Consider the following 72089-nt stretch of genomic DNA (forward strand, 5'->3'; position numbering starts at 1 on the left):
TTGTCCAGACTTCAGAGGACCAGGGCCTGAAAGTATAGATCTAGGTGTGGAGGGTCCAGAGCCTGACGGGAGTTGTCCAGACTTCAGAGGACCAGGGCCTGAAAGGAGAGGTACAGGTATGGAGGGTCCAGGGCCTGACAGGAGAGGTCCAGACTTCAGAGGACCTGGGCCTGAAAGGAGAGGTCCGGGACCCGACAGGAGAGGTCCCAGCTTCAGGGGACCAGGGCCTGAAAGGAGAGGTCCGGGACCCGACAGGAGAGGTCCAGACTTCAGGGGACCAGGGCCTGAAAGTATAGATCTAGGTGTGGAGGCTCCAGAGCCTGACAGGAGTTGTCCAGACTTCAGAGGACCAGGGCCTGAAAGGAGAGGTCCAGGTATGGAGGGTCCAGGGCCTGAAAGGAGAGGTCCAGTGCCTGACAGGAGAGGTCCAGACTTCAGAGGACCAGGGCCTGAAAGGAGAGGTCCAGGGCCTGACAGGAGAGGTCCAGGTCCTGAAAGGAGAGGTCCAGGTATGGATGGTCTAGGACCTGACAGGAGAGGACTGGAAGGTCCAGACTGCAGAGGACCAGGGCCTGAAAGTACAGATCCAGGTATGGAGGGTCCAGGGCCCGACAGGAGAGGACCAGGAGGTCCAAACATGAGGGGACCGGGGCCTGAAAGGACAGGTCCAGGTATGGAGGGTCCAGGGCCTAACAGAAGAGGACGGAGACGTCCAGACATCAGGGGACGAGGGCTACGGACTGAGAGGAGAGGTCCGAATAGAGAATGGGGAGGTCCAGACTTCAGGGGACCAGGGCCTGAAAGTACAGATCCAGGTATAGAAGGTCCAGGGCCAGAACAGAGAGCTCCAGATGGTATAGGGCCTGACAGAAGAAGTCCACACTTAAGGGTATCTGGGAATGAAAGGAGAGGTCCAGATTTCAGGGGACCTGCACCTGAAAGAAGAGCCCCAGATATGGAGGGCTCAGGGCCTGATAAGAGTGGTCCAGGCGGTACAGACTTCAGGGGACCAGGGCCTGAAAGTAGAGACCCAGATATAGGAGGCCCAGGACCTGATTGGAGAGGTCCAGATGGACCAGACTTAAGAGGCCCAGACATCAGGAAAGGTCCAAATGTAGAAGGCCCCAGACATGATAGAAGAGGCCCCAGAGATGAATGGGGAGGGGCAGAATTTGGAGGACCAGGATCTATCCAACATGTCCCAGATATGGAGGGCCCAGGGCCTCAGAGAAGACGTCCAGATTTGCATGGTCCAAGGGGTCCAAGGCCTATAAGAGGACGAGGGTCTGATATGAGCAGTCTAAATAGGGTAGATGAATGGAGAGGGCCAGGCTTCAGGGGCTCAGGACCAGATAGGAGAGGTACAGACATGGAGGAACAGTGGCAGCCAAATATGGAGGGTCTAGGACCCGAAAGAAGGGCCCCGGGAGATGAATGGAGTGGGCCTGGCTATGGGGACCCAGGGCCTGTCCAGGAAAGTCCAGATATGGAGTCCAGAGGACCTGATAGGAAAGGTCATGGAAATGAATGGAGAGGGCCTGGCTGTGGGGGCCAAGGGTTTATTCAGGAAGGCCCAGATATGGCATTCCCAGGGCCTGGTAGGAGAGATTCAGTAAATGAATGGGGAGGGCCTAATAGAGGGGGGCCTGAGCGAAATAGAAGGGGACCTGGACCAGATTTCAGACGGGAAAGGGATCCAGGCCATGACAGGAGAGGGTCAGGCATGAGAGAACCAGGGCCTGATATGAGGGCAGGTCCAAATATGGGGGGTGATTGTAGGCAGCCAGACTTAAGGGGGTTAGGACTCAATAGGAAAGGTCAGAACATGGAAGAACCAGGGTTGGATGACAGAGGTCCAGGCATGGTGGATGATTGGAAGGGGCCTGGCATGGATCGCCGAGGCTCAGACGGTAGAGGTTTTGGGCCAGACTTCAAGGGGGATATGAGAGGTCCAAACATGGATGGACCTGGGCTTGACAGGGGAGGTCCCGACCTCAAGAGTCCATGGCCCAGCAGAAGAGGCCAAGATATGGAAGTACAAGGCATTGATAGACGAGGTCCAGGAGGTCCAGACTTCAGGAGGCCAGGGCCTGAAAGCAGAAATACAAACATTGAAGGCCCAGAAAGGCAAGGTATAGACATGGAAAACTCAGGACCAGTTAGACAAAGACCTGAACAAGATTTCAGGAGGGAAAGGAGGGGGCCAGGGCCTGATGGAAAAGTTTCACAACTGCACAACGATGGGAGGGGACCAGATTTAAGGGGTTCAGCACCTGAAAGGCAAGGTCCACATAGAGGACCTGGGCCTGGGAGGTGGGGTCCAAACATGGAGGGCACTAGGTCTGATAGGAGAGGTCCAGATATAGTGGGCCCAGGGTTGGACACAAGGAGGCCTGAACCAGAATTAAAGGAAGATATGCAAGGATTAGATAAAAGGGGCCCGGGGTCTGACAGCAGAGGGCCAGACATGAGAGGTAGAGAACCAGGGCTGGGAGGTCGAGCAGCATCTAATGAAAGGAGAGGCCCAGATTTGAGGCATTCAGATATATCATCATCACCTGATTTCAATAGTCCGAGGAAGCTTTTGCACAAGCAAGCCGATTCAGAGACCCAGGTTGAGCAACAGACTACCACATTCCAAGGCCTTGGTGGCCAACATTCTGGTCCATTCAACAGGCCCACAGGTGCACCTCCAGTCAGTGGAGGGCAACCATGCCTCCGTGTTGACAGTCCACAAAATCAGCCAGCAGCAAGGCCACCGAGACACAGGGCTCCTTTACTGCCCACTCCCACAGAAGGTCTATTTCGCTTCCCAACTCGTATCATGAACAGCCCGGACACCTTCAGCAAAAAGCAGCAAAACAGTAGTGTGGGGAGGCAGGAGCGAAGCAGTGTATTAAGCATAAGCTCTCCTGTAGGTGTAGGCAAAGGAGGTGGAGAAGATAAGGGGCAGGAGGGCAGTGAAATTGATACAAACAAGGTCCATGATGTGTGTGAACAAACTAAAACCAAGGAGGAGGAGCCAAGTGACACACAGGCTAAAAGTGACAACACAGACACCCCTCAGGACAGTAAGGTGTCTACTTGACCGAGAAGCAAGTAGACATGATATGGCATTGTCAGTTTTTTAGACAAATGCCACAGTATGACTCATATTGAATGTATTTTGTGTAAATATAGTGGTAGTCCAAGTCTGGTTGAAATTTCATTATGATCTACAGGCAAAAACATGCAAACGATTTTCTACCATAATAGGGAAATGCTCATGAAGTTATCTCAGTTCATTATTTTCTGGCTAGTGTTGTTTCATACAAGATAGATGTTTATTTTCGCCATTTGATGACTCATCTTTAGCATTACTGTTCACAACTTGCGCTTGCTGTAAAGACAAATCTGATCATTCAAGTTAAACATGTTTGTACAGTCGTTTTATTTTTTATTTCTAAACAGCCATACAGTAGTGTTGTACAGTAAGTACAGTAGCCTTGATTTGACTTATATGTTCAGTTGTCTGCTGATATAATGGCTTGTTCCAGTGTACTTTTAAAATGCAAGATGTCAATAAAAAGAGAACAAAGACTTTTAAAATGGTGGTCATCTCATTTTGTAATAAGATATTGTGATTGATTGCCATGGTGAGAGAAGTACCCAAAAATGTTCATTAATGATGTGATCAAGAGACAATGGAGCTGCTCAATGTATACTAAATGGAAGATCACGTTTGGAGATAACTACCAATACCATGGTGATTTTACAGGATATGGGTATATCATTTATATTCTGCTTCATTTGTTCATCATGAACTACCACTGTATTCCCTCTGATTACTTCTGTGGCATACTCCCTCAGATGAGTTTTCTGTTAGAATTTTAGGATGTTTTGAATGCATTTCTTCTTCAAGTAACAAACTAAATTAGTTTGCCTACATTTATTTGCTTGTAATGAAATAAAAGTAACAACATAGTGAAATTGAAATACTGAAAACTTTGAAAATATACTTCCTCTTAACCATGTCCTGTTGTAATTTAGGCATAACGGGTTTTGATCTTTAGGCTACTTGACAGTGTATGCAGTAATTCTCCAAGAATTGGGAAGGCTATTCAAATGATACCTACTTTCAAAAGTCTGACAACTGATTACACAGAATTAATTTATTCTAGTCAGTATAGTTTGTCTGTTTTTTGTTTTGTTTGATTAAACAGCACATAGATTGCTTATGATCATTTATCAAGGGTAGCTGGTCAATATTCTAGTTTAAAAAATTTATAATACAGAACATTAACAGTCAGCTTCCAGGTATGAATTTGTGTGTGAATGTGAACAGGGCGCTCCCATTGCTCTCAGTGAGACTCCCCTGTATGAATAAAGGTAAAACAAAAACTAACAATATACCTTTGTTATGTAGTTTATGGGAATTTCAGACTTGTTATGCTGTCTGTTAATTATGCAGTTCTTTGTAGCAGAGCATTATGGTAGGTCTACCTGATGATGCTTCTGGGTGTTTTCTGCTTCCCTTTGGGTATTTGCCTGTAAAACCCTGAGACTCATGTTGATGCTACTCTGATTGAGCGGTCATTAAATATTGGATGTAGCCTATCCAAACCTTTGTCACCTATGATGAATTTAAGGTTGCTGTATTTGGCCCACTTTGCATCTGGCTGACTGTTTTTTTCTTCTTCACAATTTTGAGTCTTTTCTTAATTTTATTTTACATCGCAATTCAGAAGTATCTGACTTGTAAAATTAAATATGCCTTTAATTTATTAGAGTATTAATTATTATATTGAACATGACAATATTCCATTTCTATATAAAATAGCTAGCTACATTTCCAGAGTGTGAGGCCTAAATGAAGATTTGATTGCTATGAACTTATTGTAGTTTTTTTTTTGTTAAAAGTTCATACAGTAATTGCTTAGGACAGGGTTTTCATAAAGTCTGAGACAGTGGGTCTCCCCTCAGCAAAGCCTGGATAAAGCATTCCCCCCACCCCATCATGATGTCATTTGAGCCAAGATAGCCTGATAGTGCTCTTGACATACTTCAGATTACACCCAAATACACAAAAAGGTTTGTTTGTTGAAGGCATTTCTTTGTTTCTGACACTGGGAAGAGTGGGGGAAACAGTAATATTACCCCAAACTGCTGTATCTCTTAGTCTGTGAACTAGTGAACTATCTCCTTAACAAATCACACTATTAGATCTCCTTTTGATAACTAATGAAACTGTTTGGAGCCCCCCCTGGGGAGGGGGTGAAATCCTTTATACAAATTAATTTGGAAAAGATTGGTGATTTTGTCAGAAACAATCGGAACCAGCAGGGAGTTGTTGGAGCTACTGTAGATATGAAGTTTTGTGATGTGACCTCTATGACGTCAGTTGACCCCCTCCCCCTGCGCGCGACCTCCCTCCGTGCTGGAGTGAGTTTCTGAGTTCACTTTTGGGGACAGCAGCACACCTAGAGATGACAAGCCATTGTTTTAGAAATAAGGTGAGTAAGATCAATCGTTTTCCTACATCGGCCTGTTGACAGCCTATCTATCATCAATCGCGCAAGTTAGTAACGTTAATTCGCTGTGGGAAATGTGGTTTTAAGTGGTTTACCACGTTTAAGAGGTTCTGCATAGAAAATCAGCATTGGTCAAGTCAAGTTATCACGAATTTGCTAGCTTAACGAAACTTGTTTGCTAACTGACTAAAGTTAAGAGTTTGGTAGGCCGATTTCTTGCATCCCTGGATATAACGTTAACTTATTGTCAATTATTATTTAGCATCTAATGTAACGTCACGCGCATAATAATTTACGTTAGTTTGTTCAAGCTAACCGCAACAATAGGGTAATGTGTCAGAGCGGGAAAACGTTAGTGCTTAGTGTGCAGTGCATACTATGCAGAGTAAGTATGCTATGTGCATAGTGCATACTATCCACAATCTGTCTGTGGATCAATCAAAGTGGGTTCCAGCCAGGGGATACCCAGAATCATTTATTTTCACTCTAATTCCATAAGTAACACAATGACAATGTAGACTATGACTATTTTGGTCATGGGTTTCATACACTTTCTGTAATAAACCATCTAGTTAAAAGCCAAATTCTTATCAGATGGAGGAGGACCCTGGGACAAAATCTTACCAGATGGGTAAACGTGGTGGTCTAATTTGTGACAGTTTAGGGGTCTGTAATGTGAAAACGTTTGAGAACAACTGAGCCTAAGCTACAGTCATTTAGCAAAGCAAGTCACTAGAATAATTGCCACATAAAGTTGATCCAGATTTCTTTTCCATTTCTAGAGCCAAACTCGTAGCCAAACCAGAGAATATAGCTGTGATGGCGAGCCAAAGTGAATGTACGGCACATGATCTCAATCTAATGATGACAGAAGTTGAATACACAGATCTTCAGCACATTATTCTGACACACATGGAGGCCCAAGCTGCCGATCCCGATGGTTCAGATGTCAGAAGTGACCCCGCTACAGTGACAAGTGAAGAGGCTACTGACTCCATCCTGATGTCCCCCTCCACAACCCCCCAAGCTATTGACCTATCCATTTCAACTGAGGCACAATCTCTGATGAGCTATCTGCCAGGAGGAGGAAAGACACCGACCACTTGTGGAGAGGTTCCAGCTGCTGTGCTGGCCAGAGCCACACGTGCAGGCAATGTGACCCAGACAGCACCACCTGACAACAAGAGCAAAGCCCACTCATCTGCTCGTGCTCGAGTCTGCTTGGAGAAAAGGTTCAGCTGCCTGCCTGGTGACATCCCCAGACAGCAAGATGCTCCGTCAGCTGCTCTTAGCAAGTAAGCTTCACCGACATGGCGTTGTGCTGTTTGTTAACTAGGGATGCATGATATGGATTTTTTTAACCGATACGATAACCGATAAATATCTGCTTCTCCTGCCGATAACCGATACCGATAACCGATAAGTATTATAATAAAAATAGATATATAATTTTTGTTTTAGTTTTTAACCTGTATTTTATGCACACCTGGGGTTAAAAAAGGGTTAGGGTAGATGTATGGATGTAGTGAGCATAGCTCTGACCTAACCAAATCTAACTGACATCACTGTGAACACAAAACAAAGAAAACTTCTGATATAATATGATTGTTTTAATAAAGTGTATCACTCAATTATAGTCAATACAAAAATAAAGGCTTTTATAGAACGGAAAGCCAAGCTGCTTAGTCTGCAGATAAAACACAATGACAAAAGGCATAGTAATTTAGACTCTTATTGTCATGTTACTGATCTGTTCAAATTTTGCATTGGTTCCAGTCCTCAGTGAATTGTAGCCTGGGCCCAATGAATGGGGCAGGCACTATAAACCATCTGTGTCGTTTCACTTTTGACTGAAAAATGCTGCCACCAGATTAAAGAAAAGACACTATGTGATGTTGACTGACTAATGTTAATAACTAATGTAATGCATATACAACTCTTTGTTATGGAATGTACAACATCTCATCTGCTGTGTTTCAGTTATCTTGCACTATGTCAGCAGTCAGCAGAGGCTCAAGAGGCAAGCATACACCTACAAATGCACAACTGGGTGAGATCCGATCATGCTTATCCTATTCCGCTTCCAAACCCATATGGAGATGGATTGGGTTTGTTCAACCCAGTCGTTGGCATGTCTGGACAGGTATAACTGTTTTTTCTCACTGCTCCAAAAAGCACTGGCTGAATTCACTCTTCAATCAATTAGTCTCATTTTAATCCCAGGTGTTTGGCCATATTCCTCACTTGGTGGAATCCCACAAGCATCAGGGTTTGATCCCCATCCCCAAGAAGTTGTCCTTCATTTATTACCCAGAGACGGTTACCGAAACCAAGCTGATCAGTGCCACCACGCCAACAGAGGAGGCGCATTTGGTGAAATTGGACAGTAAAGATCACTATTCTAATCTTTGTGTCTTATTTATAGTTTTACTTATTTGTATTATGCTGCAGGTGATACATTTGTCTTCAACTTCTTCTCACACACGCTCTCATGTTGTTATGTAGCTAATGCTGTTGCTAAGCCTGCTGCCCGCGGAAAGCGCGGTGGTAGGCCCCGTAGCCGTCAGCCCATCAAGCCTCAGGCTAAGGCTGCCCCGGAGTCAGCGGGTCAAGCCCGGAGCAGCACCAGGAAGAGGGCTCGACCCATTAGCCACCGCAGAGAGAGCCACAACAGCAAGGAGAGAGACCGCAGGTAAACCTCATTAGAAAGAGCAGTATTTGTTTTGAATAATGGTGCACTGTTCCACATGTCATTTGTGTGACATGAATGGATCTTCTGTTTGAATAGGCTATACTCTTGCTCATCTTGAGGCTTATGAACATTACATAATATGAATCACAGTCAGTTTAATTATATTAGTAGCTTCTGGAGTAAAAATTGTCTCCAGGAGTTTTGAAAGTTACACGTTTAGAAGCAAGCCCCCCTCCCCTTCATACTGCTGCTTTTTTTGCAAGGAATTTTATCTAAGAGAACATAAATGGGTAAACCCAAAAAGGACCTGGAGCGCTCGATTCACTGGAAATTAATTTAATTTAATAGGTGCAGACTAACGTTTCAGTCTCTTCATCAGAGTAAAAAAAACGTAACATTGTAACTGTTCACCCTTTTGATCCCGTTGAGTGAAATCCTCTTACAGTTATCAGTTTTCTTTCCTTGCTGCGCGTATGAGTGCCTGAAGTCTGCTTCTGCTCCAGTGATCTTTTGAACCCTTTCTTCAAGAGCACCTACGTTTTTCTCCTTGAGACACCAAGGGGAACACGAGGACGGTTTCCTATGGAAACGGGGAATTATTTTATCGTTAGTGCCTCCCTTTTAGACGGCGACAGCGAATTCGCGCTTAGGAAACGACACATTTTGGAACCACCCTCCAGAGTGAAATTGTTAAAGACGCTTCCCGCTGAGCGGGGCTGAGGGCTCCATGTAATCGCTTTGGAACGGCACATTTCAGAAACTCTGACGTACCTGCACACGCGACATAGCCGTGCGCGAGTTGGCAACCAAATAAAACGTCAGTATGAATGAAGTTTGGCAACATTCAGAATTAAGCTACACTGCGGCCAACTTCAGTTACATGTTCAGAACGTTATGGCTGCGAGGAGCCGATGGCTGTACCCGGTCGGCATTTAACGTTAGTTACAAAAGCACATCGACTGTGTTTTCTCACTGCCAGTAGCCTACAGTAGGGTTTGACAGATCACAATCAGCGCTCCCGGTCATCGCTGCTCGTTAAAGATTTCCAATAGGCGTTATTCTGATAAACTGGTCACATATATGTTACATTCTCACCCGACAAATATTAAAACTTTAAAACAGTTTGGGGTTTTTTTTAGCTTGAAAAAAAGCTTTTTGGCAAGTCTAAATGACTGCGGAAGGCGGACTCTACTTCCGTGTTTAAAAACCGGAAAGATGATTACGAAATTACGTCATGCAGAAGCGTCCTTGTATGGGCAAAGAATAAGGTGATCACACTGCCACCTAGCGACCTGGCATGTACATTACGGTGTTTTAAAAATTCAACAGCGCTCATGTAAACGGGGAGAAGGTGTGAAGGAAACGCTATTGTGTCGTTTCTTTCAGAAACTGTCCTCGTGTAAAGGGCCCCCAAGATCAATCCTTTGAGCACACCGATCTAGCACACTATCCGTTTTCTTTGTTGGCTGGGCTGTAGGCACAGCTCCATACACTGCTGTGCCCAGATGATGCATTACACTTTGAAAGGACATTTAGTCTTGTTTGAATTTACCCCTGAAGTAAAAAAAAAAATCCACTTGTAAAATTTTGAGAAAGCTAATTCCCACTTCATATTCAAAACGTTTGCTTTGCGTGTACCACGATGCAGGATGAAGATTCGTGTGTGCTGTGACGAGCTCAACATGCTGGTGCCATTCTGCAACTCAGAGACGGACAAAGCCAGCACCCTGCAGATGACTGTGGCCTTCCTCAAGCACATCAAAGACGTGCATGGAGACACCTTCAAAGAGGTACATATTCCTGCAGCTTCATCATTTCAGACTAGAAACCTGGAGCTGGGAGGTAACATCATCCTGTGCCACTTGTGTTTTCCCCCCATGAAATTCCAGATTGATTCTGCGACTACAGTATGTGATGGTGATTCACTTCAGTGTCATTATAGCCCATTTTCTACTTTGTAGATCTAGTTTAAATTTCCCCCAACCGGTGTGCCCGGGTAGTGCAGCGGTAGATATATTCCCTGCCTCCCAACACGAGGGTCGCAGGTTCGAGTACCCATGTTACCTCCGGCTTGGTCGGGGCGTCCATACAGGCACAATTGGTCGTGTCTGTGGGCGGGAAGCCGGATTAAAGGTATGTGTCCTGGTCGCTGCACTGCCTCCTCTGGTCGGTCGGGGCGCCTGTTCGGTGGGAGGGGAAGTGGGGAGAATACCGTGATCCTCCCACGCGCCACGTCCTGGATCACGTGTATCGGAGGAAACGTGTTCTTGTCTACAACTCTCCCCGGATCGGCAGAGGGGGTGGATCAATGAGCGGGACAGCGTAGGGAATTGGCCAAGTACAACTGGGGAGAAAAAAACATTCTCCCATCCAATCCATGCAGTACGCGAATTGATGTTTTAACGCAGCAGACTTCCATTTCTTCCTTTGCATATCAGGGGATTGACAGGAAATAGTGTAACATAATCACTAAGGATGTCAGCATCAGTTTTGTCTCCATCCTATGACGCATGCCTTTCTCATCCTAACCTGAGCCTGAAATCTCTTCCAGTCCAAACAGAGGTCTCTGAAGGCCATGTGCTGATATGAAACACCGTGAACACACCCAAGCACAATCAAATAACAATAGAATAGAGAAACCTTTGCCAAACCAAATTAATGCCTTTCTGTTTACTGTGATGTATTATCTAACGTGGGTCAAATGCTTTTATGTTTACTGTGATGTATTATCTAACGTGGGTCAAATGCTTTTATGTTTACTGTGATGTACTATCTAACGTGGGTCAAACCTGTAAAATGTCTGTGGAAGTTGTACAAAAATGAATGGCAGCAAATGATTGGTCTGCAGACACCACCATCAGAGGGGCACAAACCTGTTCTACCCCTTTACAGGAGTTCCAGCACACATTCTGTTTGGAGACGGGGGGCAGCCTTAAACCCAGCTCCGGCCAGGTCCCGGGCCCGCCCCGCAAGAGGAGGACCAAGACAACTGCTACTCTGGGAGCAGAACAGTAGCCCCCCACACTATGTATTAGAACAGCGACCCCCCCCACCCACACCCACACACACACACTACTTAACATAATTAGAACAGTGACCCCCCACACACACACACACTATTTAAGAACAGTGACACCCCCCCCACACATACTATTTAACTTGTTTATTTGACCAAATATATTTATTAGTCAATGTATTTACCCCCCACTATTTAACTTATTTATTTGACCAAATATATGTATTAGTAAATGTATTTATTTGACCTTTTGCTGGCTGGAGTTGTCCCATCAGGTCTGGCTCTGGAATACTAGTTTTCTCGCAAGCGCATTGGTTCCTGACATTTTTTGTTTGTTTGTTTTGTAAGGAAAAGCTGATGTATGATTCTAATTTATTTGAAATTTTGTTTTTGAAAATGTTCAGCACTTGTTCAACTAATACACTCTAGATGTGTATTGTTCAGTTTGTCTGGTGTCTATATTGAAGATCTGTTTTATTCTTCATTATATTCACTATCTACTTTTTTTTTTTTCTTTTCTTCGTTTCAAAATGTACTGTTGTGTGATGCCTTGCTTGTTAAGTGTTTTGAGACCATGGTGATTTTACACTTTAAATGAAGTTGAATTGAATCTGTTATTTAAGATTTAAATGTTTAGCACATTAGTACATGTATTTATTTGACCTTTTGCTGACTGGAGTTATCCCATCAGGTCTGGCTCTGGAATGTTAAACTAAATGTTGAACTTGTTAGGAATGTTTAGCACTTGTTAGTTAAACTAATACACATGCTTGAGATGTGTATTGTTCAGTTTGACTGGTGTAGTATATATTGAAGATCTGTTTATTCATGATTATATTCACTATCTGTTATTTAAGATTTTTATGAGAATGGGTTTTGCTACTTTGTAAACTCAAGAGACTACTTGACTCGCATGGTGTTTGTTCCATTATAGGAAAATGCAGTTTGTTAACCTGATATGTAGAAAAGAGTAATGTTTTAGTGAAAAGTGGCTTTATTTGTTCTTTCTTACAACATGACGCTGTAGCATCTTACTGTACATACAAGTCACCCACAAATAATAAATAGTATTTAAAGTCATGTATATTTAATCGTTACAGCACCGGTAGTACATAGTGGATGATTGATGTCATTGCACATACAAATTGATTCTTCTAGTTACAATGTCTGATTTCTCCATCCACAACTTTCATTTATTTTGTAATTCTTATAACTTATTTGCAAGGGAGATTTATCAACTTTATCAACTTCAGACGTAAATAAAAAAAATATGGAAAAAAAACTGAAGAACAAACAAATTCACACGCTGTAAAAAATATCAAAAGTTTTTAAAGGTTTTTGCATTAATATACAAAATGTGTCTGCACTTGGGGTATTTTTTGTTACAGTACATACTTTTGGCCTCTGGTACCTATCTCCATATTTTACATTGTGTAAGTGTGTATCGTGAGGTAACACCTGTGAGTTCCAATAAAGGACCACGATGCGGGCACATTCACTTCAAAGACAACGACAGCCGGGCTAAGAGCGCGCTCGCTATCTGCCGGAGGGATGTTAACCAAGATAATGGGGGTTATGGAAACAACATGTACAACGTTTTTTTTTACACAAAGGACTCCGAAAAAGATTTGCCTACATTTTTCCAATTTGAAGTCAAGTCTTATTTGTGATGGTATTTGGAGTACTGCAGTTCTCTTGCACTCTTCACTGATGCTGTCCACTTCGTTTATGGATCTCATCTCGATTTTTTTTAGTCTCTTAGTTGCTCTGATGTTTCTGTCACTCCTGGGATGTTCCTCCTATTCCTCAAAAACATCACATCTTCTGATGTTACTCTTCTCGTCCTGTGATAGATGTATTATTTCTATAAAGAGGACATTTCTGTGATCTGTCTCTCTCTCCTCCTCTCCTCCCCTCCGTTGTCACCCCTCCTCCCAGGAGGTGGAGATGGTGTCAGGTTGCAGGAAGTAATTGTTTAATGGTTTTTGGGGTTGGAGGACTTCCCGGCGGCTGCTGTGCCCTGGCAGGCTGCAGTGTCACAGATTCCAGGGGAGCCCTGGTGTCCAGTCCTACCTACCCTGCCTGCCTCTCCGGGCTCGCCCGGATCTCCTGGAGATCCATCGCGCCCGTCTTTAGCAATTCCAAGAACTCCTGGATGACCTGTGGGCACAGCGGAGTTATAAAATATGATTAGATTATATCATGAAGCTGCGTAATGCATTTAACGACAGTGTCATGCCTTGTTGTGGACATTTGGGTAGTTTGTTATGGTAGTTTGGTGTTTGAATAATACAAATTATCCCACAATGAAAAAAAAAATCACTTTGAAACAGGCAGGAAAACAGAGTATTGTTTAAGTATATTGTATCAGGCCACATGCCTTGGTATCCTTGGTCTCCAACTGGCCCTTCAATGGCTTTGCCAACTTTGCCCTTGTCACCCTGCTCACCAACATCACCTGTTATGGAAACAATGCTTTATGTTACGATGGTTGTTCAATTCAGAAGTCAGGCAGTGATTGGTGGAAGAACACTCTCGGTGCTCCTACCAAGACGAGAACTTCAAAAATCCATCCAGATGTCTCTTACCTCTGGGACCGGGGTCTCCCAGGTCTCCTGGCAGCCCTCTGTACCCTGGTGGTCCACGGGAACCAGGATGCCCAATAGAGCCGCCAGCACCTGGCTTTCCTGCATGCCCAGCAGGGCCGGGGCGGCCCACCACACCTGGAGCCAGGGGTCTTCTTAGGTTAGCAGCCAGCTGTGCGATCTGATCTGAGAGAGACAAGACGGAAGAAGAAGAGTTCCTCGTCAGCTTACCGTTCGGCTCATGAAACCACCCGAGTGAATGATTGACAATTAAGGTTAAGATCTTCACCATCGATCATTGAGCCACACAGCTCTCTGATGTGCTGCTCACTTGCCAGTTTACCCTGAAACACAAGTACGGAAGATATTTGCAAGATGCATGCTCATTCATGAGGTTTATTAAAAGTGACAACAGCTCCCAATAGTTCATTAATATGTTTCAGTAAATCAGAGACATTCTACAGGTTTGCCCTGTATTGTATTGGAATGTACAGAATTTAAAAAAAGCACTCACAGGTACGCCGGTCTTTCCTGCAATTCCAGACAGTCCCTGTTCACCCTGGAAGCCCATTAGTCCTGGTTTTCCAGGCGCCCCTCTGGCACCGAGCTCTCCTTGTGGTCCGACCACACCCTTAGGCCCCAGCTCACCATGTTTACCTGACTATGACCAACAACAACAACAACATGATCTAACAATAATCAGATCAATAAGCTGTGACCTTTTGCTAAAATAAAATAAAAATCCTTACTATGCTTACTAATCTCATTTGGCAATGTACTATTGGGAGAAAAAGGGGGGAAATCCTGAAAAGAAGCGACTGCCGATATGGCATATGTGTCGGAGGAAGCATGTGCTAGTCTACGGCTCTCCCCAGATTGCCAGAGGGGGTGGAGCAACGACCGGGACAGCAGGGGGAATTGGCCGAGCACAATTGGGGAGAAAAACAAAACAAAAACTTGATGAAAAACCTCAGATTTGATCATTACGACTAAACAAGGAGCAAACTCAGTCCCTTGAGACCTCGAGTGGGAGGATGGCTTCTTATTGCTTGATAATGACTCTAGTCTAATGGACACACCGGCAGTAAACAAGTGAGACTGAGTCAGTGAGGCTCATCAGTGCTCTGTCTCCAATTAGATTAATTGTGCTGCCGCTTAACTTGTCTTGTCTTCCCCTTGTGGCGATGTGCGGTGAACAGGCCAATCAAGCCGAAGCAGCAGTAGCCTAGCTCGCACTAATTAATCCTCTTGAACCTGGAATGTGAGCTAGAATCATGTGCGAGTGGGCACGAGCTCAGAGCCAGGCAGACGTTTTGAATGGTTATAGTGAGGGAGCAGACGCCGAGGAGACTTGAACTACGCCGAGGGGACTTGAACTACTGCATATAATTAGACTTTTACCCATAAACAGCACCTGAATGTGCCTCTCCTTTATGCGTTGGAGAAGCACCTAGAGAAGTGGTTTGGAGGGGAGAGGACAGAGGGGATGGATGGGTGAGAGTGGGTATGTCAAGGTTATCAAGTGGGCTCTTCTCTTTATAGAACCACCTCCGTCCACATGGATAGTGGTATAAAAAACATTGTAAAACTGTCGCAGAGGAAACTACCTCACTGCAAAGTTTGAATGAAATAAAAATGATAACTCACCTCTCCTTTTTGGCCAACCGGTCCAAATGGACCCTGAAAATGAGGAAATTGACTTAAGTTTGTATACTAATGACTGATACACAGTTAGTTTATAGGTTACTAGAAGGCTATTGTTTGTCTTTGGATATTGTCTGAGGATTTGAAATTAGGAAAAGACTTACAGGTTCTCCGTTCTCTCCTGGTAAACCATCGCTCCCAGCCACACCCTAAACAGGAAATACAAGAGATCTGAGTACTTGACTAAAAATGAATGACTTATATCATAGAATAGTAACACAATCAAAATAATGCCTATACAGTATACCAACAAATGTCTTTCCATTTTCATTTACAGGATTCCTACACTTTTTCCATTTCAAAATTCCATACTTTTCCAGACTCAAATTTCCAGAATTCTCTGTCAGTCTGTCAGATTTGACATCTGAGTACACAAGGGTGTCACTTTGTGTTGATGGTGGGGACATGTCCCCATTGTAAATGACACCTATGGCCACACCACAATTTGGATGTTTTGGGGGTTGAGCCTCATTGAACGCTTGGACTTTGAAGAACTTCTCAAGTGAAGACTGAAAATCTCTGACAGTTATGACTTGACCTTGTGAGACACAGTGGCTCACAGAGTTGGATTACTGCCCAGCAGTATTGAGGTCATGGGTTCGAGCCTCAGTCACTTTTTAAACGACAAAAGACTGAAAAGCTCTGAGAAAAACTTTCTCAAAAGGTGTGACCCAGTGGCTCAGAGTGTTGGATTACAGCCCAGCGGGTTTGAGCCTCAGTCAATTTTGAGGTTGTGGGTTCGAGCCTCAGTCAATTTTGAGGTTGTGGGTTCGAGCCTCACTCAATTTTGAACGGAGACAGCCAGAGGAAAGAGGGTCTCCCCCCCTGACCTCCACAGAGGTATGAGCGGGGGATTATGAGAGAGAAACCACAGACTGCTCAACTTTTACCAACATTGAAAGAGTCAATGCTTTTTATCGGGAATACGGTTACGCCGACACAAAACACATTTATACTGTCGGCTTTGTCATCTGATTTGAAAGCATAAAGAGGGAGACAGGTGGGATTTGAACCCGTGAACAGCTACACACAAAACAGCTGTTCATCTCACTGAGCTTAGAACCAGGGACTGTCCCGTGTCCTTCATCAGCTTATTTCTATCCGTGTTCAAACTACTGATGATAAAGAAGCATCACTGCTGGCATCTTACAGCCACCAGCTTATCATGTGAACATTTCAGGGCTTTCAGTGGAAGTCAAATTTAAATTTGGCCAGCCTGAACTTGAATCGAAGAATTCACTGCCACAAATTCTTACCATTTCTCCTTTAGGGCCAGAAGCTCCGACTGGACCCTGCGAGGGTGAAAGAGAAGGAGAGAGATGGTGAAAAGTGAATGGAGAGGCAGTATAGTGAGGTGTAGCCAACACCAGTGGCTTCGTGTAAATGTAGGCAGTGGGAGTTGGAAGGGGGTTTGAGGGAAATGAGGTGGGCAGCATGAGGGGGACCAGCAGCTGGATAAAGACCGGCTTTGTTCTGTCCCCAGATTGTGAACAGGAGGCCACTGTGTAGGCCAGCCCTCTCCTGGGCACAGTTTGAGTACACACGCCACAGAGACTGAGGTGGGACGTCCCGGTTAGAGACATACACTCCTCTGATTAGACCTGGATGAGCTGCATGCCCCTGCTGTCTCTGTGTGCGTGTGGGTGTTTCACTTGTGTGTGTGTGTGTGTGTGTGTGTGTGTGTGTCTGTGTCTGTGTGTGTGTGTGTGTGTGTGTGTGTGTGTGTGTGTGTGTGTGTGTGTGTGTGTGTGTGTGTGTGTGTGTGTGTGTGTGTGTGTGTGCACGCGCCCGTGTGCCCAGATATTTGTGAAAGCTCTAGATCTGAATTTTGGAGGCCTTTTGAAGAGTTTATGAGTGTTAGGGACGTACGTTGTCCTGTCTAGTAGCCTACATTTTATACGATATTAGGTCAGCAGGTCAAGTCCTGTAATATGGCCATAGGATAGAAATGGCAATTAATTCCTCAGATTTTGTTTCCTGGTGGTGGTTGGGTATGTTTTGACTGGGTGCCAGATGGGGATGAACGATATATCGACAATCATATTTGTGTCGGCTGATGTTAGTCATTTTTTTAATATATCCGTATCGGTCTGATGAGCAAAATAACAGCAATGTTAATATCAGTTATCATATCGGCCAAGAACTTTATATTGAGAGGAAACAATGCGGTAAATCTATGATTTATGGGCTTTTCCATTTTCCAAATGTTTTGAATGAAGAAAGACATTTTTTCAAATTTGCAGTGTTTACACATGTTTTTCAGTACAGTATGTACAAAATTTGATTATCATAGAAACTTGTTTTTATACGGATCATATCGACATCTGTAAATATCGATTATCGGCCAGCAACATTAAACATTCATATCGGTTACTGTATCGGTCAAAACGTTCATATCGGTGCACCCCTAATGCCAGATGAATGAACGAGAGCCTTGGATAACCCTGGATGTCACTGGAGGCTTCTGAGGATCCTTGGCCCCAGCAGACATTTCATACAAACACAGAGATCAGACTCACCCTGTCACCATATCCTCCACGGATACCAGTAGGACCTGGAAGACCTATGTCCCCGAGGGCCCCTTTTACCCCCTGCAGGAAATGACAACATATTATGACAGCCAAAATGTTCATTGATATATTAGAATAAAACCTTCATTTGATGATGTCACGCAACTGACCTGGAAGCCTTTCCCTCCCTGAGGCCCCGTGTTGCCCGCTGTTCCAATGCCCCCCTGTTGGAAACGGACATGATGATGAGAATCAGAAGAAAGAGCAAACGGTAGTAATACTAAACATCAGACCTTGGCATTTACCAGATTTTATATCTCTGTTTCTTCACTAACATTCAGAGTTATTGTATCTTCCAAAAATGCATAGTCTGTGATAGCGGTCTATGATGTCACTTCCTGCTTCAGCATGCGCACCAAGAGATTTCATCCACCATTTATTTTCCCATAGACTTTTTATAAACCGCTTATGAAAATAGTTTTACTTGGCGAAATCAAGCGATTCAGCTATTCTACTGAGGAATCCTTTGAAAGTGAATCTCTGCCACCCAGCATGGAAGAGGATGTTCCACCTGGCTTTAGCACTGCAGGGTCTGATGTGAGAAACAAAGAGCTTCTCTGTCTATGTGATGAATAGCTGCTCTCACCTCTGGCCCTGCATTACTACAGCTTCACCTTAGCAAGCCACTGGAGCAGCAGCCATACTGCTGCTACTTGTAGCACAGTCTCTTCCCCTTCCAACTGTTAGCATAATCCTTCAGGACCATCGTTTACAATCATTTCTTATTCTGAGATTTCAATATTTAATTGCTTGCTGATGTGTTATTAGAGAGTTTCGGGTTCTATAATGTGGGCGCTTTCCATCCATGTCCTTTTCCAATGATTATGCATTCAAATATTCACAAGGCTAATTACTAGAATATTAGACTTTTTTATCCCGATTTCTCACCGCAATTGTACTTGGCCAATTTCCCCCTGCTGCCCCAGTCGCTGCCCCACCCTCTGCCGATCTGGAGAGAGTCGTAGACTAGCACCATGCTTCCTCCGACACATGCGCAGTTGCCAGCCGCTTCTTTTCACCTGACAGCGGGGAGCTTCACCGGCAGGACGTAGCACGTGGGAGGATCACCCTATTCCCACCAGTTCCAGTTCAGAGGGGGCGCTAGTGCAGCGACCAGGACACATACCCCTAATATGGCTTCCCACCCACAGACACAGCCAATCTTGCCTGTATGGACGGCCGACCAACACGGGGTAACACGGGGGCGCGAACCTGCAACCCTCGTGTTGGTAGGCAGGGAATCTACTACTACACTACCCGCACGCCCAGAATATTAATTACACTTTAAAGTGTTGGCAATGGAGACAGCCCCAGTTTAAGCTAGGCTCCTTTGCTTGTCTTTTGCCGATGAGACTGTCAGGCCTATAAATAGTTTGGTAATATCTGTGAATCAGTTAGTGGATGGATGGCTCATAATTTGGCTCAAAAAGGAGGCAGACTATTCTTACAGGTTCTGTAACTACATACTCTTAATTCCTATGCTTCTCGACAACAATGCACATGTCTGTTTTTACATGTACTGTATACCTGTAACCACGGCAACTTACAGCGACTCCTCTGGGTCCTGCTATGCCCCTCTCTCCCGGGATCCCGATGTCACCCTGTGTGAGTGTAGAGAGAGGTCAGAGGTCAGTAACGCTCACAGACCGGACGCAGCATCGTAAACCAAGTCCCACGTTGAGTGAATTGACTTAATAGAGACTGTAACCCAGTACTTCCCCAAAAGCCCATCAGATACATACAGGAATACCTGGCTCTCCAGAGGGTCCGGTCTCTCCCGACTTCCCTACGTCGCCCTGGTGTGAGAGAAGGTAAAACAGAAGATGCTCATAATCTCTCTCTAATGTTCTCATTTGACCAGCTTTATATTACTTTGTTAAACTCACGAGTGTTCCTTTAGATCCCTTCACACCAGCCTTTCCTTGTAGACCCTGGAAGAGAAGAATAGAATGACTTCAGTAAGGAAATATTCCTATGTTTTAAAATACATGCTACAGCATGCGCCGGGACGCGTCATCAGTGATGTTAGCTGGGGTCGTAAGGTGTTTCGGGTCTCTCAACATCATACACCCTCGCCCAGTAGACCCGGCCGAGGCCGATTAAGACCCCGACCCGCGTCCCAGAAGCAGCCGCTCACGGATCAGCCTTCCCACTCTGACTGCAATGTTGCCCGCGGAAGGGTTGATCACGCCCAATCCGCTGCAATAGAGTTAGTGCTACACCGCAGTATTGCAAGACCCTTCGGTGCATGGAGGGTCTAAGGCCCTGTGTGGGTGACTCCAGGCCGGGCTCCTCCTTGGTCTCACCAGACCCTCCCGGGGAAAAGGCAATCCTACCATGGGCAGAGAGGACGCCTCAAGAAGGCCTGTGCGCTGCACGTCATTCGCCTGCGCCGAGCAGCTCGCTCTAGCCTGAAGGACCCCAGGCCGCCCGCCGATCTTTGCACAGATTTTCAGGAGGCTAATCCGTAGCGTTTGTGGATTTCTCCGTCACGAGAGAACCAGGCTGGGGTGCTAAACCCATCCCGTACCGGATGCCGTCTCTCCGACCGTCAATACTGACTAACTTTTAGGATGTGAAAGAGGGGAAAGATGCTCATGTTGAATATGACAACGGAATGTTTACCTTAACCACTTAAATAGATTGGTACTTAGTATGGACAGTGAATTATATAGAATTTCCTAGTAGTCTCCTAGTTATCCATTGGTGGGACATTAGCAGAGGGGACAGGACACAGTCCAGCCTGGTCTGGAATACTCACAGGAAGGCCGTTTGGTCCTTTCTCTCCGGAGATCCCGAAACGTCCGGCGTCGCCCTACCAACAAAGACAACAGCAGCAATGATGTCAGTCACACTCTCACTTTGGACTCGCCACTGCTGTAAGCAATGAGCATGCTGGACCTGCATGGAGCTTACCTTCTCACCGTCCAGTCCCTGTGTACCATCTTTACCATCTCTGCCAGGAATACCCTGTGGAGGACACCAAGTATGATGCTCATGGATCTGACAGGTGGCATCATTTCGATTATATATATTTCGATTATATATATATATATACAGTATATATATGAAAAATGCAGACATTTTCAGACAGGCACTTACAGGCTCCCCTTTGACTCCTGCTCCACCAGGACCTCCTTTAGGACCAATTTTACCCTGTAGTAAGGGACAGTGAGTCATGTTATTAGCACAACAGATGGACTCTCCTTTAGGGCATGAGTGTATTTGACTCAAGGATGACAATGTGCCGTTAGCGTGACACGGAAAGTCATCTACTTACAATTTCTCCTTTGGGTCCTCTGAATCCCTCTGGTCCTTTCTCTCCAGCATCGCCCTGGACGCATCAGATGAAACACACACACAGCTATTCATTGATGGGACCAGTTGTCTGTTCTCGCTGTGGACTAAGTATCTCCCAAACATGGTCCTTATTGTGTGTGTTACAAACAAGGAGAGACTCACTGTCTTTCCAATGATGCCGGCGATCCCGTGTTTACCTCTGAAACCAGTCAGGCCCTGGACAGAAACAAGAGGAATGAAATCACAGCATATCCGTGAGGAACATGAACACGACTTCAACGTCTGAATTGTTACGGAAGAAGTCGAGCAGAGGAGTAAAAATGCTGTCGCTTACTCGGTCTCCGACAGCTCCCATGGGGCCCTGCAGCCCCCTTAGACCACGTGGGCCCTGAAACAGCATCAGAGCATTTGTGAAACCATTTTTAAAACATCAAAATAAAACTAGGATTATTTAACAATTCCCCAAAGATACCCTGCATATATGGTGTATTGAATATGCCAGTGGGCAACGTTGACGTGTCGCCAACAGATGAAATAACAACGGGAGTCAAATATTGTGAAATACGCCTGAATTCTGTTGATGTGACTCACCTGCAGACCCACAGTGCCTGGGATACCTGGTGGGCCAGGCGGACCAGAGTCTCCCTGGAGAACAGCACAGGACACATGGTACAGAATCAGAATAGAGTGGTGGAAAAATGAGAAGTTTGATGGAATAAAAAGAATCATTTAAGGCTGATCTAACCAGCTTCTGGTTACTTTGTGGCGTGTAATGAACTCACCTTCTCCCCGTCTTTTCCACCTTCTCCCTTGTCTCCTTTATGCCCGGTGTGACCCTACACGAACAAAAAGATGAAAAAAGTGTGTGAGGGGGGGGAGGGGGCAGAAGTGAATGCAGACATTAGAGCAGAAGATGTCCTGAGGACAACAGTGAGTGTGGGTAAAATAATGTGACGGTGCATATTTGAGGAGCGTACATTCCAAAAATAAAATGATAAACACGACAACGATAGCAACTGTTCTCACCTTGAACCCTGGCATCCCAGGAGGACCAGAGGGACCAGGGGGGCAGATTGCAGGACACTGCGGGAGATAAGAGAGAAAGAGCTGAGGACCAGTGGACGTCGGATCTTGAGTTGACTGCAGCTACAGTGTTCCAGCTGGTGCGTCACATGGTGGATGAGACTAGGCCTACTGAAAACTTACCAGAAGGTCACCACTGCCGTCAGGAAGCGTGCCAGGAAGACCCTTACAGAGGGAGGGATGAGAAAACACAGCAAGCCATTATGGGAGATTCAGATAATATGAAGGCATCACGCAGCCTTGGCTCAGTGCAGGGTCGTTTGGGTGGAGAGGCCATGCATTTCTATTTTCTCAGCCAGCACGGTGCCTCTTTGAAGTGATGGTGTAGTTATTCAGCAAGACGTCCACTGGGTGGCAGTGGAAAAGTGTGTGACTGCATTGTATCAGCCAAGCCCCAAGTTCCTGTTCAGACAACTGAGGCCAATGCGGAAGTACCAAAACCTGGAGTTCCTTGAATAGCCACTTGAGGGTGGCCCCAAAAAGGAGCCATTCCCCATTCACTCTCATGTTAAAATGCCAGAGTTTACAGCCTAAATAAACATGTTTACAGCCAGGTAGAAAAAACTGTTTTGGTCACTATAGATCATTTCACCTTGACATCATATGCTAATTTTTCATAGTCCGGATCGCAACATAGGAAGGGGTGGGGTTATGCTGTGTGTGGGGGGCTATGCTGTGTGTGTGGGGCTATGCTGTGTGTGGGGGGCTATGCTGTGTGTGTGAAGTGCTGTGTGTGGGGGGCTATGCTGTGTGTGTGGGGCTATGCTGTGTGTGTGAAGTGCTGTGTGTGGGGGGCTATGCTGTGTGTGGGGCTATGCTGTGTGTGTGAAGTGCTGTGTGTGGGGGGCTAGGCTGTGTGTGTGAAGTGCTGTGTGTGTGAAGTGCTGTGTGTGGGACTATGCTGTGTGTGTGGGGCTATGCTGTGTGTGTGAAGTGCTGTGTGTGGGGGGCTATGCTGTGTGTGGGGCTATGCTGTGTGTGGGCCTATGCTGTGTGTGGGGGGCTATGCTGTGTGTGTGGGGCTATGCTGTGTGTGGGGCTATGCTGTGTGTGGCGGGCTATGCTGTGTGTGTGAAGTGCTGTGTGTGTGGGGCTATGCTGTGTGTGGGGCTATGCTGGGTGTGGGGGGCTATATCTGTGTGTGGGGCTATGCTGTGTGTGGGGGGCTATGCTGTGTGTGTGAAGTGCTGTGATCATCAGACCTCTCTGGATGATAAGCAAGTAGAGCAACCTGGCATCAGCCGTACCAAATGCAACACTTGGTCAGAGGGTGAATGACGGTCAATCAGACAACAACGAGAATACATTGGTGCTTATTACATTTGTTACATTTCTGCAGAAATCCAACTGAAACCCCATCGGATTTGGCTGAAGTTGAGGATGAACTTGAAGAAAATGAGAAAAATAACCTAGTTTGAGATTATATAACCCCCCTAACCACCCACAAAAAAGTAAATAAGTAACTTTTACTTAAGTACATTTTAAATGAGCTACTTTTTACTTTTACTCAAGCAGATTTTTTTAAACCAGTAATTTTACTTCTACTTAAGTAAAATGTCATCAATGTAACAGAAGTTCGACTTGACTTAAAAAAAAGTACTCTTTCCACTCCTGCATGACAACTGTTTGGGGAAACCAAACCGTTACCAGGTGTAAAATGATGATAGGTTGACACTTACTGGGAGTCCGTCAGGGCCAGGAGGTCCAGGAAGTCCTCCAAGACCCTCAGCACCCTGATGAAGGGATAGAAGAGCATCTTTAGCATCTTGTCACTTGAATGCCATTCAGACAAACATACAGCAACATTTAAACTTCATGATGAACTAGAAAAGTGCACTCAGCAGAGTGCAGATCTCCGCCAGGCTCCGCTACGCCAAATCATAACTTAACCTAAACGCAACTGCAAAGGGCACCGCTACAGGAAACACTGATGGGGGAACAGACTTGGACACAACACCTGTTAACACCAACTTCCTAATACCTATGTAATACCTACAGTCAATATATACATCATGTTAATGTTGGGTTCATTTGTTCGTTCAATCAATCAATCAATCAATCAATCAATCAATCAATCAATCAATCAATCAATCAATCAATTTTACATTTATATAGTGCCAAATCACAAAAAGAGTTATCTTATCTAAGTTATGGTGGCGATACACTGTACCTGGGCAACTTTTTGGTTAACATGACAGTCAGTCAGCTAGGCTTAAATCTATGATATCAAAGTCTGAGCCGATCACATCTGTCTGCTCCACTTGACATCTTATCAGTGTCTCTGACAACAGTCCTAGCTGAGATCAGCTGGTCACAGTCTGTCGCTACAATCGGTCCTGGTTCATCTTGGGCGACTGCACTCCTGAAGCAGAAACACGAGGCTAGTCCACATATTATTTAAGTCCTCTTTCTCTCCAGTGGTTATTCTTATCCTCTCTGTTACGTTGCATCGTGCGAATTTAGGCCAAACATGCACCTGCACATTCTGCTAGAGCTGAGAGTCATTATGTCACTATGGGATCGCTGAGACTTCTCCTCAGTAATACTGTTACTGCTGCAGAGGCTCATGTGTGGATTTCGTTGTCATTTTTCTCTTCACATGATGAAGTAACTGAATGATAAGATGATGAAATTTCCCCCGTCACCAATTCTGCGCTGAATCAACTCTACCGCATCAAGAATGATTAGATCCTCTTGGGATGGGTGGATAGAACTCTTCCCGTGAGGATGACCGGGCTCATTTGGAAGGTTAGATAGATACTCACCAAGGGGCCCTGTGGGCCGACTCCGCCTGGCAACCCATTGGTTCCGGGTAGCCCCTGCAATCACAAGAAACTGGGCATGTGCAAGAAATCACAGTGCATATGTAGGCTAGATGTAGCACACAATGTGGAATATAACAGTGTATTCACCTCATGTAGAAGAGACAGTCTGGCTTGAGAGACTAACAGGAAGTGTAAACGCAATCGGAAGTTCTGATTGTGTTTAACACTTGACTCATATATGTGAGTCAAACTAGGTTTGACCAGGTGAGTCAGACTAGTTTGAGCAGGTAAAACAGCCGGCGTTTTGAAAAGGAACTCGTGGCATAATGGGTCAAGTGGGCGGGGCTACATAAGGTGAATACTCAAGCACACTCCCCCAACATACGCACAGAAGATGGCGCTATTCAAAAATGACACTCATAAAGCTCTCTGACTCTTTCTTCTTCACTCTCTCACTCACAGACAGACATGCACACGCCAGTGTTGGAGTCAAGTCACTGTATCTCGAGTCCTTCGTGTGTTCGGGTCCAAGCCAAGTCCGAGTCACCTGTGTCGAGTCCCCGGGCCATTACCCGAGTCCCAATCCAAAGTCCAGAGTTAACCTACTGAACATGAGGGTGAATCCACGTGTAGGTGGAACACACGTGCCTGTCCTTGCACAAAATTGAATAATGTATTAATGTAATAAATGTAATAAATTAAATTGTAAATTAAATGAATTAAATGTATGAATATAGCTATCAATATCTTATGCCAAATTATTAGGGCCTGTGAGTGAAATATGATTAACAAAATAAAGAAACAGTATTTATCAATAAAGGAGTCAGAGTCCTAACTTCCGAGTCTGAATACATGAACGCTCGAGTCCGAGTCGAGTCACGAGTCCTGAAAACGAGTCCAGGCCTCTGTCTTGAGTCAGAGTCCAGGCCTCGGGTGCTACAACACTGGCACACACGCACACACACACACACACGCACACGCACGCATACGCACACGCACACATACGCACACGCACACGCACACGCACACACACGCACGCACGCACGCACGCACGCACACACACACACACACACACACACACACACACACACACACACACACACACACACACACACACACACACACACACACACACACACACACACACGCACACAGCAATAATATACATCAACAGAAAGATAATGCTCTGTACTCACTGCAGCTCCTGATCTCCCTCTGCCCTACGGAAGACAGGGGAAGGCAAATTAAGTCACAAACACCATGGGAGATATTTTGCTCACATTGTCAAAGTCCACTGTTAATACTGTTTTATAGATGCTTTGAAAGTCTGTCGCGGGTCATTGTTTGTGAACTCTAGATCGATAAACATTGTGGGGAAATGTCTGCTTGGAGCTGAGTTAGTCATAAGTTAAACAGGAATATAATAATTCAAGTGAACTCTCTTGGCACTAGATATATGAAGTGTGAGAAGCACTGGGAATATCTAGGAATGAGCAGTGTTGTTAGGGTGGAGATGATGTTCGATAGTGAAGTGGTTATTGGAGGACAGAGATCATAACATGAAGTTATCTGTGTGATGATGTTGCACAGCGTGTGGGGCTACTTACAGCAGGTCCAGCTGGCCCAGCAGGTCCAGCTTCACCCTGTCAACAAGCAGGCAAAACCTCTCAGATAACAGCATTTCATCAAAATAAACCAGGGGACATTGATGGCACAAAACTTCACATGACAATGATCATAAGCTTATCAATATCTGACGGCAAGGAAATTCAGATTTTCCTTTTGTGACTGATATTCAGGATTGTTAGCTTAAAAACATAAATGTTATAGTAGTCACACAACGAGGAACATTCTGAGTGGTCCAAGGTGATCAAACTCAAAGAAATGTCCCTTTTTTCCAAGACTGGACCCCCAACCAGGGGGTGACCTGACTGGCCGAAACTTGTGACTTTGTTATCCGCAGCTTACCTCTGTAACACCTCTGTTGTCTTTGTGATTGATTTGTTTGTTTTGTGTTGTTGTCAAGTGTTTTTTTATAACTCTTTGAAAATAGAAATCACCAAAAAAAAACATTTATAGTATTCTTTAAATGGAGATGTTCTCAGAACCTAATCTAAAATGAATGGGGATTTTTTCGGGTTCTCTGTTCCATATTATACAAACACACAACATATGTGACATTTTGTAGTCCATTATGAATGCTTGCTATATGTTTGCATGAATGCTGAAACGTGTTCTTCTGCTGCTGTGCTGGATTAAAACTTTCGTGTCAGCGCTGCCATTTCCTCTGATTCTTCATATATTATGTTTGCGTGCACATTCACATCAACTCTGTGTTGGTGCAGAGGAAATGTGGAGACAGTGTTTACTCTAAATCTAATCATAAATGGGGAGAAGGGGCAATTATCTTTAATTTCATTTCAACCAATGAAATAAATGAACACCGTCATCATTAAGCTTGAGTGACTGTTTGTGTTCATGTTTATCTCACTAAAGAGGGCCGCCTCTCAACCAGCTCTTTATGATTGTAAAGCTGTGTGTTTGCACGTGGTGGTGTGTACTGCTGGACACAAAATGCTTGTCACTTGAGAGACAGTCAGAGACACACATAGACGCATCTCTGTGTCTTCTCTGTTTCAATTTTTGTCCCACTGATGATGTCATAAGAGCAAAATCATCGAATGACATCACTGATGATGTCATAAGCACTGATGATGTCATAGTGATGATGATGTCAAAGTTGAGCAATTGTGCACTGCGCATGCCACTTTTAGGACTTTTGTGACGCATAAATACATTTTTTAAACACGATTTTCAGAAAACGCTTCAAAAGTCATACAAATGGTCCTCGTTTGTGAAGATTATCTTGCTGAACACAAACTTCGCTGTTTCATACATTTGTGTTAACCACAGAGATTATTTTATGCATTTAACCGAAATCCCCATACAAAAAAATCCCATTGCTTTCCCCCCCTACGAACCAGCATGGCGGCGATTTCTGGCTAAGCCTACAAAAATACGTCATCCCTGCGATACTCGATATTGTATGAACTTTGTATTATTGGTGCAAGAGGGCATTTCACAATTTTTTTGTAATAAGATATTTGTTCTATGTACGCCTTCTTATTTCTTTCCCTATCGCCAATTAGTTTACATATTACAGCAATTATTTCAGGCACAAACTAATTACTCCTACACAATTCCGCTTTTCTTCTTAACCTTCATTAGCATATCTCCTCCTCCTCTAAAAACTCAACTCCCCCTAATTTGCGGCTCCCCCCCCCCCCCCCCCCCCCCCAGCTGTATTTGGAGTGTCTGTGTGGACAGAAGACCCCAAGAAACCGAGCCTAACATAGGGGTGTCACACTGCTCCTTTGCATTCCTCACTGTGCAAACAAGACGAGAGGCGACACTGGTACACAAATCATAAACACACAGCTGTGTGTGGGGGAGGCTTCAAATGGTCCTATTACCTACAAATAATATACAGCAGATGTGTCTACAAATCTGAATAAACACAACCGTACATCGAAACGTAGTGACAGTGGATAGTTATCACTGTATGTCGGCATGTAGAAGAGGCAGAGAGCGGGTTATGGTACGGCGAATTACCTCCTGCTACTTCTCAAATCCCACCAGTTTGATCCTGCTTGTCTGCGTTTCTGCTCAGCAGAAATCTCAGACAGGTTTGTGAGCCGGTCATAACAGTGGTAATCCCAGTAATTAGGGACATTGGTTGACGCGTGCTTCCTCGTTAGGTTGGCTAATTAGTTAAATTGCCCAGAAGTTGATCTGTCTTGACAGTGCCTTTGCAGCTGCACGGCTGAGATCCCGGAATCTTTATTCCTAATGCTGTAATAGCTCATATTTAATGCGTGATTGAGAACTCTTCGTTCCCGCCCGCCTGCTCCATCCTCGGATGTAGCAGAGCTTTGATGGCATGCGTGTTGTAATTCTCTGTCTCTCTTGTATCACTCAGAGGATAACACCTGTTTGGCTCAGCATCGGGCCAACAGATCGCCGGCTCCTACAGTCTCACTGGTTTGGTGGGAAGCAGCGTGCATTCCGGGCGGGATTAAAAGGAATCAGCAGCCGGCAGCAGATCAATCCGATTCGGCGTGCCGTCACCCGATCCCTCATTAAAAACATTCCCACCGAGAGCTTTGACGGATCCAGGCCGACAGAGGAAACACGGACCTTGGCCCTGTGTGACCCCACCAAAGATCTCTGCATCACAGCACCCAAATTAACAGTATGTTTGCGTGCGTGTGTGTGTGTGTGTGTGTGTGTGTGTGTGTGTGTGTGTGTGTGTGTGTGTGTGTGTGTGTGTGTGTATGTGCGTGTGCGTGTGCTCGTGCATCTTTGTGCTCGGCTTCAGGTGGTTGATGAATGAGTCTAAAAGGGGGTCTGTCTTGAAGAGGTCATAGGTTGAGGCCACGTCTCGTCATAGACGCTGGGATAGCTGGCTCAGCCTGGCTGGGGGCGTGGTCAGGGTGGGGTAAATTCCCCCGTTCTATCCATTCAGCAAAGTTAGAATTTAGCTGATAGCCCAGCGCAGGCAGACACGATCGGGGATTTAACCACCGCAGTAAACGCACATCTGAGCAGACGTCTTGTGTTCTGCTCTAGAACCCCCAAACCTGTAGTTTAGAGCCGCAGCACCGTCTTTTGGTGAGTCAGCCCATGAGATATATGGGCGGTTTTACCCCACTCGCGCGCCAGCCGTTTAACATTTTGTGGGCGTTCCCAGACATGCGGACTGTCTCTATGGAACTCAGTGGGGTGAAGAACCCTGGGGAGCACCCTCGCTATCCCAGAGGGACCACAAGGCGGACACACACTTACTGCTTCTCCTGGAGAGCCGTCCTTCCCAGCAGGACCATCAGGACCTGTCAAACCCTGAGAAGAAAATGGAACAGTCAAACATCATTGCCTCACATTCGGCCATGATACTGCTGCAAGCTCGATCTACAGTCTATCATCTAGAGTCTATATGACAGTCGTTTTCAATCCTCATCCAAAGGGACCAAGTACTGCTGGTTTTCCATCTTATCAGGTAGTTGATTGCATGATTCAACGCACATCCCCGATGTAAAACACTCCCTGGTTAGATGGGTAGCCCCAAAACCAGCAGGACTGAGACATTTGATGTCGGCATGGGGAGAGAAAGCACCCTGACATTCCTTGGCAAAGACAAAGGTCGAGTGTTGGTGTTTGGGTGAGAATTGTGTGTGTGTCTCTCTCTCTCTCTCTCTCTCTCTCTCTCTCTCTCTCTCTCTCTCTCTCTCTCTCACTTACATCCACTCCAGGAAGTCCTGGCAGGCCGGGCTTTCCGAGTCCTCCTGGTCCTCCTGCTTTACCTTTGGTACCCTACAAAGATAAGAGATTCATGAAAGATCTTATACTGAATCCGTCATTTAACCGACTGAGCGATTGTGTTGTACTCCTTTTCTTATCTGAACATCATGAAATGTGGATTAAAAAAAGAGAGAAAAGCTATTGGCATACTCACTTGTTTCCCTGGAAGTCCAGCAGGGCCATCTTTGCCCTGTTAAGGAGATGAAAGATGTAACATTATAATAAATAAGTAATGTACATTTCATTCACTTTCAAAAGGTCATTTTTTGGTACATCTAGAACACTTTACACTACACAGTATTGGGATTATCCAAGCAAAGCTCTCTGAAATATCACTGCTACAATGGCCCCATAGACTTGTATCTACCATACATGGTTAATGTTTAATTATAGAAGCAACTTTTCCTCATTCAGCTTAATCACATCCTTAGAGTGGAATGCCAACGTGATCAATTATAAACTGGATTAAAAGGGGCAGTGTGTCTACAACGTGCTTCAGCATACCGGTATACGACATAATTAGTGGTTGGCTTCTGGACTGAGCAGGGAGAAGGCAAACGGTACAAAAAGGACCCAGTGCCGCATGGTCACATGATGAAAGCCCCATTTTGGTTTGGACTGGGGGCTGGAGGGGAGTGGGGAGGAGGTGTGAGGTGAAACCCTAGCTGCTCTCATAGGGTTGGGGAATGCATGAATGGGCCCTCTGTGTGACTTGGCCTTACCTATTTCGCTGGAGTAACAGAAATAACTACAACAAAAATGCTCTCACATTCCCCAGCCCTGGATACAAAAAAATACACTTTTATTTATATATATATATATATACTTTTTCTGTTTATTTTCATGTAGTAGAAAAGCTGTGAGACAATTAATAAAGCAAATGAGGATTTAAATAAGCTTATCAAAGTAAGGTGCCTTGTGACATTTTTTTTTTTTTTTGCTTTCATAATCCAATTTCCCCTTTCAAATTGTACAAATAAAGTTCTACATCTGTTTTGCATTCCTATTCTCACCGTCACTGGGCTTTTGTAAAATACATCACATCCTACTTGCAGCCAAAACCCTGCCTACCTGACAAGCGGAGGGAGGCAGAGGCACCTATGAAATACCTGTGGGGAGGGGCTATACATGTTGTGGGAGGAGTCAAATGTGATAACCTGTGGGGAGGGGCTGGATGTTGTGGGAGGAGTCAATGTGATAAAAACTAAACAACTGGAAACATTTTGGCCACATGCATTGGCTAAGAAAACACTTCATCTTACAGATAATTGAGTGGGACTTTGATTTTGTCATGCGATATTAAGTAAGTGTGGAGTGACTGAGTCGACCTTGAACAATCTATTAATATTAATATGTTACAAGGTGTCAATTTCAATATATACTTTTAATTTGATGATCTTGATATGCACCTCAAAAAGGTCTTTCTTGTTTTATTTTATTTTTATGGAAAATACAAGGAAAATAAATCAATTGCTTTATTAAGACGCTGATCTACTGATTGGGTTCATTGGCCTTTAAATGTAAAACCCTGCAACAGCTCCACTCAAAGACAGGTTAGTCTCAAGTAGAAGCCTTTGGAGTCTGAACAACTCACATCAGTGCCATGCTTTCCCAACGGCCCTGGAGCTCCAGGTGGCCCACTGGCTCCTCTGGGACCAGGCCTCTGCAATAGAGTTCAACAAAATCATTCAAGTCACACTATAAAATAGTATAAAATATATATTCGGCAGCCATTAATAAAATTATCCCAAAGCAGACATGTGTAGCTTATGGTTTGATATGGATTGGATGAAACAGGAAGTCAAGAAAATTGCTTTGGTGTATTTTGGCATCTAAATAAACACACACAAAAAAAGCGCAGTACAATGTTTACTACATTTCCATTTCTTATAGGATAATGGGACATCAAATCCATGATAAAGGATGTCATAGCTACAAAGACGCGCGCGTAAAGACGCAGAAATGTGCCATTACGCACAAGAGGAAGGCTAAAACAGCTTTTCAACTAAACCATTCTCAGCAGTTCACGGTTCACCTAAAAAAAATAACTTATTTCTCCGAGGACTTGATAAATAAGCCCCTGATTTTGACTCAACACCGGGGTCTGAAATATGAACAAAGGTGGCATTGTGCGTCATGCCACTGATCTCCAAGCCATGCATTCCACAGGTCCAGGGAAAACATAACCACAACTTCAGAAAATACTGCGAGACTCATAGCCACCTGCAGCCAATTAGGCCTGGATATGATATGACATGACCTGATATAGCGATGACGGGCCATGGCTGATCAAATCAAAGTGAATCATAGAACCAGGTAGCAATAACCTGACATCCATCCATTCATAGATCATTGCGCAAATGAAATGAATAACATGCGTGTGTAGAAGAGCATACAACGAATAATCATTATTTATGGCCTAGCAGAAAACGGGGCCAAATAGTTTAGGGTAGAGAACATGCAGGTCAGGCCTGAAGGATTCATATCACCATCATCCCCACTACCAGCAACGACATGATACTGTGAAGTTGGTGATCCACAGGCCACACACACCTGCTCCAAAAAGTAAAAAAAAAAAATAGGCTACGCACCAAATGGTGCCCTGAAGGTGTGATGGACGATGCAGCAGCAGCAGCAGCTGGAGCCTACCTGGGCTGATGCTGATGTCAAAAGCTGGCAGAGCAAGAGGACCCCAAGCGCAGAGAACATCGCCATTCCTTATAACCAGTTTGTGCGGAAAAAAAACAGTCAAGCCCCCGGCCGGTTCCCTGTCCTCGGTCTCTGCCCCCCCGGTGTACAGTCCGCAACGGAGCCTTCCTTCACCTCACCGCGCACAGTCCCTGAATGGCTTTCACTTCGCTTCCAGATCAACCCGAGCCTCCAGCCGAAGGGGCTGTACTCAAGTCTGCCGTGCTGCACAGATGGGTGAGGGAGGGAGAGGAGTGGGACATACACAGCAAGCAGAGGGCAACCATTTCGGAGCCCAAGAAAGTGGGCTGAGCTAAACATTTCGGGATGATATGCGGGTGGTAGAGCTTTAGCCAATTAGAAAGTGACCATCAAAGATCAGTCTTCCCTGCAGAGTTTAGGGTTCTCCAAGGGTTCTTCGATCCCTGCAGAGTTTAGGGTTCTCCAAGGGTTCTTTGGTTCGGGTGGAGCAGAGAGTTGAAGCGCAATGATTCAAACAGCCATCTGATTTGTTAATGCATAAGCAGCAGCAGCCTTTGAGTTCTTCACTCTGATTTGACAGTTCATAACTGACGGGGTTTTTACAGCTTCTACTCAGAACCATTTGCGCATGAACCCTTTTTTGTCAAGTGTGCAGTAGTTTAGTGGGATGGGCTGCATTTCCGGCTTGGTCGTCTTGATACCATGAAGCTCAGCCTTACCTTACACCCACCCCACTATCCTTACAGTTGAACAAGGGGTGCCACGCAGAGCCAGGAATAGCTCTGCTGCTGCTGCAAGCAGGGGGGGGGGATCCATTACTCATCAATGTGAAGCCAAAATCATTATTTAATCATTATATTTAGTTTTGTTAAAACAGGCTGAAACAAGCAGCCCTCCTCATAACCACTTGTGAAAAGCTATAACCTAAAAGCAGTATAGTGTAAATGGCAAATCAACTTATAAACTATTCTACTACCTCAACTGAAAATGAGCCAGCAAAAATGTCTTCAACATTTTATTTATGACATTCCAACAGGAAATGGGGTAGATCTCAGATGCAGCTCGGGACAAAATACAACGAGAAGCAGTTCAGCGCAAACTCCCTGAACAGAGTTGGCTGCTCACTGTCCCCATTTTAATGTCAATGACATATGTCGAGTCCGTGAGGACGTCACACCCACAAGCCCACTCTGATCCGGAGATGTCACCTCACCTCACGGATTCTCTATTCATTTACTGGGGATACTTGTGACTATATGCTGCTCGAGTGGGAAAAACCTAGAAAACAGCCACAGCAATGGGGAGCAAAAGCTGATACCTACCAGTGTTTTCCTGAGAATAGATATTCAATAAACTAGGATTGGATTTAGACTTTGGCTAACACACATTATAGACTAATTTCATTAATAACATCAGAAAATAGTAGAATTTTATTCTGCGATGTCAATAGCCAGGTATTTAGTTGGGAAATACATCAAAGTAAATCATTCAGCACTATTGTATTATTACCATTTTGTCATGTAAATATCATAAGAATGTAAGATAACGTCAACAATTAGTACCGAAAATCAGAAGTGCAAATATAAAAAGATGCATCAATAAATAGCGAGAACAACAAATCACCCTGGCTCCTAAATGTCCCGTCTCAAAAAAACATTCACATACAGTAGACTTAGAATTTCAGCCAAAGCTTCGCATCTCAATACTGCCAAGACAACATACAATCAACCAGTCTATCAGATTTTTGGCAATGCTGTCAATTGTTCAAATGTCAAAACTTTCCAAATCTGCACCAAAACATACAAATTGTGCAACATTCTTGAAACAAAACAAACTAGAACAGACATTCAATCTTAAATTAATTTGACTGTGGGACCAGCAAAAATGCAAACCAATTCAGAATGTTCTTTTCAGCTCCTTCAATTATTCTTTTTTCAGTGCAAAAAAAAAAAAAAAAAAGAAGCGCTCAGTTGTGAAAGTACTAAGGTATTAAACAAAAGATCAATCATTTCATTTACACTGACGTATTACATTAACCATAACAGTGCTTAATGTACTCTGTAGCGATATTAAATGTCAGTTTTATTGTCATAATCATTACTACCTTGCGGATTAGCCATGTAGTCACATCCATGCCCACATCCTGTGAGTTCAGGATTTCATATATACTTCTTGAAAGTAAAAAGAATCAATATCTAAACATGAAAGAGTACAAATAAGGCCCACAAACTCTTTTAAACTCATACTCTGTCCTTCAGTTACATTTAATTTATGCTCAATTAGTGTATTTCCCCTCACTATCCATGTTTTGGTCTGAGCTTGAGGGGTTTGACTCCACGTCCATGGCCTCCGAGTCCTTCCCATTTGTCTGTTTGTCAACACATTTGTCAGTGCTGGCCAGTGCCCCGTTGGCCTGTGTTGTTTGCCCCTGCTCCTCGTTATCCGGCACGTTATTAAAGTCAGTCCTTGGGATTTTTTCCTCCCTTCCCGAGGAGAGCGAGGGCGAGTGTTTAGAACAACCTTCAGGCTTGGTCTTAAGGGGCGTCGACACCGACGGGCTTGTTTGACCAGCAGCTTTGTTATTTGAAATGACCGCTTCCTCCTTCTGCCCGTTGGCAACGTCTCTGGCAGGACTGTCGCCCGGCAGCCCCCCGTTATCCTCCCTCTTCTTCTTCGGTGGTTTTTCTAACTCGATGTCTCCATCGGGTGGTGTACTGCTCACCGGTTCCTGGATGGTGTCCTTGGGTTTGCTGGGTTCTCTGCACTCCGGTTTGCCGGGTTCTCTGCACTCCGCCTCGGTCTCAACTTTCCCCGGCACAGCGTTGGGAACGGCCGACTGGTCCATTTCGACAACGTCCTCGTCGGTACAGCCATTCCCGTTCTCCAAAAGTTCATCCTCAGATTCAATCTCCGTATTTCCGTTTCCAACCGTCCCAGCTTCTGGTTTTGGCTCAGAAGAAGCATCATCAGAGAGTTTGTCTTTATCGGTTCCTTTCTGAACCTCTGCCACGTTATCCAGCCCACCCACATCCTCTTTCTGTGCTCCACCTGCCTCTCCATCTTTGCCTTTAGCCCGCGGAGAGACTTCCTCCCTTCCATCTCCATTCCCCAAAGCCTCAGATCTCTTGTCTGCTTTCTTGAACTGTTTCTGCATCTTTCTGGGGCACCACACAAACTTATCCTTTGGCTCAAAGTGAAGGTAGGCAAAGCGCAGAAGCTCTTGGCGCTTCTGCTTGTCCAGCACGGCAAACAGGAAGTAGTCGAGGACGCTGCGTTTAACACTGCTGAGGTTCTTCTTGACCAGAGTCTCTTCCAGAAAGAAGCGCACAAGCGGGGCCTGATAGTGCTCAAAGCCCAGCTCTCCTAGGCTCTTCAGGATGCGAGTGATGCGTAGATTGTTGTGCATATTCCTGAGGGAGATGAAAGAGTTGTGAGCTGAAATGAAATGAAGATATACATCTTTGAAAGTTACCGGCATGAAAATACTTGAAACGTACCGTTCAAGGTTTCCAAAACGCTCCTTCCAATTTTCAGCGCGTTTCACTTCGCCCGTCTCTCTGTTGACCACCTGGATGCCGTAGAAGCCCATCATGAGTTCATAGGACTCCACCAGCCGCCTTTTGGCCTCGTCGCTCTTCTTGAAGGCCTGAGGAGGAGACACGGTGGAGATGAGACTCTGGATGAGACGGAACATTTCAGGACAACATCTCCACAGCTTCAACTCACATTTACGCTCTCGACGACCCACATGGTCATTGTTCAGCCAGAGTTGAATCATGCTTAACTTTTGATCTGTTCCTTACTGGACATACGGTTGACAGAAAAGATGGCGATTTGCTTGTACTGTCAACTCCTAAACGTTGTGCAAATTGATTGACCACATGTTACAGGACCATGGCACAATTCATACCACCATCTCCCTTGACTTTGAATATTTTATAACATTTCTAGTTAGCCAGCTGTTAGTGCAGCACTGTGTTAAACATGGTTTTATGGCTGCATGACACATTGCCGGTCTAATCATGCAAATAAATCATACATTTGTTATCCAAATAGTCATTACATGCAAGTGTGTGCCTGATGCCCGAGGTGTTTATTCACCTCGTGACGTGCATGAAAAAGCCTTTCATTCAGGCAGCATACTGCAGACTGTGCCCTCTTTCCAATACATTGAATTGTTTCTGATCAAATATATCGTTTCAGATCAATATATAGTCAAGGGCTTTCATGATCAGGCAGCTGCAATGGTGCTCAGCCAATCACCAAATCTCATTGAGAAAGCCTATCGACCCAATTATGATCACCGGCCGATTGGTTGATGCATCTCTATGACATACTAGGTGCTTGTATTGGAAAGGCTGGTGATGGGGAATGAAGAGGAGTGGGAGGGCTCTCCAATTAAGCTGTGACTTTGCTGCAGCTGCCCTCTGTAGCCGTTCTGCAGAGGCCGCTGTGTTTCTGCTCATACGCATTTGGTTGATCTCAATCGAAGATGTGAAATGGTGCTAATCCTTTGGGTTTAACTACAGGCATTTCCTCTAGGATATCTTCAGATAACTAGACTGACGGAGCAAAGTCAAAAGGCTTTTGAATGTGGAAGAAATATTTAACTGGACTGCAGGATGAACAGCATGAATACAATTAAACAATTATGAAGCAAAAATATTTAGAGTTCGAAATTGACCATGCAAAAACCAAATACGACTTTGAATTTAAGAATTCTGCTGCTCACACTGAGAGCCTTGTGTGTTATTTACTTCTCCTTGATGCATAACTAATTGCTCGGATGATGATTCATTTAATTAAAGGCCTCTTGTCCACTCACCACAATCTCCTTCTTGGTGAGTTCTGAAGCCATGTAATTAACCCCTGGTTCTCGCAGTGGAAACAGCCTTCAAATGATGGAGGGTCCAAGAAACAAACAGCACAAAACCAATGAACATGTGATGAATAGTCATTCTGACGCTTCTACACCGATAACGAGTTGTTGCTTTTGACTATTCCAACAATGCTCAGAGCAGCAGCAGCAACGATGATGCCGTCACTTCACCAACTACAGAAATGCAGTACAGTTAGAGCCTCTGAAGTACTGGCAGCTGCAGCAATCTCCTTTTAAACCGCTCTGCTCTGAAATCAGGCATGGCGCCTGACACCGTTAAGCCCTGTATATCCTCATAATACTTGTCTTAGAAGCTTGAATCAGTAAACTGACCATCTTTCAGGGGACACCACTAGGGCTGTCAATCTCCCTCTATAATCAAATTCGAATTTCAGTGCTTTATACATTTTAATATTCGAATTATATTCGAATATTTTAATTAATTTTTTAATTGAATTAAAAAAAAAAAAAAAAAAAAATTTGGGTCTGAGTGAATTGTTGTCTTCTCTTATGTTGTGTTCTGATTCTAAATATAGCTGAATCTTTGGGTTTGACCAAGTAAAACTTTTTCTAAGCATTTTACCAAATGTAGATGGAAAAGTGAATGGTGGATGAATATTCAAAATAATATTAGGCTTATCACAAATAGTCCAGCAATGATGTATATTTAAGAAAACATGTTCCTTGTACAATGTACATACATTCATTGCATTAGAAAATAGGTCAGATAACCAGAGCTTAGTTAATATTCATCAGTGATGTATTGGTGCTGTCTGAAATGCTAAAATAAAATAATTGATAATAAAAAAGACACAGCCTTTGTTTGAGCTCCTTATCAATAAACAAATAAGTAAACTTTGCCAAAACAACAATCAGCCATGAACAACAAAAAAATCAGTCACGTATTGCACTTAAGAGCTATAGGTTTACATTCAGTATAGCAGCTTCAACAGTCAACTTCAGTTAACAATGAATGAACATACATTTTAAGAGCTACAGGTAGGTTTACATCAGTATAGCAGCTTCAACAGTCAACTTCAGTTAACACTCTTTTCTTCAAGTATGTTGTCAGAACTTGTCACTGTTCTAGTGTTCTAAAAAAAAAAAAAAAAAAAAATTTAATAAAAAAATATTCGTTTTAAAAAAATAATAATAATCGAATTTCGTTCATAATTATTAAATTCGAATAATATTCGAATATCAAAATTCGTTTCAACAGCCCTAGACACCACACATTATCAATGGAGGAAGGTAGAAGCGTCAGCTCCAATTTGTTCATCTGTCAAATCTCAATTTAAGGATCAGCTGACACTATAGACCAATTAAATGGTGGTACATTTGAACTGTGATTGATTAGTTTGATTATTAGCACTTAGTAAGCAGGTTATTTTCTATGTTTTGGTTTAGTGAAATAACTAAAGTGGCAAGAATATTCATGGATCCATCAAGCACTGTGGCTATTGCATGAAAGAGTTATAATAACCAGTCATTCATTTTATTTAGAGCACGCAGATTTGAGCAATACATACCACTGGATGTAGGAATGAACTCTCTCCAGTCTCTTGTAATCAGTTTTCCATTCTTTATGAAATGATTCAATGTAGACATCTGTCCAAATTAAGCAAAAAAATGCATCACACTGTTACAGGCAGAACTTTTCAACACATTGAAAATAAGAATTATGTTGAATTAAAGTTCAATGTTACCATCAGGAGAGGAGGGGAATTGATTGAGATAGAATTTCAAGTTGGTCATTTTGTCTTCTGAGCACTCGTCATCTGTGAGATTCTATAAAAAGGACAGACACCATAATTAGGTCACTCTAAATTGTGACAGATATGATATTTTGTGTTTGGAGGTTTGACTTACTGGGTAGCCTCGTCTGTAGTTCTGCATGTCCTTTGCTGCCCGTATGTTTCTAGGCGTATGATGCCACTGCAAAGGTTTGTATGCAAATAAGATTGAATTAACGTTCAGGGTTAACACAAATGTCTGAATGGGGTAAATTATGGGCGAATATCATTATGATAAATAGTTAGTCGATTAATCCTAATTTGGAACTAAGATGGAACGTCATCATTCGTTGTCTCTGCGAGGGCTGCTTTCAATTGCGTCGTTGGAAAGCTAATTAGCTTAACGTTAATTAACCTTAGCGAGCAAACCTCAACCTAGCCAGCATCTTAACTTACATTAGGCCAAGCTAACCCATTCTCTCCTTCAGCAAATGGGCTCACAATATTCATTTAGCTGGAATAATGCTAACTCACTCATAACAAACGAAACACTAAAACATAACCATTTACGATTTTCAGGTAAACGACCTGGCCCATCAAACGTCATCTAACGCCAGTGGCTAGCTAGCTAAGCTATCTAAGCTATCTAGCGTTAGTTAGCAAGCCTGCAGCAGTGAAGCAGAAAGCTAGCGTTAGCTATCTAATGCTAATAGTTGCCAAGTGCTAAAACAATTAGCAAGCTTGATAGGCCTTAGTCAAATTAATCTTCGGCTTTCAATAACCGTATTACTTGCACCTACTAAAGTCCAAGACGTCTTGTTTTTGTCTTGACTTGAACGACGGGTCTGGCTCTCTCTCTCTCCAGCCGGGTCGTCTCCATCACTCTCTGTGTCCCAGGTCGAATCATACTCGCACACGCAGTCGTCCTCCATCATTCTAAAATATGATATGACTAGATAAAGCAAAAATAAAGACGAAATCTGGTTTCGCACTATAATCTGGCATGAGTCAAGTTAAACTTGTATAAGTGCGATGGGGACGACCCTATCCATCCGTCCTTCCAGCTTTACATAGTCACAGCAACAGCACAGCACAGCACCGATGGTGGCTGCAGTACTACTGCTGCCTTCAGGTACTCCTCGTAAACATCAAACTTGCACTGTCCCTGAAATAAATAAATAAATAAACTTGCACATTTATACGACTTGACACAATTTGCAGTGCTTCTGGTCGGAAATAACCATTGAAATAACACAGTGATCCTGTCACAAAAGTAGACATTAGATTGCCGCAGTATTAGTTTACAAATCAAGCAGGACACAGCTACTATAGCAGCATAACTTAGAAGAGAGAATGCACGAAAGTTGATGTTTGAATTAAGATATTAATAATTAGCCAAAATGTGGTACGGTAAACCTCCCATCTCGGCAACCCACGTCTTATTTAGCACTTTGTTGTATCGCTCTTCTGAATTCCCGACAGACACGGAAGGTATCACACTAACTGGACTACAAAGTGCAACCCACGTGACATCACCGAATGTCGTGACGAGGGAGGCTATCCCAAAGACGTTTGAACCGGTGAGTTACACCTTTCAACTACAGTAGGTTGAAGATATTTTAATCGGCGGTGCTCTTAGGAAAAATAAATATTAATCCTATAGACGGTTTTCACGGAATTGTGTTGCTAGTAGGGAAACTCGGTTTGAAACCGATCGTATTTCCTGTCAGCAAATACTGCAACAGGATTGTAAGCTATAGGGGCAATTTAGAATGTGTATGTTGTCAAGTTAAAACCCATCTAGAATATATTTTAGAACAATGGTTCTCAAAGTGGCAAAACATCTAAAAGTGTGACGATCCTCCCACCCTGTCTTGCAGGAGCCTGCTGGGGTCATTATTAGGCTGATTGGGTGCACCTGGGAAGTGGTCCCGATGCACTCATTGGGCTTAAGATTAAGAAGGCCCAGGGGCACCCAATGGGAGGGTCATCACAAAAGCTAAAATATGGGGGACCCTGAGACTATATCAGATGAGGGTCACGGTCAGTGGTCTACTCAGTTTAGGGGTCCTCCTTGATGTGAAAAAGTTTGACAAGTACTGTTTTAGAAGGATACTATAGAAGTCACAAAAAAACTACTATTATCACCTAATATTATAGCAATGGTGATAATAAAAAAAGACAAGGTTTGATACTAAAAAATCACTATTTGGTATAGCCTACTGCAGCCACACTAACTCCCCATAAATATATAGGATGATGTATGCTATAGCAGCATACATTACATTAGAGCAATTCAGAAATTATGTGGTATTTAAATCCAGGAGTTGACGAGAAGCCTTTGAGCAGGCGGAGGCCACTTGAGTCTATAGTCAGGCCTTTATGTATGAATGGGGGATAGGCTAAAACCAAACCACCAGAATCAGCATGTTTGTCAATTGTAAACATACAGATTGGCTATAGCTACTTCTGGGTGCAACTGCTGTTCAGGTGAAACCACTCTTTGAACTCTAACTACTCCTTCATACTTTAAATTTGAGCTGAACCCAAAAATGAATTTTCTTTTCTTTTAGTTCAAATACCTGGGTATGCAGTGCACCTATTTAATAATGTATGCAAACAAAATCACAAAAGTCTAATTTCTTTAGTTGTTCACACTTTTTACATCAAAAGTTCATTTTTCAAGATTTCATTGATAACAGTAATGTACAGTTTGCTGACGTCACCTAGTACTATTAAATTTCTACCCCATTTCAACCAATCATATCACGACATGCAGCTGTCAATCAAATCTTCATTTCAGGATAATTTTCTCTTCCAAAAGAAAGAGAAAATGGCGCCTAGTGCCTGTCATCTGGCAGAATTCCTATCCCATAAACTAACTACTAACTTGGCCAATTGTTAGAAACATGAACAAAAACCAAAAACAATAATCTCTAAGAATGCAAAGAAATGTAACTGGCTCGTTAAAACACGCATTCCAGGAATATTATTTACATTTATAACGATAATGGCGCGTCTCTGAGCCTGACAGCCTCCCTGGCTGTACCGCGGAGTACCAGGCAGCCAGGCTGCTTCGTGCGGAGCGAGCGGACAATCCAATGCATGGGTGCTGCCCGCCCGCCTGGAAACTCTGAGAGACGACCCCTGACAGCCAGGGAGGCTGTTGTATTTAGCAGGCTGTACTTTTGACTAAATTCACACATTTTAAAACTGTGACAGTTCACGCAACTTTAACACTACAACTATACATCAGACCCTTGAGCTACTTCTGCTTTCATTCACAATGTCTAAATATAATCGATGTCATGTATAGTTTTTTGCGATATTAACGTTTGTTGAGCACAGCTTTGAAGCATATTTCATAGGCTACGAGCTTCTGCCGCAGTGGCACTGAAATAATACAGCAAGCATAGCACACCGTGTACTGAGTCTAGCATTTTTCAGCTCTGTTACATCAGCCAGAATGAACTTGTCTGCTTGTGTTGGTTGAACACACACACACACACACACACACACACACACACACACACACACACACATACACACACACACTCTCTCTCTCTCACACTCACTCACTCACTCACTCACTCACACACACACACACACACACACACACACACACACACACACACACACACACACAGAGTGCAATCTATCCAGTAATCAAGCCTATAGAGGTCTGATTGTAACTGTCTTGTATAATGTAAGTATTAATATCCTAACCTAGATGCAGGTTTCATAGTGTACGGATCACTGGCACAAAATACACATTCAGAGGTGTGAATGTATAATTGGAGCATGATATCATCTTCTTTGACAGTAATTGGACAGTTACATTTCCACATGAGTGTATATCGCTCGCACCATTAGAAGGTATAAATAGAATCCTGTATGATCACAGGGAATTGAATGTTGAATGGCCGCTGGTTTTGGGTTTCTATTTTTGGTCTTAGTTACTGTGGAAACTGCAGCGCTCTGCAGGCATCCCATATCTGCTGTTGCTTTTTAGTGCCGCCGCTACACTGCATGCATCCAAGCCTAAAGCCTTATTCTAATTCAGTTTGATATTGATAGAAAGATTAACATATGCATGGATCTGTGGAACCAGTGGGACCATAATGACATGCAATTGGCTTGTGTGTGTGTGTGTGTGTGTGTGTGTGTGTGTGTGTGTGTGTGTGTGTGTGTGTGTGTGTGTGTGTGTGTGTGTGTGTGCGTGCATGCGTGCGTGTGTGTGCACATGCATGTGCAAGGGAGGGATTTGGCAGGGATTGCAAGAGGAGCTCACCACTTTAGCGCCCCCTGGTGACTGTGAGTGTGTTGCTGAGAACCGAGGAACTGAAATGAAAAGAAACGCTTTAAAGGTGCACCATGTAGGATTTGTACACATTAATCTTGATGCCTCCTTGGTATAATTACTACAAACAAATGAGACTGTGTGTGGTTCCGAAAATGTCTAGCCTCTATCTCATGGCAACGGTGTCGTTGGTGCAAGCTTGTTTCTCTGAATTAAAACCGCATTTCCCATAACCCCCTTTGTGCCCTCTTGCAAAGAGAATGCTGCTCCCCCTCCCACCCCTGCTTTGCTGTAGAGGATAAATAGATCATGGAAGTGATTTCTTTAGGTTGGCCAGTCTCTCCTCCCGCTGCCTGCGCCGTGCCCACAGCATCATCAAGGACTCATCTCACCCGGCTCATCATCTGTTCGTCCTCCTGCCCTCAGGTAGGAGATACAGGTCCATCCGCTCTAAAACTTCCAGGGTGCTTAACAGCTTTTTCCCACAAGCTGTCAGCCTGCTGAACACTACCCCTCGAAACACAACACACAAAATGTGTATGGGAAAATAAATGGCGGATGAAAATCTCTGGTACAGTGCTGAAGCAGGAAGTAGGCGGTCACTTTGCCTCTCTATAACAATGGCCGTCTACAGTATGTGTCATATACAGAGGCTGTTAAGCCACAAAGGGAGATAGCCTATATTGTACAGTCCAATACAGCTATCTCCCTTTGTAGAGACCCATACAGGCTGCCATGCTCTCCCTTGTTTACGGTAATTATACTAGAGTCTGGTAATTAATTATGGTAATGGTGTATAGCTGTTAAATTGTTACACGTCACACCTTTAACAGGACTGTTGTCATGACTGTAAATGTGAGTGTTGTTAGCAGTGTAGAACATCCAGTCACACAGAAGATAATCCAACATTATTTACTGCCATCGCTGACACACCAACAACACCCTCTTAAAACTCACAAAGTTGATACCTGTGTTGTCAGTGCTCAGGGCAAAGCCTGCATGACTGATCAGAACCATAGCATGCCTTTTTCAATATTTAATGTTGTGGATTACGAGCATCAAGACACGCACGCACACGCGCACACACACACACACACACACACACACACACACACACACTCTCACACTCTCTCTGAGGCTTTTAATATTTAATATACAGGTGTTGCTTCTAATGGATCTGTGGATTTGTTCAAAGCTCTTAGCTCACTGTACCCGTTCTTGTGCAAAATGTCTGCATAAAGCCCCGTTCACACCATACGCCGAAGCAACGCTCAACCTAAGCTCAACCTACGCTGAACCCACAAGTTTCATTTAGGCGTCCTTGTTAACAGGCGAGGTCGTTCGCACCACCCCGCGCGCGCGTGTCACGCTGAAGCCACGCTCACGCTTTGCTCAAGCGATGGTTCAGGATTCAGTCCTATTTCCCAAGCGTGACGCGTGAAGCTTGAAGCTGCCAGGACATGAAGTCAATGGGAGTTGTGGGCGGGTTCAAGGTGCGCCGAGGAGGCGCTGAGAGGAAAAGAGAAGGCTTCTTGTGTGAACGGTGAGGCGTCAGTTCAGCTTGTGCCTGCCTCAAGCTTCAGCTCTGCTACGTTCGGCGGTATGAACTAAAAGTCACCGTGTGAAAGAGGTTGTGTGTGACCGTAGTGTGTGACATGTGTTGTTCACGTCTACTCTGGCATGGCTCCAATGCCTTTGTTTACCCTTGAGCGGCCATACCTTTGCATTTAGTGGTGCAGGCTACATGAAACGATCCAGTTCAAAAAGTGGCCAACGGCAGCAACAACAACAACAACAACAACAACACTATTAGCATCTCTAACTGCCGCAGATCGTACATAACAACCCGATCATATTCCAGTTCTCTCCAACAGTACAGTAGGCTGCACTATCATATAATAATGTTTCACTTGTTATATAATTGATCTCTCTATTTTTGGAGATCCGAATATTGTAATCGCCTTCCGGTCCAGTTAGACCTCCTTTTCCGGCTGTTCTTTTCAGCTATTTTAGAACGTGCCTTGATGGCTTGGCATAAAACCTCCCCACAAATCCCCACAAATCTATAAATAATAATTGTGATGCTAGAAATGGTGGACAGATTAACTCCAGCCCGTATCATTCAGCCTCAGCTGTGAGACACGTTGGTTGTACAGCCAAGTGGCACTATCTTGGAAGTGGCACTATCTTGGGGAACTATCTTGGGAGAAAGTCACTTTATATCCAGAGCGGATGTGTCTTGTGTCACAGTGTGAAACAGCTCGTCATCAGGCAGCAGTACCGCTTTAGATTCTGGGGTGACAGCCACACATTTTAAGTTGCCGATACAGTAACTCACCCTTTCTGCGTCCATATTCACTCAATGACCATTATATTAGGTGCGTCCAGCATGTATGGGTGCAGCTATCTGTTGTGTGTCCGACTATGTCCCTCCTGTTAGAACCCCCCCCCCCCCCCCCCCCCAAAAAAAAAAACCTGTAGCCATTCTCTTCTGTTCTCCCCCCCGGGCACACTGTGGCACTCACAGGAATACACCATTCATGTCATGCATGTGGAGATACGGGCACTGCTGCTGTGCCTTGTGTCAACGCTCACACTGTGTGCTGTCATTCCAGGGGAGAGCATGGTGGAGCAGTCTACTACTGCTGCAGTCAGGGAGTGTCCCACCTATTGTACCATTTCAAACCCATTTGAAGCAAAACCAAGTAGGTGTGGCCATCTTTGATTAGACCTGCTGCCTTGAGCCAAATCCAAAATTGTATATCATCTGAAACTGTTTCTTTATTATGTTTTATTGTGTTAATATATTGATGTTTTTCTTTCGTGTTTATTTATTTTGTAGCATCGGCCTGCCGCAGGGACCACAGATGGAAACTAGCCCCTGGCTAAATCTGGCTTAATGTTAAATGTTCATTAATATGCATGATGCAAAAATCAATAAATCAATGAATCAATAAAATAAATAAATACCATGCTCAAAGTTGCATTGGTCACTCATTGTACAGTTCAGTTGAGGAGCAAGTAACTACAGGATTTCCTCAGTGACTAGCCTGCTGTATACTGTATCACAGAGCACAGGACTCACTGAGTGATATGTTTTGCAGCAGGGGTAGTGTGCCTGATAAACACACGATAAAATAGTAACCTTTGCTTCTGTCCTTATTTTCCATTTCATTCTCTGTGCTTGCTTGGCTTGTGGCACATAATGCGGACAGTGCATTTGATCAACCAGTTGTCAGGTTTGGTGCCGCTTCGCTTACTTTCTTTTATGAATTGTAGGCTCAGTGTAATTTCTAATCATACTGTTCCTGCAGGACTTCCCAACCATCCATACATTCTTGAAACCAGCTCAGAGCCAATGCTAAATTAATTATGATTTGTAATTGAATATCCAGGCTGAAGATGATTTATTTAAGTCTGCATTGATTATAAATGTTAGACGAAAGGAACCTTCACCATGGCTCTGCCGGTGACAGCCTTACGTTTTCGCGTTATCCGTCTGTCCTTACGGATGTCGGTCCGTGCATCCATCCCATCCTCATTAACACAATATCTCAGGAATGCCTTGAGGGAATTTCTTCAGATTTGGCACAAACATCCACTTGGACTCAAAGATGAACTGATTACCATTTGGTTGTCAAGGGTCAAGGTCACTGTGTGACCTCACAAAATACGTTGTTGGCCATAACTGAAGAATTAATACGCTAATTATGGCATTTGACACAAATGTCTAATAGGATAAAATGATTAATTTATGACATTTTATATGTAAAAGTTCAAAAGGTCAACCACTGTACGTATGAGAAAACAATCTTGGGTCATTCCACAAGGTTCTGTCACTTATTTTTGCAGACACCAAAATCCTTTCACTGGAAATTATTCGCTGGAATCTACATGACAATGACAATGAAAAACAAAAACGTAACAACTTGTAATAAATTCCTTCAAAGTCTTCACTACACATATTTTATCAGTCTGGACGGACACGGATGAGGGAACTGCAACTCGACTTGTTGACGGAGTCGTACAATACAACCGTGAGGTGGTTGTTTCTAGTTTTAAATGATGATGGTATCTTATAATTGTGAAGAGGTTGTTTTTTCAGCAAGCATATCCTTCTCTCTCTGTACTATTGTGTTCATAATTTACATATTTATTGGTACTTGAGAAAGACTGTCATGATGATGATGATAACAGCCTCAGTGAGACCAGACATTATGGCATTTAAGATTGAGCATCTCTTACAGTATAATAACCTTTTCCCTGCCAACCGGAGACATAAACCAGAACAACATGTCATTTTGTGGGGCTTACTGTCACAACGCTCTACAGTAATTCACTCGCTGACTTGTGGGTCTGTGTTCTAACATGCCTCTGTTGGTTTTAGGTGGGACACTTTCTCCCTGGCCGACCTGTCTCTTCCCTGTTCACCTGCCAATCCAACGTCTGGTAAGTGTGCCGATCATCACAGCTGAGCTCTATGAATGAGACCCACATCACAGAAGGTCAACAGGTTTCAGGTCGTCTCTAATCAACTTCACTATCGCCTCGCCCTCTATCCTTCTGCTCTCTTTCCATTTCTCTATTTCATTGGTTCCCAAACTGTGGTGGTCTGGCAAAGAATTGCAAAAAACTAAAAACTAAAAAAAAACAATATTTGGGAAATATCACTATTTTGAACATTTACGTTCCGAGGCTGCAGCAGGCTCAGTTTATTGCCAGAGGGACGTTTCTGGTATCATATAAAACTAGAAGACCTAAGGAATCGATTTGTACCAACCATCTCATGCTAGTTTGTCAGGAAGGTAGCTAAATAACACTCAAAATTTTGGCAAAATTTTGGCGAGTGGAATTCCCCCCCCCCCTGTCTGCTGCTATTGCATGGTTAAATCAGCCAATTTTATTTTATGGGGGCAGAGGGATGTTGGTATACGCAGTGGAACTGGTCCCTGGGAAATTTGGTTTGGTAGGTAGTGGTGGAACCCCTGCTCTATTTCATCGTCTTGTACTCCTGCGTCATCTCTGTCTCTCATTTCCTCTCCTCCTGGTACCTGTAGAAGCACAGCTCCCCCTCTCCTGCTCATTTCAATATACAAATCTGGCTTATATTGAGGAGATTAATTTTAACAAGCCCTCCTCCAGCATTTTGCCAGATTAGCATTTGATCCTGCAGAGTTGATGGATCAGCTTTGCTCCGTGGAGAAACATGCCTTCAGGCGCTTCTCTTCTCTGCACCATGCCGTGTGCATTTTTGAAGCGATTGTGCGTCATCTGCTCATTCACAGCTTCACCAGGCGTTGGAGTGCGCTTGTGGAGGAAATATGAAGGGGATACAACTTGGACATCCCATAATACCTCATGTGGTTCAGTGTTTAATGCGGCAAAATTATACTGTAACAATATAATGCAAAAGTTGATGAATAAATGGAATATTTTCCATGTAGGTTTTAATGAGCACTATAAGAGGATGATTAAAAAAAAAAAAAAAAAAATCTGAAGTAATTATGGTAAAAACAGGGCCCAAGGTAGACCTAATGAGCTAAAATCTTAATTTATGTTACAAATAATAGCAGGGGAATAGAAAGCTGGTATCGTCACACTTAGGAAAAAATATTTTCACCAAACAAGATGCTGTCGTCACTGAAGCTGACATGTGGTCCGTTTCCTTATGTCTCCATCAGTTCTATAAATCAAACAAACAGAATTTGGATTGGATGAAAATATTTCCTCAAAGAGAGAGGCAGTATACAAGCCTCGAGGGGTGGAGGAGGAAGAGCCAGGCCATCGACACGTCTCGTTTGTTTTCCTTTTTTCTGGTAAATCGCGTGCTGCTGATATGTCTCTGATCGGGAACCGGTCATGAGCTGTCTGGACGCAAACGGCAAAACCAAATCAATTGTAATGAAGCATCTCGTTGAGTTGAACGTGGTCCCTCTCAGCCTCGGCGACAGGGATTGATGGCACTCCTGGCTCGTTTCCTGGCCCCTAGGCTCTGAAAAGGGACGTGGTCACAAGCTGTGTGGATTGATGCGTGATGGCTGTTCGGACTGCAGGTTCCTCTCTCTTATCGGCTGAGATGTAATTCATTTATGGAGAGCTGGTTTGAATCACAACAGGGACTTGAGTGCGCTGATTTAGCCATTAACACAAAAACAGTGCCTCTGAGAGCAGGTTGCTCCGTTTGAGAGGAACAGAAGGCCCACACAGTGATCTGGCTGCAATAGCTTGTTACTGATGCGAATACCCACTGTGATGCTCACAAGGAAGGTGGTTCATCTGTATAGTTATACAGATTTCTTTCCGTGTTTGACTCATATATAGGCTATTTCTTTAATCCAGAATAAGAAAAACATAATGATGATAGGCTACACATCTTTGATGTTTTATTTGGCCTGCATCATTACATTTAACATATTAGCTTCAGCCTCAGTGACAGTCCAAGTCAGTGCTATGGTTAGAAATAACCATGGCAACCACAAGCATAGTAAAGCTGTTTAGTTAGTATGCACATCAATTCTCTAGTGCACAGGCACACATACACATGCTCACACACACACACACACACACACACACACACACACACACACACACACACACACACACACACACACACACACACACACACACACACACACACACACACACACCAATAAATTGACTCCCTGGAATTAAACAGAAGCAATACGTTTTCGTCTTCAAACCGATCAGGCACGGTCTTGATGCAAGGATTTGCATAACAGTTAAACAATAATTAAATTATTATGAAGTTGTAAAAAAAAAATGTTTTTATTGCAGGTGATGACAAAGTTATCAGTATAATCAAATGTATCATTACAAGATATATATGGCATGTTACTCAATATCCTTATGTGAGCGCTCCTGCTTGTTGCTGTCCATGGTGCTGGACGTTTTTCACACACACACACACACACACACACACACACACACACACACACACACACACACACACACACACACGCACACACTTTGCGCATGCGAGGAGGCAACGCTGAGGCCACTTGACAGAAACGGCTGACTGCGCGGAGAGCGTCGCTCTCAATGCGCACATGCGTATTTTTCATAATATATTTTAAATACGAGTTACATAAAAAACGTAAACGGCAAATTCGCAGACTTCCAGGCGTTATGTCTCTACATACCTCCTGTTGATAGCACATCTCCGGCTACAAGATTTCACGCAACAGGCTGGACCCCCATGCCATGTAGTCGTGTTGGAGGTGTAGGCTATTGAGCAGCACCGCCACCTGTAACCTGGAGCTCCGGAGTTTCGCCCGAGAGAGACCGAGGATGAAGAAGCAAAACGTTCGGACTCTGTCGCTCATCCTCTGCATGTTCTCCTACTTGCTGGTGGGCGCCGCGGTGTTTGACGCGCTGGAGTCGGAGTCGGAGAGCTCCCGCAGACGCGTCTTGGAGCAGAAGCGCACCGAGATGAAGAAGAAGTACCGCTTCTCCGAGCACGACTACCGAGAAATCGAGCGAGTGGTGCTGCAAGCGGAGCCCCACCGCGCCGGGAGACAGTGGAAATTTGCAGGCTCTTTTTACTTTGCCATAACTGTCATCACCACCATTGGTAAGTTTGATTACATTGTTTCTGTCTTATGTGATGAGGGATAATATTTAGCAGAGTGGATTTAACACAGTGGATACATGCATAGACTTTTGTTTACATTAGTAGCTTCAAAGTGATTCATTGATTGGTTGATTGAGTGGTTGATTGATTGATTGGTTGATTGAGAGAGAGAAAAAATAGAAAAAGGTAACCTAGACTGGGTACAAGGCAAGCTACCATGAAACACACATTTAGTAGTAGGCTAAATAGCTACAGAAAATGACACACTACAAATGCCACATTTTGTTATTTATTTAGACTAGTTTAAATGTATTTTATTTATCCATAATTTCCCATCAAATGTCTGCATCACAGTAACATTCATTTCCATCTCTCTCCATGAAGGTTATGGACATGCAGCACCAGGCACAGATGCAGGAAAGGTCTTCTGCATGTTCTACGCTGTGCTGGGCATTCCTCTCACTTTAGTCATGTTCCAGAGCCTGGGAGAAAGGATGAACACGTTTGTCCGCTATCTCCTGCGTAAGGCCAAGCAGTGCCTTGGCTTCCGACGCACCGAGGTGTCCATGGAAAACATGGTGCTGGTGGGCTTCCTGTCCTGCTTCGGCACGCTGTGCGTAGGGGCCGCGGCCTTCGCCCACTTTGAGGGATGGAGCTTCTTCCACGCGTACTACTACAGCTTCATCACGCTCACCACCATCGGCTTCGGGGACTTTGTGGCCCTGCAGAAAACGGAGGACCTCCAGGAGAAGACGCACTATGTGGCTTTCAGCTTCGTCTACATCCTGGTGGGGCTGACTGTTATCGGGGCCTTCCTGAACTTGGTGGTGCTCCGCTTCCTCACCATGAACACCGACGACGAGAAGAGGGACGCCCAGGAGAGGGCTTCGCAGAAGAGGGAGAGAGGCCTTCTGGACGCGACCCTGGGGCTCCGTGTCGTAGGGGAACAGCGCAGAGAAGGTCACAGGGAGAGGCCCAGGAGCAACATGGCGCACAGTCGTACACACAGTCCCCTTTTCCCGTCGATGGAGGAGGGAACCAGCCGCACCAACCTCATCGCATCTCCGGCAGAGGAGCAGAAGAGGAGGAGCAGCAGCACCCCCTGCAGGCAGAGGCTGCACTTTCAGATCAAGACCGGCAGGCACAGGCCGGAGTCCAGCCTGGGCTCCCTGTGCTCCTGCGTGTGCTACCGCACGGGAGTTTGTGATAGTCCCGTCATGTCACACAGTGAACACCCCGGCGGCCATATCAACTCGGTTTACTACAGCTCGATCTCTTATAAGATCCAGGGCTGCTCGCCAACCTCCAGGGACAACACCGGAGTCTCCTCCCCAGGAAGCACGCTCTCACCCGGGCACAGCTTCAGGGAGTTCCCTCGTTTTCGGAGGAAGTCAGTGTAGTGGCCAACCATAGTGAGGGACAGTGTTTGCACGGGCCGTATACACAGTATTTTCAATGACATTGTATTTTGTGGTGCACCTCTTTCTTTGCATGTCAGAAGGCAATGATTCCGTTTTATTAATACATTTTCTGTTGCTATTTAAAATGATTTTGTTTGCAAAACAAGAATAGGATTCATTCCTATTTATGTCACAGCAGTATTTATGTTTCCAATTCAGTTGTCTTTTTCGCATGTAATGCATGATAAAGAGGAGGGAGAGAATGCATGAGTGCTATGTAAAGATGTAAAGAGTTTGAATCTACAATTCTAGTCTCCTAGTTTAACACTTCTTGTCCAGTGAAGGTGTTTGAAGGATCACTGTTTCAGCAACAAGCTACATGATGCTGCTTTGACGCGTGGACACTGTTCCTACTTTAGGGATAGCGTACGGCCATAGCTGGAAGATGTCATTATTTTTTCATAAAAGAGGCCTTAAAGAACTTTGAACAAGCACGAGATATATATGGCTTCTTCAGCTCAGTGAATTTAATAAATCATTTTAATACTTAATCAGTGGGGGTTGCATTGACTTTAGAGTGCATTTTCCAGCACTAATGCACAGATCACGTAATGTGATGTTATGCGACTGATTCAAATTCACTGGATGTAGCACATGCTTGATATGTAGCAGCAACACACTTTTGAACTTCACACGGTTTTGCTTTCCAACAAGGAAAGTGTTTCTCTTGTAACATGTGAGACTTAGTTTGGCAGCTGGATTTGATGTGAGTCTCCTACAGTGTTGTCCTATTAAACCAAGAGAAGGGAGCGCAAACGACTGTTTTCATTTTCCTAAATCCTGCTGTGTCATTGAACAAAACATCTCGCTTTTGCACGAGGATGTTAGATTAACTGTAGTTATTTGTCTTTTCATGCTTTGTGTTTTTTTACTACTTCATGACTTCACCAGTACGCCTTTTTTGATTTGATGGAAAACAATATGTGTATTTATAGTCTATGGCCTTATCTCTACAGGCTATTTTATGCTGAATTATAACTATTATAATATCAATTATTTGTAGTACGGTATTTATAGACTATGGCCTTATCTCTAGTCTACAGGCTATTTTCTGCTGAATTATAACGATCATAATATCAATTATAACTATCATACTGGAAGAAGCCATAATGGGGTTGATCCCAGAACAGTTAGTGACATAATGACAGGAGCTACTGTATGATGACTATAATAAATTCATTTAGCTATGTGGATGTAGCAGCCAATCTTTCGAGTTAATTACAGGTCCGGCCCCCCCCCAGTTTAACTCTTCTTCTACTCCTCACGGTGCAACACTATATGTATTTCAGAGGCTATGTTAGTGGGCTCATTTTGAGAGCTAGAGTGAAGATACTGGGATCATATGAAACTAGAAGACCTAAGGCATCTATTGGTATCAACCTCCCAGGGGGGTGCAGCAATGCAATAGGTTGAGGCCACGTCTCGTCATAGACAGTCCGCATGTCTGGGAACGCCCACAAAATATCAAACGGCTGGCACGCGAGTGGGGTAACACCGCCCATATATCTCATCGGCTGACTCACCAAAAGACGGTGCTGCGGCTCTAAACTACAGGTTTGGGGGTTCTAGAGCAGAACACAAGACGTCTGCTCAGATGTGCGTTTACTGCGGTGGTTAAATCCCCGATCGTGTCTGCCTGGGCTGGGCTATCCGCTAAATTCTAACTTTGCTGAATGGATAGAACGGGGGAATTTACCCCCACCCTGACCCCGCCCCCAGGCTAACCCAGCGTCTATTGTGGGCGTTCCTAGAGCCTGTATGGGCGTTCCCAGACATGCGGACTGTCTCTATGCTCCAAAGTTAGGCAAAATTTTGGCAAGGGAAAAACAGGCATGGCCCTTTTCAATTTGGCCCCTCACAATTGTTAACTTGCCCCCTCAGTCACTTCATCCTGGAGCCGGGCCTGCTTAATTAATTAGCACCAGTGTTTTGGTGAGATAGGAGGACGTTGGTGTGACTTGAGCTCAGTGGCACACTGCCAACCTCTTTCTATATGGTTTAAACCTACCGTTGGTTTGGAATCAGGAATAGGAATCGTCAAAGTCTTGCATAACTATCCCCAAGCATAATGCCATCTGTTGGAGGAATGGTATTTTACAAATTGATGTCAAACGGATTGGGCGATTATAGTGACTGAAATGGTGATTGGTAATGAATGAGCATCTGCTCTGGCTGCTTGGGGGAAGAAGCAGGGACATTTCATCATCACTTTCTTCACAGTGTCACTTGATGTGCTGTCATTTTGCGACACGTGAGTCAAACCGTCTGAAGATGTGACGAAATCTATGAAATAATGTTCTTTCATCATACATGAGAGGGGAAGGGAGGAGCATGAACGAAGGCGTGTGATAACTTTGACAAGGGGGCCCTCTACTGGGGAGAATGTGTTGTGGGACGCTTGGAAGAAAGGATGGTCACAAAGACGGTTGTACAACATTTGGCCACTAGAGGGCAGTATAGGTCTATACAGCAGCGTTGACGAGCAGCAAAGAGATGGCAACCATGTGGCTGGCTGTTCATCTGTTGTTTGAATTTTATTCAGACTCAATGAATAGCATCAAGACAAGATGCATAGGAAAAAGAAAAATTTCCTATTTTATTATTATTATTATTATTATTATTATTATTATTATTATTACTATTATTATTATTATTATTATTTATGACTGAGGGATGATTTAATCTTTTTTGCCTGCGCAGGAAAAAAAAGAGGTCCTGCTGTTGATATAAATAATTATTAATTATTGTATTTACAATTTTTGTCAACAGCAGGACCTCCAATTTTTTATATCGTGTTAGTTCCTGCATTTTCATGCTTTGGCTGCTTTGGCTGCATGTGAAATAGGCATATTTCCATCACTTCCACAGAGTCTAAATCTCACCTGTGATAAGCGATGAGGTTGGTGAGCGAACCTAATGAGGCGGCGGTGTCTCACCTGTGATAAGCGATGAGGTTGATGAGCGAACCTGATGAGGCAGCGATGTGAAATGTGTTGTTTGCTGCTCCTTTGTTTTGTGACTTGAAACTCACTTCAGACTCGTCAGTCCGTGAGTTATTTCAGGATTTGGCTCCTTTCCCTCCGTGCACCTCATTTTTCTATTATCAGCAAGCCCCTTTCTCATTGGATGGATGTGTTTTGCTATAATTGCATTAGATAATCAATATCTGTCAAATCAACATTTGTAGCGATCATTTCTCATGCAAACTATATTGTTCCTACTGAATGCATCGATTCGAATTTTAATTTTCTGGGCACCAGTTATCAAACTTATTGCCTGAATGGTACAAGAAAGCTATTGGCTCAGAACCAGGACACAGTTCATTTTGCATTGATGGATTACAGCAGGCGTGCCAAAAAGCTTGCTGGCGTAGAGGCCAAGGAAGGGACTAAACATTACATGGATGACGAACGGGCTGAAAACTCTGAGGCAAATTCACATCCAAGTCTCATTTGGGAGGCCTTGCATTATAGGTTTGGACTGACAAGGATGTTGTTCATAAAAGCGAATGTATCCTCACCGCTAGGGATGCACCGATCCACATCTTTTCACTTCCGATCCGATTCCGATACCTGAATTTGGATATCTGCCGATACCGATGTTATCCCTACTCACCGCTGGTCAGATTCGGTGTGACTTTGAATCGTAGCGGAACATGGTGGATAATGGGGTAGAAATAACACTAGAGATAAAACACCCTCAAGATTTACTCATCCTCCTCAAAATGCCAAGTATCATATACTTCCCATTGACTGTAATGTATATTATACAGTCGGTGGTACTTTCCCTTCAGAGAGGGAGCGTTATTAAAGTAAAATACAGCTCTACTTTCTCATCACATCTGTCTTTTATATTGGGGACATTTTCCATTACATCCAACAGGGAGAGTTGGTCGTGTGCTGCTGCTGGAAGTGGACCCACACAGAGAGAGAGAGCAACCCCACTGATCCATTAGTGTAGAATCATCCCCTTTGCCTCATGGCGACAGTCAGAAGTTGAGGTCTAAGCCACATAATATCATTTAGCTATTTTAACAGATTTCCTCTTCCTGCATCATAGGCCACACCGTTTTGTGAGTGTTTATCTGTCACCACGGCAACATCAATCAATGTAAGACGCTGCATCTCCGGCTAAAATGGATCACCCCGAAAGAGACCGTCAATCAGACAGCGTCAGTGGGAACTGGTGTTAATCGTCTCTATGGTGACAGAGTTGTGCTCTATACTGAGAGTTAATGCAAACTCATTTCAGATGTCAAAATGTAGTCCACTACATTTTGACATGCCTCTTGCTATTGCTCCTTTGTGCAAGATGTTAACCCATTGATACCTGATGCAGCATTTGTGTGTGTATCCCTTTAAGACCGCGAACCGCGTGGGATGCACACACACAAATGAGGGATATACACGCAAATGCTGCATCAGGTATCAGTGGGTTAAATGGTTGTGTCAGTTGCGTTTGCCTTGCAGCAGGTGTCTCTGTGTGTCTGTCTTCTGTGTCTTGAGATGAGACTCTTGCCAAAGGGCATCTTGTATGACCCAGATAATGGGTCAATATTGCTGCTATTCCATTTTAAGGGTTTGATCCATTCAGCAGCCCTTAACTGCAAGAAAGCAGCTTTAAAAGCGTTATCTTCGTTGCCATCGCTCAACAAATTCCTCCTTGAATCTTTCTTGTTGTGTGAGATGGCGGTGATGATGGTAAACCTGTGCCACAGCGCCCCCGCGCCCTGAGGCTGCCACTGTTCTGTTGTGCCTTTCAGACCATGAGCCTTGGAAACTGCCCTACACTTCCTAGAGGCTCCTCCCAGAGAATGCAAGCTGTTCTTTGATTGGCTGACATGCATTAGTCATGCAGCATTCTGTTGCAATTTCCATATTCGCTGGGAGCAATATAGAGAGCCAAAGTGGAACGTCACTTCCTGCTTCAGCACTGCACCAGAGATTTTCATCCGCCATTTATTTTCCCCATAGACATTTAGTAAAATGCTTATAAAGAAATAGTTTTACTTGTTCAAACCAAACAGTTCAGATATATTTAGAAACGGGAGAGACCGCATAAATGTCGTAAACTTCATCGGAAATAGCTCCCTAACAGATACAAAAACATGAGCATATATGTGTTTGATGTACATACAAAGAACTGCCGCGATCGGATTTGTGAAACACACATTAAAAAAAAAAGTGCCTCCCCTCCCCAGTTGTCTCGCGCCCCACAGAAGAGGTGCGCCCCACACTTTGAAAACCGCTGTACTAGATATGGTTGGTACAATGCACCTCCTCTATGTGTGTCCAGTCTGACTCCTGTGTGCAGTCATACCTGTCACATCTAACTAGTGGGAACAATGCCACTGGGACAAGAGAGGTCAAGGCCAACCAACGCTGTCTGTCTGCAAACTCCCAAGAGCCCTCGCTGCTGTGGAGGCACGACCTGCTACAATGATCACAACCCCCCCCCCCCCCCTTTCCTTTTCCTCCCTCTTCCTCCTTTTCATCCTCTTCATCGATCCTTTGGAACAAGGGTGAGAAACTAGAGACACGACTGATCCGAGTGTGAGATAGCGTTGGGTGATGAAAGATAACAGCTAGGATATTTGGACTGAAACTATTCAATAAAACAAAGTAAATAGGCCCATACCGTTCCATTTTTAATATGCCAACTCTTTCAGAATTCATTTCACTAAACATGCTGTGTTGACATTATACTGTAGCGAGCTGTCGTAAAGCTGAAACAACACAATAATTAATCACTTACTTTAAATATTATGTGAGTAAATAAACCCCACCACAGCAGTAAAAAAGGACAATATGATCACATTCATATATACTGCTGAATGAAACACTGCTATTATTCCCTGCAGGGAAGTCGTCGATGCTTTTAAATGAGGCCGATCGGTGCAACAGCTACAACTGACCGGTGAGGGAAACACATTTAGGCAAGTGGGATATTTTACCCGACGCTGCGAGCAGGCCAGGCCAGCAGGGGGCAGAAGATGCCAAAGTCAGGACACTCAGTCAGTCAGTCACACATGGACGTTTAGTGAAGGGGGCGGGGCTAGGGAACAGGGGCGTAGCTAGGGATAATAATAATAATAATAAATTCAATTTATATAGCACGCTTTAAAATCCAAGGACTTCACAAGGTGCTTTACAGATGCATGATAAAAACAATCAAGCAATCAAACAGGGAAAAATAAAAAATATATAAAATAAAAATATATAAAAAATAAATATAAAGGAACAGCTACTAAAAGAATAAAAAGATAAAAGGATAAAGACATAAAAAATATAACACGTGTAAATGGAGAGGGAGGACCCTAGGGGAAAGCTAAAATAAATAAGTGGGTTTTGAGTTTTGATTTAAAAACGTCAAACGAGTCTGTAGCCCTGAGTGGTCCTGGGAGCTGATTCCACAGCCGGGGGCCCAGTGAGGAGAAGGCACGGTCACCCATGCTTGTGAGTTTGGTCCTAGGGACAGAAAGGAGGTTGGAGCTGCATGATCGGAGTGTCCGGAGTGAGGATTGAGGGGTAACTAGATCTTGGAGGTAGGTTGGAGCAGTGTGATGGATGGCCTTGTATGTTAACAGGAGAACTTTGTAGGTGATGCGGTGGTTAACTGGGAGCCAGTGAAGGGAGTGCAGAACTGGGGTGATGTGCTCTGACTTGCGTGTTTTTGTGAGAATCCGGGCGGCACAGTTTTGGACATATTGAAGTCTCTGGATGGTTTTGGAGGGAAGGCCAGCGAATAGGGAGTTGCAGTAGTCTAGTCTAAGCGGGAGTTAATGAAAGAATGATAGGAACTTGGAAGGGTGTAGAGAGTCGCGTTTCGAGGGGTGGATAGGGGGAGTGACTATAGGGCAACGTGAGTGTGGAGGGGGGCGAGGCTAGGGATAAGGGGCCGTAGCTAGGGATAGGAAGGTTGTATAGAGAGTTGGGGTTTGAGGGGTGGGTAGTGGGAGTGGCTAGGGCGATGTGGGTGGTGGGAGAGGGCGCGGTGATGAAGGGGCGGGCCTAGAGAAGAGGGGCCGTAGCTCGGGATAGGAAGGTTGTGTAGAGAGTTGGGGTTCGAGGGTTGCGCCATGCTGTTGAGGTACCCCCAAAACATTGCCTAAAGTGGGTTTCAACATACCCTCATATAGCCTAGACACACATGACATCACCAGATCACGTCTAACAATCGATCACCACTGCCGCCGCTCCCCATCGCAGCCCCTCATGTTGGTCTCTAAGCAATTAGCCTGCTAGCGTTCCAATGAGTGCACAACACTAGACGGCTAACCTCACTCTGCTCTCACTTTCTCTCTTTTCCTGTATCGATTCTTTGAGCCCCTGCTGGACACTTTTTCCTCCACAGCTCTGATTGTCTGACACACATAACTGGACGTGTGACAGCTTCTAAAGCCCTTTACACTAACACCCTTTATTTGCCTGCAAAGGCCTCGTTGTTGGGAAGTCAGTAATGGAGGTGTGTGGGCTGTCGGATCACACACACACACACACACACGCACGCACGCACGCACACACACACACACACACACACACACACACACACACACACACACACAGAGTCACACACACAGTCACACACACAGAGTCACACACACAGAGTCACACACACACACACGCACACACACACACACAGAGTCACACACACACGCACACACACACACGCGCACACACACACACACACACACCCACACACACAGAGTCTGTCTTTATATAGCTTTTGTTGTTAAAAAGTCGACATTCATCACCCCAGAGCAGCTCTGTTCCCATGGCAAAAAGCTTTCTGGACCTTTCTGTTGATCTGACAACAGTCGGCAATCCGCTTCAGAGAGCACAGCTTCCTTGTGTGTGTGTGTGTGTGTGTGTGTGTGTGTGTGTGTGTGTGTGTGTGTGTGTGTGTGTGTGTGTGTGTGTGTGTGTGTGTGTGTGTGTGTGTGTGTGTGTGTGTGTGTGTGTGAAAAACGCTCAGCAGCACCATGGACAGCAACAAGCAGGAGTGCGCGCGCGCCTGCACACGTACGTGCGCTGTGTGAAGCTCATAGGATAAGATGGTCGTTGTTGGTGGATCTGATCTGCAGCCATGCGAGACGTTGTGCTTTATGTAACGGCTTATTCTGCCCATTTTTGGTCAAACACAGTGGGAAGGAAAGCAGATGAAGTGCAATAATTAGTTTAAAAAGTGTTCAGATTACGATGCCATAATAGCTCAGAATAATCAATGCGTAGCATATGGGCTGATTTTTCCCCCTCTCGCTACATCTCTCTGCCTCACAGCCAAAAAGACTAATGACACAGTCGCCGTGCAGAGTCAACATGACCGAGGCCCCCTGCTGGCTGGCGCATGTGGTGACCTGGGAGATGACGGAGCACCGTCGCGCTGACTCGCTGCCTCTCTGTACACCACAGAGGCTGCTGGCCTGTCACAGCGCCAACCATTCGATTTGTTTGCGAGACACAATATGGCCATCTTGGCTGTTTGCTGGAGAAGACGCCGGGGGAGCGCGGGCGCTTTGCCAGCCAACTTTCTCTGGTGGCACTTTCTCTGGTGTTTTGTCACTCTGAGGCCGCTCTCTAGAGGCACTGTTTGAAGAAGGAAATCTGCTTTCATGGGTGATACAAAGGCCTGATCAAACATGCAGCGTTCTCAGAAATAATTCAACATTTTGACACTATCGTTGTGTGCCGCTTGATTTATGGCTTTCAGCCTTATAATATATTCATGTCTTTTTTTTTTTTTTTTTTTACTTACAGTACACTAAAATATACTCAGTATTTGACTGTGTGTGATGCACAAGATTTTAAAAAGCTTCAAAAACTGAACTCATTTGAATGATGTCTGGTCTGATGAAGCCATTATCCTTTTTACATAACGAGTGCATTAGCAGGTCTGATAACAGCTTTATCATGAGCTTGATCTCTGCCACCTTCTCTTCACTGAATAGCAGCTAATAGCAGCTTACAGAAGAGCACCATCACGCTAATGTACAAGTGACATTTCAAATCTCTCAGAACGAAACTTTTCGTAGACTCATCCTGATCATTAAAAGTGTGATGAACATTGCGTAACAACAACAGACACAAAGACAGTGTAGATGTACCCCCAGGTACAGTTGGTCAGTGGTGATTCAGGCGACTTTTCATAGCTTAGTTTGCAGATTGATACCAAATTTAAAGAAATAACAAAACTGGTTTCCTGGTTTCTCAACTTGTGTCTCTGGTAAAACAAACAGAACGTCTTTGGTTGGCTTGGAGATTCAGGTACCCATTGTTTTCCAGAGTGCAATACATTCCAGTCTGAAAGTTTTGTTTTATGAAATCAGATGACTGAAACATGATCTTGCATGGTGCAGAACTCTCTTGTGACAGGTTCCTATTGTCTCAAAGGCCCAATCTGTCATCCCACGACAGGCTTGGTTTACATAGGGACTTATTGGGATTGAAGAAATTTATTTCACTTTATTGTCTGAACTTCTGGTACAAAGACTGACGGTATGAAAATGTCAGTTTACTAAGTAGCCTGCATTATTTCAAAACTAATAAAGGATTTAACAATGTTTGTAGAGTAAAACTGGTGTAAAACCGACATGTTATTTGAGATGATCCTTCGGATGGGTTCATACTTTTCCAATTAGCTTATCTTCCATCTACAAGTCAAAAAGAGCATTATGTAAATATACGCAGCTCAAATATTGATCGATTTCGTCCAATGAATTCCAGATCGCACATGTGAAACACATCAAACAATCGTGCATAATTTATGAGAGTAATCTGCTTTACAATCTGACCCATCTCCCTGACCTTTGTGTGTGTGTGTGTGTGTGTGTGTGTGTGTGTGTGTGTGTGTGTGTGTGTGTGTGTGTGTGTGTCTGTGTCTCTTCACTGTGGTAGTGGGTGTTTTGCAGCAAAGCTCAAACAAAATATTGGAGTCTCAGGTCTAGGCAAGCAAGAGCAGCGTCTTTGGGTAAGCTACAGTACGTCTGTCTGACTGGTAATTTGACTTCATACATGCCAAAGCTTGTCCCTTCTCATCCTAAGAACAACCAAAGGCTTTAATAAGAATTAATTGGATTTATATTGCGCTTTTCAAGGCACCCAAAGTGTTTTTTTCATCAGGGTCTGTGTGTGTGTGTGTGTGTGTGTGTGTGTGTGTGTGTGTGTGTGTGTGTGTGTGTGTGTGTGTGTGTGTGTGTGTGTGTGTGTGTGTGTGTGTGTGTGTGTGTGTGTGTGTGTGTGTGTGTGTGTGTGTGTGTGTGTGTGGAGGGGGGGAGGGGGTGGTGGTGTAGGACAGTGATTCCCAACCAGGGGTACGTGTACCCCTAGGGGTACTTGAGCAGCTTGCAGGGGCTACTTGGAATGATTGGGGAATACAATTTACTTCCAAAATGATAAATAAATACATATATTCCAAGTCATTTCATAAGCCCATTGTTAAAATGTGATGTGTGTGTGCCGCAACTAGTTCTGCTGGCAAGTGTCAACTGCTACACTGTTCTGCTACTGATAATGGCAAAAAAACAACAACTAAAAAGCCCAAACACCGGCAGTTCAGTGAAACATATATTTTGTATAGATTTACTTGTATGTAATCATCAACACGCATGAGTGAGGGGTACTATTGTCATGGAAAAACAGCTCAAGGGGTACATAAGACAAAAAAGGTTGGGAACCACTGGTGTAGGAGACTGAACTCATCCACCACCGATGTGCAGCACCCACCTGGGTGAGGTGAGCAGCCAGTAATGCACCAGACCGCTCACCACACATCAGCTATACCACATCCAGTTTCAATTAGATATTGAGGGTTCCTGCGTCAAGGCAGAGCTCATAATAATAATCATGTAATTTACGGAAAATATTTTATTATATTTTATATATTTGTAAGCAATGTCTCCATCTACAAGATAGAACATCATGATAACAAATTTTATCCAGATGATGTTTCTCAATCAGCAGATCAGGGCTGACTGGGAGATGTTGAAAACAATATGAGAGGTTCATGGTTTTCATGTGAGGTGCCTTACCTGCCACTGCCATCAGTCAAACACATGTGAGGTGTTTTTACGATGCCTTACCTGCCACTGCCATCAGTCAAACACATGTGAGGTGTTTTACGATGCCTTACCTGCCACTGCCATCAGTCAAACACTAAACGGTTGGTTTTCTCACGGACAAATGGAAATGCGTCTCTCCATATGGCTATTACATGCATTTTAAGCTGTCCCTGTAAGCTGTTTTTTGTGACTTGTGGTGGTCTAATACCTTATTTAAATATAGGCCTACACAATCAGCTCCACATCGGGTCATAGTCTGATGCTACATTCTTCTCTAAATCCACTATGCTTTCCCTCACGTGGGGAGAGCACTTTGGGCTTGTGTGTAACGCATAATCATCTTCTATTTCACTCCTTCCATTACAAACTAATGGCTCACATGATCACAAGATTAGCATTCAGAGCTGTACAGTATATTCAGTGCCCACCTATAGTGCGTTTGTGTCCAACACCGCATAGGTCAGGTTAGATACTTTGTAGCTTAGATATGATGTAATCGAGATTTGAGATTTGAGATTAACTTTATTGTCACTTCATGGTACAAGTATCACGAGCGAAATTCTGCTTGGTACGCTCTCAGAGTCGGAGAGCAAAACCGGGTCGCCATTGAACAGCGCCAGCAATTTGGATTGGACAAAGCATATAAATAACTCAGAATTCACATTATTACTAGTTAGAAAAAGTAATAAAGGCACACTTCAATATTATACAATACAGATACATTTGTTGTAAATGTACAGGGTTACCAGCAAAGACAACCCACACCACGACACCAGGGAGGCTGCCATTACAGCGCCGGTTTGGTTCATCGTGGGAGGGAAGGGGGAGTAGGGGGGGGGGGTGTTGCAAAGCGGGGGGAAGTTGCTGGAGGCGGGGGGTGGGGTTTAGGGGAGGGGGGGCGGGAGGGGGGGGTTTGGGGGAGTGCGTGCGTGACCGTGTGTAGGCCTGTGAGTCCTTAGAGTCCATGGGTGTTTGTGTGTGTGTGTAGTCTGAGCCTCCTTCGGCTGAACACAGCGTTGCTGTGGAGATGGCCTCGTCAAATCAGACCAGAGTTCAGGCGTCAGATGTCGGGGCGGGGGGGTGACGTTGGAGACGCAGATTGCACTCAGGGCTTCAGGAGAGTTTTGCTGCTAGTGTCCTTGACAGCTTAGCAGGTGGCCAGATTAAATCCGTTTGTTTTGGTTTTCCCCGGTGGGTGTAGGATCAACAACATTCCTCACACGAGTCAGTCCTGATCCTCGGTTAAACATTTCGGCGCAGCGGCAGTGATATCTCCAAGAAGTAATCAATTTTTACGATTCAGATCAGAAATCGCAATAGTCCAAGTACTCACTGCCCCGCTCATCTCGTTTATCGTGACGTGCAGCCTAGGGTCAATGACTGCTGTCTTCCCGTATCCCGCGGCGGTCCCGTCTGGGCAGAGGGGGGGTTCTCCGGACCCCAAAATAGTTTTGTCGAATTCGTTGAGAGACCAGCCATATAATCCATATTTGTAGTTTCGAAGAGACAAATGGCTCCAAGATTGGCTCCAGGTAGCAGAAGCAGAGGGATGAGGGGGAGAGGGAAAGGGAGGGAGGACTGGAGAGAGAAGAAATGCGACCGCCTCCGTTGAAAGCTTGTCCAGTGTTCATCACACACAAAAAGAAAGGTAGCCTTTGTACGTGCCCGTCTATAAATAAGTTAAGTTAAGTTATCCTTTATTTATCCCCTTGGGGAAATTCATCCTCTGCATTTGACCCATCCTCTACTGGGAACCTTCCTAGAACTAGGAGCAGTGGGCAGCCACAGTGCAGCGCCCGGGGACCAACTCCAGTTCTTTTGCCAGTACCTTGGTCAGGGGCACTGACAGGAGTATTAACCCTAACATACATGTCTTTCTTGAGGCTTTGCTGAGGCTTGAGGCTTTGCTGAGGCAGAAGAAAAAAACAATTTGGTTCCACGATCGCCTGTCAATGTTTTAATCTGAATAAACTCTGGGAGAGGTCAAAACATTCAGGAGTTTGCTTGCGGGAGTGTCTGCATGCCTCTTTAAATCAACTACCAATGCATTTTCAGTGTTTCTATGATTTCATTCCAGTGTTTCATGTTCGATCGCTATACCTCGTCAACTTTCATCTGATCAAACCTGAAGAAGTGCTAGTTGGCCACTTGGGAGGCGGAGAATCTTGGGAATCTGGGGAATTGGAAAAGATGATGAAAGAAAGCAGCCACAACTGGAGGAAAAAAATAAATTTAATAATTGCCAGGAAGGCAGACCGTAACATTGGAAGTGAAAATGTGTGTCAAACGTGTCCTAATTACTGTAGGTATAAAGCACAAGCAGAGTCTTTAACCATCATAGATTGTCTCTCAACTGAAGAGCGGTTGAGAGAATGCAAAGCTGAAGTAGCCTACCTGTATGAGTCACTGGAAAACTGTAGCTTTCCCATACAGAGCCAAAGTGGAACGTCACTTCCTGCTTCAGCACTGTACCAGAGATTCTCATCCACCATTTATTTTCCCATAGACATTTTGTGAAATGCGTATAAAAATAGTTTTACTTGTTCAAACCAAACGGTACAGATATATTTAGAAAGAGGAAAGATCGCATAACATTTCACTCGGACAAAAACATAAAACAATGCGGGTTTAAAGAATTTCTTTTTTTCAATGTTGTTGTTTTTTAGTTTTAGTGAAATGTTCTATGGTCTCTCCCGATCCTAAATAGAGCTGAACCGTTTGGTTTGACCAAGTAAAACTATTTTTATAACCATTTTACGAAATGTCCATGGGAAAATAAATTGCGGAAGAAAATCTCTGGTACAGTGCTGAAGCAGGAAGTGAGTGACGTTCCACTTTGCCTCTCTATTGCTGTAGTTTTCAGATACTGTATTGGCAAAATGGCAGCAGCAACAGAGATCATAATGACATTATAGATCACAGTGAGATAAATAGCCAGTCAAGCTAATGAGCCGCAGTCGGTCGATACAATTAGAAGCAGCTCTGTTGTTAGTTACACTGTTGCCAGAACTTCCTCGCCCCTTCTTCTTGTTGTTGTGTTTTCCCTGTCTTTTTTCATTTCACAGTGCTCATCTTAATCTGCTTCAATATATTTGTTTGTACTCATCTCTTGCTCATCTTTAATAGTATCATTAAAATGTCATAGTCACTCTCGCGTCTTCCTGGCAGTTGCGGTTGAAACTTTTCCCCCTGTAATGGACTCAGTATTGAACATTCACTGGTAATTGAACAGTAATGAACTGTTCTGTGACCTGGTGTGTGTGAGTCATTGATTGTGAACGCAGCGTTTGTGTGTCTGTCTGCTGCAGTGCTGGGTGAGCAGGCACTGTAAAGAAGGCAGCTGTTTTTGTTAGCGCTCCGGAGGGTGCCGTTGCCTCTCTGGCCTATAGATGGCGATGGTGCACTGCGTCTCGCTGGGGACTGAGCATAGCATATGAATGAAAACACAGTACTCAGTCAGTGGTGGTCAGAAGCTGCAGCTCTCAGCCTCATATGGATGAAGCTTTGCTTTGTTTGATTGTTTGGCGATTATGAAAGCAAAGTGAGCCTGCCTTTTGGGGTCTCTTTTTCTCCAACCTCTCTGGCTGTATCTCTCTCTCTCTCTCTCTCTCTCTGTGTCTATTCTCCTCACTCTCTGATTCTCTCTCTATTCCCTCACCTAGTGCTGCTGCTTGCTTTCCACTAGTTCTCCCTGGTATTTTGGTGAAGTTTCACTCTCATAGGCTACTATAGTTGCATAGACTTCTTCATATTTCATATCTCTCTCTCTCCCTCTCTGTCTCTGTCTGTCTGTGTCTGCCTGTCTCCAGTGTTGGGCAAATTACTTTCAAAATGTAATATACTACATATTACTAGTTACTTTCATTTGAAAGTAATACGTTACTTTACAATATTACTGTCTGTGTAGAGTAACTTGTTACTTATTACACTACTTTTGCATTACTTTCACCAAAATAACAGCAGTAGCAGAATGACATCGCCGCCCCGTCGAGCCATCCCAACCCCCCCCCCCCCCCACACACACACACACACAGTCTTGAAGTCAGTGTTGTAACCCGTCCAAAATTCTAAATCTTATGCTTGTTATCTGTAGAGGTTATTTGCATTTGATTAGAAAATGATTGTATCCTTTAAATACTGTATGTGCTTTGATCAAATAAATGTAACTCAATTTGTAACTTGCGTTACTTGGCAAAGTAACTGGTATAATATTACTGAAATCCTATTAGTAATAAGTTATATCGCTGAGTTACTGCTAAAAGTGATATATTACATTGTATTATCTTGTAACGAGTTACCCCCAACACTGCCTGTCTGTCTCTCTCTCTATGTGCGGTGAGGAGTGGCCACTTACATTAACCTCCCAGTCACCTCCCCGCCTCACGTATCGGCCCCTGGCTGTAGTGGTCGTAGGGAGCGTTTGGCTTTGAGCACAGATGGCGGAACAACATGAAACTATGGGGACCGTCCAGGCTTATAGCCAAACGAGCGCTCTTTGTGCGGGCAGGTAAACAGGCCGTCATGGAGAGTGATGTGCAATGACAACGAAGCAGACGTGAGGAATACAATATCAACTTAATAGCCCACAGATCATTGAGGAGCGACGGATAAAGACGAAAGATTTGTCAGGGTTTTCATCTTCCCATCCGAGGAACAGCGATTGTATTGGAAAGTAATCCACAACGGCCTCGTCTCGCAATTTCAAATCGAAAGCAAGTCCAGAGTGTTTTCATTCTGCCGTTTGTATTGTGCTCGGGTATCTGAAAAGGAGCAGAAAATGGTTTGATTACTCGTGCTTTTTTAGAAGCGATGAAACGGTTCGCCACCACACGGCGAAGAATCCAGGGTCATTGTGACCGTGGGTTTGCGCTTCATTCTCCAGTGAGATAGATTGCGTCGCATTCACTGATCTGAACTCGGTTTGGATCTCGCTCTATGCTCGCAATTCCACCAAGGGTCAAGGAAAGCATCAATATCTCCTGCTCTCTGAGCTCAGCTACAAACCCAGAGGAAGCTAACATAGACGACAGACAGTGAGCATCACGGTCCTCCTCTCTGTCAAACGTGTTGTTATATACAGTGGCCTATTTGTGCGGCTGACGGAGAGGGCCATAAACGGAGACGCTGGCAATGGGAGGAGAGAAGGTTGTTAGAGGAGGGAATGTGTTTGTTTATTTGTAAAAAAAAAAGAAAAAAAAAAGAAAGAAAAGTAGCCAGCTAGCCTAGCAGTTAATGAATGCTTGCCTGAGTGGAGCAATTACACTGCATAGCTCCATTAAGCCATTTACATTGCTCACAGTTAGATTGCCTTTAATTTGTTCTATTTGTGAGGCTTGAGACAAATCAAGGCATAAAAGCATAAAAGCCATCTGCATGCAGATCATATTCTATCGCTCTGGTTTCAGGATATGGAAAAACAGTCGTGACGTGCATAATATAAAGCACTTCAAAGTGAGTAATACATCATGCATTGAGTTGTATGACTGATGTATTTCTCCAAACTTGCAGCCTTCCTAAATATGATTCTGATAATGGGATCCCGGCAGGGACATCTTCCCTCAGGGAGGTCAGCTGCAGGTGCTGCTGGGGATTCGGTGGCTTGTTCAGGGACACTTAAGCAGGGCCGACACGGAGGCCTGAACCCCCCCCCCCCCCCCCGGATGTCTGCTCTCGCTAACCACCAGGCCGCTCCTCCTGCCACCGCTAACTCCTCGGATACATGTCTATCCAAAAGGCTATTTAGGGAAGCGTATGGCATTATGCATGGCAGCACATTGCGATTTAAATGTCAAGTTGTGGGGAGTTGAGATGTCGGGGAGGAGTGACACGTGTCAAACGTGTGACTTTTCACTTTTATTATTCAAATATTTCAGCCCTCCAGAATGACAGTGGTATGTGCTCGAAGAAATGTCATCAATTCAGGGTGTGGCCTGCCCCCTCCCTTTCACACCCCCCCCACACACTTCACCACCCGCAGCCTGCTTCACTGCTAGCAGGCATGGGCTTCTAGTAAATCCAGATTATTCAATGATCGTCTGCTCTGCAGCATCACTCAAACGTCAACGTCAAAGCAACTCAAGTGAGAGGAACACGCACTTGTCAAAACGTACACTATAACGAGGTCAGTGGGTTTGGAGGAGTCGCTCTGACACTAGATGGTGATTTAATTACCTGTGCGTACGCAGTGTCAAGTGTCAAGTGTCACATCCAGACACTTCTGAGCACAAGACAGCAGATCTGGCGAGCGTATTGTGATGAAAGCGCAGGTATGATGACAATAGAACAGCCCCGGTTTTAAAGTCCAGAACTGATTACAGAGCGTATAATCCCTTAGGGTGCTCCTGTCACACACACACATACTGTAACCCTGCAGCTATACTGTCTATGCTACTAGCATAATAGCATCATAGCGTAGCCTCACCTAGCTGATCCTATCAACGATGACAGTAAAGTGCCGTCACACTAGAATACAGTCTGCAGATGGACTTGCAAAAGGCTGCAAGCGAGATAGAACAGCATCTGCAAAGGCAGCATATTCACAGCTCTACGCGAGCGCTCTAATATAACTTGTTTTAAAGTTCCACTCTTTCCAGTTACCCTATAGTCAGATCTTTTGAACATTATCGAGTAAGGTCCCAAAAGTCAGACAAATTATTAATACCTACTGCTCAGTCTGAAGTGTTATTAATACCTACTGCTCAGTCTGAAGTGTTTCATGAGATTTTAATACCGTGGGAAGATGTCTCATTTTGATGCGTTGTGCGTTGACACGTGTAAAGAAACCCTGTTAACCCATTGATAGCTGATGCAGCATTTGTGTGCGTATCCCTTTAAGACCGCGAACCGCGTTAACGCGGTTCGCGGTCTTAAAGGGGTACGCACACAAATGAGGGATATACACGCAAATGCTGCATCAGGTATCAATGGGTTAAACATGTTGTGTGACCTGGCTCACGTGTCCCGCGCAGGAATACAGGCGGCTAAATGATTCAGTCGAGATGTGCTTTCAGTGAGATGATATTGAACGTTGATACGGGCTCGTGCGTCGCGTTTTGCTCCGCGGAGGTGATGAAATGAGCACTTGAGTGGTGAGAGTTATTGCTTACGCCTCTCCACCTAATGTTCCGACCAACGAAACAAACGCTCCACCTGACTTTTTCTTTCAGCCTAATGTTCCGACCAAGGAAACAAACGCTCTATACCTGACTTTTTCTTTCGCTCTTTTTCTTCTCTTTCGCACTCTGCGTCGTTTCTCTCTGGCCATGTTCACATTAGAGGCAAATCCGATTTGCTGCTAAAGTCATTAATCATCATTATCTTGATTGGTTTCCCCAAATCTGATTTGGGAGTGTGTCCGCACTGCCACAAATCTGCTTTGGGCAAGTGTTCAAGTCGGATCTGTGTGTCCAGATACAATGAGCCTATCTGCATGGGTTGCTAGGGTAACGACATAGGCATCAGTAAACAACTAGCTCTGAAGGTGCTTTCCAACGCAGAAGCACGAGAAATGACCATCATCTCTCGCCATCCAAACAATCGCGCTCCTGCAAAAGACACTCTTTTCTTCTTCTGAGGCAGAGAGGGGAGCCGGGCGGGTTCTGAGGCAGAGAGGGGAGCCGGGCGGGTTCTGAGGCAGAGAGGGGAGCCGGGCGGGTTCTGAGGCAGAGAGGGGAGCCGGGCGGGTTCTGAGGCAGAGAGGGGAGCCGGGCGGGTTCTGAGGCAGAGAGGGGAGCCGGGCGGGTTCTGAGGCAGAGAAGGGAGCCGGGCGGGTTCTGAGGCAGAGAGGGGAGCCGGGCGGGTTCTGAGGCAGAGAGGGG

The 72089-nt window shown here is 44.4% G+C and overlaps 3 protein-coding genes across 3 annotated transcripts; 1 reads left to right on the forward strand and 2 right to left on the reverse strand.

Moving 5' to 3' along the window:
- Positions 1-12200: 12200 nt before the first annotated feature.
- col9a3 (collagen, type IX, alpha 3) lies at positions 12201-33503 on the reverse strand. Its single transcript, XM_083641962.1, has 32 exons — positions 33233-33503; positions 32178-32246; positions 30738-30773; positions 30524-30595; positions 30071-30124; positions 26833-26868; positions 26422-26445; positions 25226-25279; positions 24140-24193; positions 22584-22625; positions 22404-22460; positions 22160-22213; positions 21969-22022; positions 21712-21765; positions 21540-21593; positions 21358-21411; positions 21180-21233; positions 20994-21047; positions 20839-20892; positions 19964-20008; positions 19820-19873; positions 19625-19678; positions 18188-18241; positions 18027-18098; positions 16764-16799; positions 15612-15656; positions 15451-15483; positions 14318-14464; positions 14093-14147; positions 13807-13989; positions 13599-13676; positions 12201-13378 (listed from the first exon to the last, which is right to left on the reverse strand). Exons 1-32 carry the CDS (start codon positions 33296-33298, stop codon positions 13194-13196), a joined length of 2037 nt encoding a protein of 678 aa, XP_083498088.1. The 5' UTR covers positions 33299-33503; the 3' UTR covers positions 12201-13193.
- Positions 33504-34676: 1173 nt separating this feature from the next.
- On the reverse strand, positions 34677-40902 carry LOC310781351 (uncharacterized protein). Its single transcript, XM_083641963.1, has 7 exons — positions 40666-40902; positions 40002-40067; positions 39839-39920; positions 39662-39740; positions 38079-38145; positions 36751-36899; positions 34677-36663 (listed from the first exon to the last, which is right to left on the reverse strand). The coding sequence occupies exons 1-7, from the start codon at positions 40798-40800 to the stop codon at positions 35529-35531; spliced, it is 1713 nt and encodes a 570-aa protein (XP_083498089.1). The 5' UTR covers positions 40801-40902; the 3' UTR covers positions 34677-35528.
- Positions 40903-51473: 10571 nt separating this feature from the next.
- Positions 51474-53156, forward strand: kcnk15 (potassium channel, subfamily K, member 15; the record flags this gene model as incomplete). The annotated part of the gene is made up of 2 exons (XM_083641964.1): positions 51474-51756; positions 52141-53156. 2 exons carry the CDS (start codon positions 51474-51476, stop codon positions 53154-53156), a joined length of 1299 nt encoding a protein of 432 aa, XP_083498090.1.
- Between the last annotated feature and the right edge of the window lie 18933 nt (positions 53157-72089).

Source organism: Poromitra crassiceps (assembly GCF_964638095.1).
Source record: "Poromitra crassiceps genome assembly, chromosome: 8".
Lineage (NCBI taxonomy): Eukaryota > Metazoa > Chordata > Actinopteri > Beryciformes > Melamphaidae > Poromitra > Poromitra crassiceps.

Coding starts and splice junctions, on each gene's coding strand:
- col9a3 (XM_083641962.1), bottom strand. CDS start 33,298: ATGGCGATGTTCTCTGCGCTTGGGGTCCTCTTGCTCTGCCAGCTTTTG. Junction 20,893..20,993: donor AGGGACTGGACGGTGAGAAG/GTAAGCTCCATG, acceptor CTTTGTTGGTAG/GGCGACGCCGGACGTTTCGG. Junction 19,874..19,963: donor AGGGATCTAAAGGAACACTC/GTGAGTTTAACA, acceptor CTCTCACACCAG/GGCGACGTAGGGAAGTCGGG.
- LOC310781351 (XM_083641963.1), bottom strand. CDS start 40,800: ATGATGGAGGACGACTGCGTGTGCGAGTATGATTCGACCTGGGACACA. Junction 39,921..40,001: donor ACTACAGACGAGGCTACCCA/GTAAGTCAAACC, acceptor TCCTTTTTATAG/AATCTCACAGATGACGAGTG. Junction 39,741..39,838: donor ATTCCCCTCCTCTCCTGATG/GTAACATTGAAC, acceptor TAATTTGGACAG/ATGTCTACATTGAATCATTT.